Here is a 61719-nt window from a genome sequence, read left to right as displayed (position 1 = left end):
TCTTCATTTACATATTCACCCCCACCATTGTTATTAGGTTAGGTATTTAAATTTTCCTTCCTCTTTGTCTTTATATTTAGGTTTCTTTACTTTTATTTTAATTTCTGTATTTATCCCTTTCTTCTTCTCCATACTCAAAATTATCTTCATCCTTGTTTGAGGCTAATCTATTCATGTACATACATACATACATCTTATTCCTAAACTGCTGCTTACCACGTTTCTTTAATTCACTATCAATATTAAAGCATACATTTAGGAGGCATTTCCGCCCCAACTATGTACATGTATGGCATTGGTATTGGTGTGACTTTTGAATTGATTTTTTCGCTCTATTTTAAACTAATTTGAAATTTTAAAAATTGTCTGCACATCAGCATCAAAATACCTTTCTAATGATATATGATTGTTTATACCTTAGAAGTACAGTTTAGCCGTAAAAGGGGTGTAAAGGAAACATGATTGCCTATTTATATAATTGATTCCACAAGGTTTGAAATTTTCATTCACATATGTTTTTTTTTAAAATAGTAAGCTATATTTTCATTAGAAAAAATAAGAGACAGAAACTGTTATTCTTTTTTTCAAACGTGTCAATAAATAATAGTTATTTTTTTACCGATATGCTGTCAGTCAAAATTAAAAGTTGAAATTTGACTTTTATCCTTTGATCAAATATTAAAGTTAAAAAAATAATAATAATTGACAAGAATGATAAACTGCAATATAGCAAAAGTACCAGTTTGGCAGAATAAAATATAACCAAAAATCTTGGAAAATAAGGATGCTGGCTATGTTTATAGCTCCCTTATATTCTATGTTCTTTTTGATAACGAAAGTGCTGCCAAGTTTGTCCGAAAAAAGGTTTCTGGGCTTATTAAATTAATAAAGAAAACCATGAAAATCGGGATTAAATCGGTATAAATTGGAAAAATCGGGACAGTTATACGTCCCGACTTCTAAAAAAATATTCAACGTGACAATTTTCTAAAAATCGGAACTGTCCCGCCAAAATCTGAACGTTCATTCGTAAGTATGTATACTTGTCCTCATATTTTTAGAGATAATTGTTATAAAAAATAGAATAAACGTAAGGAAAAATTAACCGGGGAAAATTTCAAGTATATCTGTTTTCAATGCCACATGTTTTTAACCAATTATACGGGGAAACCAGTTAACCGGGTTCAATTATGCGGGAAAATTTACGTGGATTTTGTATGCAATATTTTTTTTTTTTGACGATAAGGTAATTCAAAATAAGCGGGGAAATCGATTAATCAGGGAACAATTAAGCGGGGAACACTGTACGATCATCGTACTACAAGCCATAGAAATAAAATAGATTTGAGTAGGAAATTTTTGTACCCCTAACGTCTATTTTGAGGACCTTGAAAAAACCTACGTACATATCGGCTGCTCCATTCCAAAACACAGTATCTAACATTTTCTCGGAAAATCGGGTTTTTTATAATTTGAGATATACTGTGTTTAGACGCACCTTAACCCTCTTTAAAAACATTTTCGAAATAAAGCTTCTCAAACTTTTCCTTTTTGGTTGTTGTTGTTGACACTGAAAATGGCACAACGCCGAAGCCAGTTTGTCTCCAAACCAAATTTGACAAGGGATGACGGAAATGCCCTCCAAAATACTTCTTAAACTTCTCTCGGGTATCAACCATATTATGATATTTGATTCAACTTGTTAATTAAATTGATTATATCTTTTTGTGTTGGTGGCAGCTCTCTTCGAAAGTATTTTCGAAATAAATCATTTTCTTTTACACCCGAATTGTTATAATATTTTATTTAAAGTATTAGTTAATTAATTTTAGTTTTCAAAATAGGTGGCAACTGTCTTCGAGAAATATTCTACATCTTAATCCAGTTTGAAAACTATCTTTGCGTTCATTGAAATACGTCCAGACGATTTAGCGGTTGGAGCAACAATTAAATTTATCGAGCTGAAAGGAGCCCAACACCAACACCAATATAGAAAGGAGACTATGTTGAGAAATAAAATGATAGCCGGTATTTATTTTTTGCCATTTTTACACTTCTTAGGCATTTGAATTCAAGTTTTTTTGGCAGATAAAAATTAGCGCAAAATCTTATGAAGATGCAAGTCTTTTATAAGAGTTTTGTAATTTATCCCCCTCATTCCCCCCTGGCTACGACACTGCATTCATTTAATCAGCCACACCGAAAGTAGTCCTTTCAAGAACTTAACTCACTCAACTGATTTATTAAGTTGCCGACTTCGGTTATGTTAGTAGCGCCTACACCTTCTTTCGCATAACGCCACATTTTCTGATAAAATTAAAAAAAAATATATACTAAAAAGTATTCCTAAAATGAATATATCACAATTGCTCATCAGCTACAACAACAAGTCGGGTGAGCAGAATAATCACGCTAATATCGTAGCCGCCAAGGCGATCATGGAAGTTATACAAAATCAACTGCTTAATCTCGCAACATTCTTTACGTTTACAATAAGTTGTGGTGATAAGCACACTTGCGCTTACCACAACAATCTCATGCAGAAACTATTTCACATGTTGGGACTGTCGGCTGTGCAATTTCTGGTACGCCATGCAAATTCAAAGATACATGTGTCAGGCAAAAGAAATTTCAATCTCATTCTGATTGATTCATTCAAGTCATTTCGGTGAGTAACGTACATACATGGGTACTTAAAAAAATCAACAAAGTTAATCGCTTATTTTTACCACTTTCCTTCCTTACCAGTGATATCGACATCGCCTCCTATATAGAGGCTAACAATTACAACGAGTACTACTATATTTTCATACAAATACGCGATCACCTTTTGCTCAATGAACTGCGTCAGATATTTAAATATTGTTGGGACAATTCTATGATCAATTGCAGTGTGCAATCGCAAGATGCGCATGGTGAAATATTTGTTCATTCATACTTACCATTCCATGCGAATTCTTGTAGCTATTTAGAGCCGGTGCTTGTAAGTCGTTTTAATGGTTCTGCATTCGTAAATCCCGAACTGTTTCCAAGCAAGTTAACCAATTTGTATGGTTGCGTTGTAAGAGCGGCGCTTTGGCATGCACCACCGTACGTTTACTTGGACACAGACTCTCGCGGTGAAAGTCGCATTGTAAGCGGCTTTGAAGGATATTTATTACGTTTATTGGCAGAGCGATTAAATTTCACCATCGATATTAAAGTTCCTTTGAGAGGCGTCAAGTGCGGAAGTATGGCTCAGCGCGCCGTTGGACTCGATATGGTAATTATATATATATATACGTACATTAGGGTGGTCCAAAAATTCATGTGCGAAAAAGTAAAGTCGGAATTTTTATGCTCGCACCGACTAGGATTTCTCTATACCGGAAAAAATATACCACTACATTTTTTGAAATCGAAAAGTACTTAGAGGTCGTTCAAAGCTATCAAAGGTTTCCATGTATTTTATATGTAAAAAAAAAACAACTTTTCGTTGAAAGGGTGTAGAATTTTTGAAAATCAATATTTTTCGACCGGAAAGCTCTGTTTGTCTTTTCAGGAGATTCGCAATAATAATAGTAAATTATTTTTTTAACCATTTTTCCATAGTAACTATGTTTTATAGTTCCGCCAAAACCCCTATAAAGTGCCAGAAAATGCGATAAGGGGAATCATACAAAAATCTTTAGTATTAAAAAATGGGTAAATAAACAATTGAATATTGTTATTGGAGGTCTCCTGAAGAGAATCAGAGTTTTCCGATCGAAAAATATTGATTTTCAAGAATTAAATACCATTTCCACGAAAAGTTGTTTTTCCCCATATAAAATACATACAACTTTAAGCGCTTTGAGCGACCTTGAAATATTTTTTGATTTCAAAATAAAAAAGATAGGGGGTATTTTTTCGACAGAGAATCCTAGGAGGTAAGAGCATTAAAATTCCGGCTTTACTAATTTTGGACCGCCCTAATGTACATTGTACATACTCATGAGCTTCGCGAAAACTTTATATATCATTATTTTTTGTTGATGTGAAATAATTTCGTTGCTCTCTTATTAACATTTTATTGTATTATAAACTTCTGGTAGCAAAAACGACATTAGGAGTCTTCACACCAAGCTTGGTACTGGGCCACTGTGTGTTCGATAATTTTATTCCATGTATTTTATACATAAAATTATTTTATTATCGGCTTACCGAGTACCAACCCTACAAGCAATAAGGCGGCCAATTTTCCGTTAAGGACTAGTACTTCACTTGTTAAAATTTTACTGGTAAGAATTGGACATTTGCTTGCATCGAAAATGTCAGCCTTCGACCAGTCCCCAAGGAACCGGCCTAGAGATGGACGAAAAGTACAGTTTGGCAGTGATAGGGTGGTGTTGTCTTCCAATTCAATAACCAAAAAAATTTAAATAACACCACCCTGTAAATGTCTCAATCGCTTGCTCTGGCCTTGATGTAAAGTGAACATTTGAACACACGTTTACATGCGTGGCTGTAGCTCAGTGCGCAGAGATGCTTGCCACTATTTGTTAGCTTTCAGGAGGGTCCGGGTTCAAATGCCGTCAGAAGTAACATGGTTATAAAATGATAACATTTTTTTTTTTGTGTTTCCGAATTATGAAAAAGCATCTGCGAAGTGTAGAACGCAATCTTACTCCAACGAAAAAAATCTCCAAAATTGGACTAGTCCAGGACTATCTTACGGTCAGTGTTGATTGGACTGGTCCTTTTCCAACGACACGCCAATGCTAAAAATGGCAGTTCAAACCATTGGCAAGGGAATTATGAGCGACTAGTGCTGGTAACAATAGGGACTATCTGACTAGTGCTGGTAACAATAGGGTCAGTCTGAATTGCTGCAGGGGAATGACTAAAACTCCTACGCATTCACAAGTAAAACTAACACATATGCAAAAATGTATGTGTTAGTCGAGTAGGGTAGAACAGTGACAATCATTTTACCTGTCATATGATTGACAATGCTGATAGAATAAGAATTTTTTTCAGTGACTATCATTTGGCCGGTCATATGATTGTCACTGATGATGGAAAGGTTCACAAGAAAAGCAAATAAGTACGAAGAAGTGCGAAGAAATCAAGGATAAGTATTTTTTAAAGAAATTTAAAGTGTTTTAAAATTAAACAAAAAATGTTAGTAATGCTATGAGCAGAGAAATGCTCATGTTGTTTAATATGACGTCGAAGTATGATTTGTCAATGCTGACCTAAGATCCCATCAAGCATGATTATTCATTTGTGACCAATTTTTATATCATTGATGATTCACATGTATACGATTTTTTCCAAGTTTTACTCCCTCCTATAAAATTTGGGCAACTTCACATACAAAGTTTTGCATTATCTTTATACGCGCTTTTGTACTTTAAACGATGTAGCATGAAAAGTTTAGTTTTGAGAAAAACGAATTGGAAGTTTTTATAAACCATTACAAACCATACAAATGCAATTTCGTTTTTGGGGAATAAATTAGTGAGCCAAAGAGATATTTAAGAAAACTAAAGACTTTTCTAATAGATTAAAGGATTGTCTATCAAATGGTGCAATTATCGAATAATAGTGTATGTGGCATTTACACTGTTTCTTTATTCGAGCGACGATATGTGGTTTGTGAGGATCCCAATCAAAAAGCATTGCATGTTAAAAAAATTAAAATAAAATAAATATTATAAAATAAAATAAAGGAAACATAGCAATGAAATAAAATTAAGTTAAATAAAAGAAAATAAAAAAATTAAATTAGAACAAATAAAATCAAATTAACCCAAAAATGAAATAAAATAAAATAAAATTAACTAAAATAAATTCTGTAAACCCCTAGGCCCAAAATGCCTACTGCTCAATCAATCAAAATTTGGTTTTATTTTATTTTTTACATAACGTTTATTTTTTTGATTTATTTTATTTGATTTTGAACATACATATGGAGTTTAAGTGTGATTCTCACATACATGCATTCATAATGTAAATATAGAAGCTTTAAAATATACTACAAATCTGTTTTTTTTCAAACCGTATCCTTCTTTCAAGCATTTATGTATAGAAGAAATATCTCGGGTGTTAAATACGATAATTAGTTAAGTGAAAAAGTATTTGCAAGGAAAAATATTTACTTTCAAAGGAGTTATTAATTTTTCTACAAAAATGAATTCTTGGTGATGAAACTACACAGTGAATAAAACAAAAAATTTTGTGTTTGCTAATAGGCCAAATCTGATGCCGAATTTCGGGCACAAAAAGTTTTCAGAAATATACGTATATACGCTAGTTCCAGGGTCTGAACTTTTCCCAAATTTTAGAGACCTATGTAATCGTTATTATTAAGGATTTTTCCTTTAAAATTATTGCACATCGATGATGCGGGTTCGATCCCTGCTTAAGTCTAGAAAAAATAAGTCTGATGAGGCGATGTGGTAACCTCCGAAATAGCAGCTATAATTTCTACCGCTTGTTCTTCCATTCTTCCTTACAAACAAATCGTGGTACAAAGCACAATAACACTATTGAAATAAATATTAGAAAGCCACAATAAAATTGACAAATAAGATTGCAAAATCGTTACTTTTTAATTTATATTTTAACTATAATTTTAAATAATTATTTTATGATTTTTATTTTTAGTTCATAAAAGATTTAATCCGCTTAGGAAAACGCAGTCTATATATATTATAACGGTTATGAATAATCTAAAATTTTTTTTATATAAAAAATATAAAAACATAAAAAATCATAAAATAGAGATTAAAAATGTTCAAAAAAATAAAAATCACAAAAAATATCGATTATAATCTGATTTTTACTATAAAAATCATAACCTTTACTGTTCCTGTGCATTTCTGATCCGTTTCATTTCACACATTTTTGCCATCATTTTTCGTATTTACTTTCAGGTTAAACATCGAGTAGTTGACCTCACCTTGGGTGGCTTTGCTCAATCGTCGCAACTTTACGGTAGGCTCTCGCACGTTTCAAGCTACTATCAAACCCGACAGATAATGGCCGTAGCGAAAGCAGCATATCGTTTAACTTCGAAAGAAATGATCATTAGCCCTTTTGATTGGCTCATTTGGCTGTTAATTTGGTTTGCTTGCACAGTTTGCCGCGTTTTGCATTATCTGATGAGCAAATATTGTACCAGAGCAAGCCGTGGCAGTAAACAACCGTTCTTAAACTTTCTAGCAATAATGCTCGGCTTGCCAACAACTTATACGCCGGATGCTTCGTGCCAACGTCTTCATTTCACAGCTTGGCTTTTATTTACGCTGATTTCGCGCGCCATTTATCAGGGCATACTTTTCTCCTATATACATGGCGATATTATAGTACCACCGCCCACCGATTTCAAAGATCTTATTGACCAAAACTTTACAACTGTAATGACGGCTAGCAATCAAGTGTATCTCACCGATGTAATGCAATTAGATGCCTTGCCCTCGGTTATATTGACGTCCTCGGATGAGTTGAGTGCGTTTGAATACATTTTAGAGAAACACCAACGTGATTTCGTTGCTGTTGGAACTGTAGATATTCTATACTTATATCGTAGGGAATACAATCAGGCTGGAGTTTTTGTTGTAATGAACGATGATCTTATTGATTTGCAGATAACAATGTATTTGTCAAAGCATTCATTTTTTACGGCACAATTTGAGGCGGAAATTTGGTGGATGCGCTCGGCGGGCTTGGTGGAAGGCTGGGTCAGTAAAGTTTTGGGAAAACAAAATACGGTGAAGATAATTAACGATTTTGATGCAGATTTGGGTATTGAGGATTTGTATGCTTGCTTTGCAATACTTGCTTTGGGCTTAGGCCTGTCAATGGTGGTATTCATTTTGGAATACTTGTCTCCTCGTATACAGTTTTTAAGAAGATGGTTGCTGAAGTTACATGATTGAATGTTGAATGACTCTAAGTACACTTACCGGCAAATTCAATTATTAGCGCTGTACTATTCGGGAGGGACTTCGGAAATTATCCGAAGTAGTAAAATTTCATCATTGTATTGTTTGAAAGTTAAAAAGTGAGTAAAAAAAATTATTTAAATAAAGTCAATGGCACTTAAGTCATTTTGCGTTTCGATTTATTATTCTAAGCCGTGAGACGAATAACAAAAATCAAATCAGCTGTAACAACACCACCTTATATGAATCCGCCTATAGTCTATATCAAATAAGTTTTTTTTTGCCTAAGGCACTCCGCACATTAAGCGCCGAATCATAGTAGTGTAATCGTTTCGGCATACTAAAGTATGAACCTTTTATGCCGAACACATGTATTTTAATGAAGCTCTGTATCTTACGATTTATAATCATGTTTTCGCCTAATCATAAAAACTTCATGAATCGAAGCGCCCAACATTCTAAGGCGCTTGCCGTTTTGAAATCGGCATTTGTTTACTTTTTTGTGCTGGAAATAAAAATTATTTGTCATTTCAATAGGAAATAAATCAAAATCAATGATTTTGTGCTAAAACTCGTGCCAATTGTATTAAGCCATAAGCGTTTACGCAATATTTTATTGCAGAAATATTCGCGGAAGTGTATTAGTGAGAAAGACCGGCCAGAAAATGTGTAATGTGTGCGCCAGCATGGCTTATGCAGGGCGTCCAAGTGTGCAGAAGTGGAGTCGTCGTCGTCATTCGTTTTGACATTACAAGATGATTAGGTGCGTAATATGCGGAGTGCCTAAGGAAAAAAAATTTTGGTTTTTTATTTATTAGTTTTTTCTTGGAAAGCAAAAGTAGCTTCTGGTGTTTTCTTTAAGGAGCAGTAGTAAAATAAAAATCGTTAAACAAATATCACCAAAAATAAATACATATCTCTCATATACTCTTAACCCTTTCCGGTCAAATCCATCCCTGACGAATATAAAAATTTGTCATCTTAATTACAAGGTTCATAGAGCCACATAATACCAAAAGTAAAGAAAAAATATTCAAAAGTTGTTTTATGTAGCTATTAGAGCTACCTCAAATTTGTGCAATATATTGTAGAAAAGTCCGCAAAGGAGTAAAAGCACTCAAGAAAACTCAATAAATATTTCACTTAGTTTGACGGAATAAAACTTTTATTTCAATGAAAATGAGCTTATCTGTGTACAAAAAAATTGATTTTACTGCAGATATGTTGGAATGACTATTGTTTATCTTTTTAAGAATCTTTAGTTAAGATCTGCATTAAAAAATTTAAAATTTTCTTCATGAGAAGATAATTCATAAAGAAACTTAACCTTTTATTAAATTAATATCATATGCATACATACAAGAAGTACTTGTTTCAGAACCAACCAATTCCGTTGCACCATTTCCGTGTGCAATTTCCGTTGAATTTGAAAATTTATTCCCAACCAACCAACCGCCGCTAAAGAAGTATCACTTCAAAAACTTACAAAAAATGCAGTATTGGGTTAAAGCAAACTTTTATGAAAGGTATGTAGCCTTCGGTATAGATAAGACCGCAGTGTCCTTACTTGTTTTTGCTTAATTTGGGTATAGCCTCAAAGATCCCATGAATATATATAGGTTTCAGTCATGACACCGTCAGGTCGCTAGCCTTCTGGAACATGGCTGGAAATATTCTATGCACACCTATAGATGTGAATATTTCAAATTGTTAACTGCCGATTCTATTTGGTTTGTGCTTATCACATTTTGAAACATTTGCACCAATATCTATTTCAATTTCAGAAATTACCAGTCTATTTATGCATCCCGGAGCACGCATGTTAAATAAGTAGGTCCTTTACCGGCTTCTCACTACAGCTGCTTCAGTTCCCATTACTCTTGTGTTTCACGCTTGTACTCTTAGATGGGAAAGTTTATAAGTCTCCTACTACAAAAGTCCTTTAAGACTATTTCTTAGCCTTGCGTAACTCTGTTTTGTATGCGTTATGTAAGTCTTGGTGGAACAGGAAGCTGGAACCGAAAAGGAATTCTGTTGGAAAGAGTGATACCAGTTCCCTGTTCTAATGGGAAGATTTTTTTCAGCGCTTTACACGCGAAGGTAGCTTTCGCAAAAAGAAGTAATTAAAAATAGTTTCTTAGCTTTTTCCACAATCTCTGCTGGGTACGCATGCACTTCAGTGCATTAGTGTAGACTCTTTCACTTTGTGTTTATTTTTATATTATGCCCTTAAAGCAAAATCCACACATTCAGCTAACACGTGTCAGTAAATTTATTTCAAACCACACCCTACACCAATAAAATCTAAGTCATATGCAACAAAACTAAACACATACATAGTGCAGTCAAATTGCACTACGTTGCCAAGGCCAACGTGCAAGTCAGAAGGAGGAATAACAATAGCAAAAGATAAATTTTTGAAACAAAAGACAACTGAAGTGTTTTGACCTAGAAAATGTGTTTTTTCATGTTTAAGCGTGTTTAGCAAGTTCTGCATCAGCAAAGTGTATGCACTGCTTTGTATTTGTTGCCTATTTACTCGGTGAGTGGGTGCATGTAGTGGTGGTGTGTTTCGCATTTTGTGCATCCATAAAAAAATTGCACATTTTACACTTGATTCAATCATTCGGGCAGCACATGCCGACGTACTTCGATGCCAATTAACGAGTTTACGCCACCTTCCGGCACCCTTAGTTGACCGCAAGAACTTGCCAATTGCCAAGTGGATATCAGATTTATTTCCACCGCAATTCGACTTGCATATGTATATGTGGTACATTGAGTTCTAGCTGCATACCACTCGTAGTCTTGTTCACAGCAGCGACAAACCCCTTTACCGGCACCCTATTTGCAAGTATTTTATGGGTTCACCCAATGCTAATGCCTGTGACCACTAAGCGCTGGCGTCTCGCCCTTCAACTAGCTCTTAGCGTTTAATGATTACGTATGAATGTACATACATACACCTGCCGCTGGCTTGATTTCGGGGGAAATATATAAACAAGAGCAAACATATTTACAAGTGAACGACAAAGTTTTGTCGCCATTGGAGATTCACTTAAGTGGCTTCGAAGCGCTGCGATTGATTGCTGTTGTTGTTGTTGTAGCGGCTACTAAACCCCGCTCGAGTCGGCTTATCCATCTGCGTTGTCGTCCGGTTTAGCTAAGTGAAGGCCCAGGAAGTGCACGACTTCAACAGAGGCTGTCCATTGGGACAGGGGCGTTAGATGCGTGGGATTTTGTGGGCATGCAAAGGATTGCCGTGAGTCATGTGGCGACTCTCCGCATGCCGGACTTTGATTGATTCTGCTCAGGGCCCTTACTCCGTACTTCGAATCAATAGTAAATTTGTTCGAATTCGAACGATTGGTACTAACTATAAAAGAGTTAGGCGTTTGAATAAAACTTCTTTTCGATACGAACTACAGATCAAGGGCCCTGGTATTAGTTTAGTCTTCTGAAATAGCCAGAGCGAAGTTGGGCTATTGTGGTGTCCCGAGGCAGACAAAGTTCTGTCCCGTCCGCGTCAGGTGGTTTTGTGCCCAGAACGGCATTCACAGGTCGAGAGTCTACATAACTCGAGACCGACTCCCTATGAATGCCAGTTGGGGGCTGCTGGTATGCAGAGGTTGTTTTGTGAACCTCTGGATTTCGTCCGTCAGTTCGTAGAGATACCTCCTGTGGTGCCTTGGCGGGGGATATTCTGCGAGCAGTTGTCTGTTCGGGTGCCTGCGTCTGTGGCACTCTAGGAGGTAGGAAGTGCACGACAGTGGCCATAGAAAGGTTTTGGACTTTGGGTAAGTAAACCACTCCTGCATCACCATGCAAATTCCGTCGGGTCCTATGGATTTGAAGCCTTCCTCCTTCCCGATGGCTATCCTCACTTCGCCGCTGGCGAAAACAAGAGGCGCACTAGGTGTTGCCAGTTTGTGCAGCCTTCGGATCTCTCGACGTTTGGCTTTGTCCGTTGGAGGATGCAGTGTAAATTGCCAGCTTAACTAGACCTCGCATCGCTCCGGATCCGACGAAGCGCGGTCGAGGAAAGAAATTTCGACTCCGTCGTCACGCTTCGCCCGGTTGGGCAGTGACCTCACGGTTGGCCAAAGCTTACTCGCACCAGAGAAGAAGTTACAGGTCTTCAGATGCTCTTCCCTCTTCTTCCACTTATGTACGTTCACAAGTTGCCGAATCTCCGTGCTGAGATACCTGATACGGAGATTTCCGGGATCGGCCTGACGAAGGTCGTCACGCTCATCGGCTAGGATAGCCTCTACAGCAGGAAAATTCGGATGGGGGTCCGAAGGGGGCTGACAACCCTGCGGAACTGACGCTCATCTACATGAATGTCGGTTGGCGTTGGCAGGGCAGTGAAGGAGATTTCAGTAACTTCCGCGAAGCCTTTCCAATCAGTTTTAGAAAAGTAGACATAGAACCGGTGTTCCGCGGAAGCAAAGTCGGCAGGTTTACCAATCGAGATGATTATGTATAATCCTGGTGAGTGCTTCGTCGTTCATTGTGCAGAATGTCAAATCGTGTATCTGCTCTTGAGTGCCAAAGATCGTTGTGCGCGTAAAAGTCGCCAACTACTATTCGGTTTTCACCTCCTAGGAGCGCAATTATTTCGGGGTGATATCCTGCCGGAAAGCTGGTCACAGGGGATATATATACGTTAAATATTTCGAGCTCGACATCGCGTGACCGGATAGCAATACCCTGACATTCTTGGATGGTATCCCTGCGGCCGATGCCTGCTTCGATTAGACGATACTACACGGTGTGGTGAGTGATTACCGCTACGCCGCCACCATCATCTTGCTCTTGCAGCTTTGTCTCTTGGACCGCAGCTATTAATATTCCATGCGTGGAAATATTCTGGAAGTTACGCCATAACATAAATTCCATGTCTGATCTTCGTGGAAATTAAGTCTGAAATAACTTCCACGGGCCCATGGGAGTTAAGTCCGTGGAAGTTAAGTCAGTTACCCCATAGCGAAACTAACTGGAAGAACATAGTTAAACGCGTACTAAGAGGCAAGAAGCGGGACCTGCAGAGATATATGGAACGCTACCCTGCGAAGCAATGCGATTTGTGGTCCCAGGGTGGGCGACGGTTCCAATTCGGAGGGAGTGTTTTAGTGCCCGGTTATACCATTATTGGGAAGTTGTCCGTTGTGATGCCCTTATGAGGGGGAGGGAAAAGGACGCAGGGGTAGGGAAAGAGACGGAAGGTAAGGGAGAATGTCGACACCTATGGCTTCTTGTATGAAGAACCTGCATGCTTGCAACGAAGCTCTTCAAGCCACTGATGTCCATTCCCGAAAGCTCTTAGCCAGTGTGAATAAGCGCGACCCATGGTGTATAAACCTTAGGCTCGCAAAGGCAGGGCACCAGATCAGCAGGTGCAGTAAGGGTCATCTATGACCGCAATGCCCAGTTAGCGTTTCCACCAATAGCGAGAGATGTAACTTGCTTAGTTTAAAGAGCTCCCCAAGCCGCCTCCTGTCTCCACATGACCAAAAAATTAAATAAAAATGTTCAGCAAATAAAAATATATTCCCACATATAAAGACTACATATATACGACAGATAAGTGGTTCTGTATGCTGAGACGGCTGAATTAGTTAAATTGGCATAAACATTCACCTAACTTAGATATAATTTTTATCCCAAAATTACCAGGAAAGGCAAATATCAAGATTGGCTCAGTTATACAAATCGATATCGTCGCCTGATTAAAAGATTGTCGTATGTGACTTTCCGGCAGGTTTTGGGAAATTGTGACTCAAAAACCCGACCATAGATTTTCTCTAAAGTCTCGGAGAATTTTACTAGTTCACTAAATTCTTTAATTATTATTATTTTTTTTATTGTCAATTATTGTGGAGTTTATGAAGGATTTTCTTTAGTAAAAGTTTGTTGTTAGCTACATTTGTCAATAATTTTGTAACCACTTTGTATGACATACGAAAAAACTTAATACGAATTTGTACTAAATTAATAATAGATACCCTTTACTCAGTATCTCGGAAACTATACGAGATATCCATGTAAAAGATCTTGATTAATTCAGTATGACTACATTATTAACCCAATTTGTACTAAATTACCGATAACAATGTTAGTCAATATACTGATAACACCAATCGAAGGATCTTATTTAAAAAAATACAACTGCATCCATAACTAGAAATCTTCAAAATGTGGCTTACGACAATATTTTATGCACATCGTTTATCAAAACCAATGGAGTAGTCGGCATTATATTGGTAAATGTGGTACTGTTTGATGTTTTATTGAAGTAGTATTTTCTAGTAATTTCAAATATGCAAATGTGTGGAACACCATTTCAAAATGACTTATGAAGCCCTCTATTGAATTGTGCTATATTTTGGTAGGGTGAGCCAAAAAAAGCTCCAACTTTTACTCCAGTGGAATGCAATTATAAATACATTAAAAATAGTTCAGCTTAATCTGTTTGAGTTTAGAGTAGAATAAATAAACTAAATGGAATAATAGAGACTTTCTACGTAGACATAATTAACTTCACAAAGGGCATTTATTTTCTCCCCCTTACTTGTTTATCCAAATTCCATCGACTCCATAACGATTGTTTTAAGGTAAGCTGTCGTCTGACTTAATTACTTATGTAATCTGTGGGAAAAATATTGGTTGTAATTTTTCATTAGCCTTCAACCGCACAATCGAAAACCAAGCATTATCATTCGCATTGAGGCCTCTCTACGCTGTTGTTAATTATTCAAACATTAATAACGATGTCATTGCTGACAGACACCGAGACCCATTTAAATGTGCTGAATTGAATATTCGAGCACACTAGACGCCCTCGTAACGAAACAGTCACGATTCAGTAGCCGATGGCTGTAGGGAGGCAGACGCTAGATGTGTGAAATTAAATTTAAGGCCGACGTTGAATGGCTTCTTTGTTTGCCTTCCAATTTTCATCAAACGTTAAAGGGGGAGGAGGGAGGTGCTTATTCTGAGGATATACACATTTGAAAATTGTTAGCGTAGTGCTTTAGCTACCGGAAAACGTTGGAGGCCAACACGCAAGAACGCATACACAAAGTGCCAGTGGATAGATGGCAGGTCAGTGGCTCAAGTGCTTTAATTGCCATCACCATCAAGTCCCCATAGCTTTGCAGAGGTCTCAACAAGCGGCGGCAAGAAGGCGATGGGCGATGGACGATGGGCGTTCGACGTTGGATCGGTGCAACCGTCCACGCGCGTCAATACGATGTGAAGGCATTATTGCTATTTGTAATTGGGGCTCTATGCTTTCCTCTTTTGTTTGCATTTTTTTCTCTACGTTTGCTATTTTCAGTTAAGCTTAGTTGATCGAAGGTCGCAGATAGTATGAGTGTATGTAAGTTTGTATGTATGTAGGTGTAAATACTTACATAACTTTTTACTTCCGCTTTCGGACTTAATCGACCGGAAGACCAGAATATCAGAGCCATGCAATTGGTTGGGGTTGTAATTAATTTGTCGCTTATTAATGGTGAAACAAAAAAACAAAACAAAATTAGAAATGTGGGAAATACTTGCACATATCTGTGTTCGTATGGAATAGTAGCTTATGTCGGCAAGCTGGCTTTAGTATAATGCGGCATTCCCTTTATTCTTTAAAAGACTAGGACTTTTTTGATGAAACTTAATATGAATATTGACTTGCTAGAATCGGAACTATTTCTTCCACGTTTATTTGCCAAAAGTTCTTCAACGGCTCGGCGCCAGTGAGTCATTCGCAATCGTATACTGAGAATGCCGCATTATACTAAAGCCAGCCTTTCGACATAAGCTACTATTCCTTACGAACACAGATGTGGACCTACATATTTACATGGTGTATAGCTGAAATGACGTCAAAAAATGGAAAATAAGTATTTGGCAGTATTTCAAGGTTGTGTTAAAACCAGCACTTTTAGAAAATCCTAGCGCACAATTTTACGTTTGGCAACAAATAAACTAGGTAACCAAAACCGTAACTATTAAAGCGCGCGTTACTATTAAATTACAAAGTACGAATTATTTAGCAACACCACGATTGGAAGGCGGCGACTCTGAGCTTTTTCAGTTNACAAAGTACGAATTATTTAGCAACACCACGATTGGAAGGCGGCGACTCTGTGCTTTTTCAGTTTTTTTTAAACGAGTTGACAGATAGAAAAAAAGAGGAAAATTCAGCACGAATCGCGGCGGAAGCGGTGATTATAAACTACATACATTAAAGGTAGCAAAGCAGCCACGAAAATAATGTAGCCGTGTCGAGAAAAAAAGGAGGATACTTACCAATTGCATAAAAGAAGTTATACTAGTAAATGTGATTGGGGCCATTTGACCAATTTGCTTTTTCTAGTGTTAAAGATGGGCGCGGGACTAAATATCTAATCCCGATACCGGCCATACCGACGCTTTTCAGAGAAGTACCGCGGGTCGCGTGGATCCCGATATCTATTACTAAGTAAAATTCACATGGTTTAAAATTTATTTGAATTAACACAAGTGGCAACCTTCCTAACGTTAAGTTAAGAAACAAAGATTTTCAAAACCATTTCCATAGATACCCATTTTGTAATAGTTGATTTTTTTAGATAATTTGAATATAATTTTTTTAAAGATGACAGCTCTTTTCAAAAAAGTAAAAGCTTATTGCATATCTGCAGTACAAGCCTTTTAATTCTGAATTCAATTGTTCTATAGGTGGCACCTCTGTTCGAAAGAATAAAATCAGTTTGCACATCTAAAAGCCAAGCGATTGGATTTGACACCCCATTTTTGAAACGAACGAACGGTGCTGATCTGATGACCTGGATTATATATGTATTTAGATACGAGTACTTACATACATATGTACATATATAGTGCTTATCATAAGTATTCGAGACTCACATATTGACAAGTTTAGACTATTTGTTTTATTATTTTGTAATTTTAATTACTTTTTTTTATAAAAATAGTGTTCATTCATTTGAAAAAACTTGAACTGGAGTTTTTATAGGCAAATACAATGACCCAAAAACCGATTCGTAATTTTTTTAATATTCCCGATGTTTTTCAAGTAAATTTTTTTTTTGCAATTTTCTTTTGTATAACGATATCGGTTGTGCCCTAACCAAACCCATAAAAATTAAGCATTCAACCTATATACATTTAGAAAAATTAAAAAAAAATTCGTCAAAATTTTTACTCAGAATTTTTAAAACAATTTTGGGTATGCAGTTTCATAGCGCATCGAATTTTAGTATAACCAACAATATGCAGCTAAAAATTCCTGTTGATTTTTAAACATTTTTTGCCGCCGGTCTTTTGCGATTATTATTTTTTTTTATTTAAAAATTGCCATTTATAAAAACTGGCGTTGATTTTTTCACTTTTTTTGTGAACAATCATAGTCTGTAGTTACATACCTGTCCATGTTTTTTTTTTTATTTAAAGAGCGTGTATGAATTGGAAACAAAGTCCGCGGCGAGTAAATTTTTGAGAACTATGAGGTGAATAAAATATCAGTAGCTCATGAGACTAGTGACATTTTTGACAAATGCATAGAAAATTTTGTACAACTGATGAATTGCAATCAACGATGGTCGATGTTTTCCTAGAACATTAACTTTACTTCAATTTGTAATATTTTATACCGCATAAATCTGCGATTATCAAAAGTTTACTGCTGTCAAAAAAATTTCATTTCACACAGCAGATTGGAAAAACTGTCTCACCATAGTAAAAATTTTATTCAACAGCTTTCCCCATAGAACTTTGTTACGAATTCACACACGCCCATAGAATCATTTAAAATATTTAGGCAATCATACACTGAGAAAAGAGTTTAGTTACGTCAACCAAATATGTTTTTCTCATGTCATGATTTGGTTATAGTTATAGTATTTGGTTATAGTTATAAAATCATGTGTTGAGAGGAATATATTCGGCTGTTTTCTGAGTGTAAGCTCAGGATTTTAGTAAAATTAGTTTTGAATGGAGAACGATATGTTCGCATATACTTATATATGTATGTATATAAAAAGTGTGCATTAAGGCATTCGGAAATTAATGCAATATAGTAGACTACACTTTTCGAAAGAAATTTATAATATAAAGATAACTTCGAAAATTAAAGCGGGAACGAAAAGTTTTATTTGTTTTTCAAAGAAAATACTTTACCAAAAATCTTCGAAAACAAACAAAAATTTACCTTTTTACCAACCCAAATTTTTTGTATCGATTTTGGTAACAATTTACCAAAGTGGCGACCGAAAAGCCCACTTGTCATTCGGAGGCGGCGTAGAACTGTATGGGCTTGCTATTCCTGAAATCGTGAAATTTCCTGCAGGGATAGACAAGAAACTCCACGTCCATACATTGGGGTTGAATGAGTGAATTTTCTACGATTGCTTACGGTTGAAAGTGTTTATAAATACTTGAAATTGTATAAAAATATATTAATATATAGATAGTAGATGGTGCAACCAAAGCAGGCATTCATAGGCTTGTACGGAAATTGGAATAAGTCGGCTCTGGAGCCACCTATCGGATCCATTTTTTGCAGGTGTATTTCTCTTGATGTTAAAAATATGTATTTTTGAATTAATATATAGATACTGCTGCAACTTAGTTTTAAGCACACACATTTTTTTAATTGTTTGATAATCTGTTATGCGAACGTGTTATTACAACAATTCAATGTTTTTGCTACCAATAAGTACATCGTGCAACCGTTAATGTTTAAGTACATGTGGCGCTTCATATCAGTACTCACCTGCGCGCTCATTCATAATCATTCGTTGCTTTGCTACGACGCTCTTTGCTTCATTGGCCGGCCAACAAGTTTTTTTTTTTTGTTCGCGCCATTCTTCATTTATGATATTCGAATACGCCAATTTGCTTAATTACGCAGTTTTCTATGCGAATTATTTATAACACCCACTTATCGCGCACTTCTTTTGTTTGTTTATATTGTATTTCGTTTTGCTCTACATACATATATTAATGTACAGCTGCGAACGTACGACACACCTGTGGGCAAAGGCAAGCTTTTTGATGAAGAATTCATAGAAATTTTCGCGATACCCACCAACATAGTTATCACATAAGTGAATAATTAATTTCAATAGCTCAATACGATACATTACCTATCAAAATGATTCGTTAAGTGGTAAGTTGCTAATTAGTTTTTGTTTTCAATAGAAATTACTTGACTTGATTTGACCTGGTATTTGTATTTGTATGTAAGTATAGAGGCACTTATGTATGTACATTTTTACAAATGGTTATATGTATGTATGCATGTTTGTATAAATACGCAATTGAAAATAATACTAGTTACGCGATAAAGTATCTACATACATAGATACATAGATAAATATTTTATCAGTTGAAAATTCGAAAACACTACATTTTTATTTGCCTTAATGCGCGGTTGTATTCATTAAAGGGATGGCAAAGTCGACTTCAACTTTAGACCGAAATCGACTTTTTACTCCTGACATTCACAATTTTAGTGATCGACTTCAGTTTATGGAAGTCGACTGAAGTCGACTTTTCATTTTCGACTTTCGTCTCTTAAATTAAAACTCATATTCTAACAAGGGCGCGGAGTGCTGTTTGGTCGTATTTAAAACAAAATTGCCAATAAAACTTAACTGAAATGTGAAAAGTGTGGTAGAGATATGAATTTTAATGACAGTACAACAACATTGTCAAATCATTTAAGAGCAGCACATAAAAATGTTTTACAAAAACAAATTCCTCGAATTTGTTAATATATTGTCTCCACAATCTTCAGTTAATAATGAGTCAAGGTTTACATACATAGGTATTTATTTTAATAATTTCATGCAAGAAAGTTTTTCTCCATACAAAATTTTTAACACTGATCAAAATGTTGAATGCCAGTTGATATGTGACATTAGTCGTGTGGATAATCCCTATCCACTAGCTGTCTGGGCTACTTTAAACGGAGAATAGTCCATGTTTATAAAGTGGCACTTAAATTTCTACCAATACTCGTCACCTCTGTTCCATCGGAAAGGCAATATTTTCAAAAAGTTGCCCGTAATTACCAAATATCGATTCATGAAATTGTTAGAATTTTTTTTGGTGAACCTCTTTAAATTATTTTTCAAAAATACATATAAATTTTTAAAAACCCTCACAACCAACATTTTCATGCTGTATAACTAGAACAATTTTAAAAATTTTGAAAAATATGAGTTAAACGCATAGTATACTTAATACATTTTTTTTATTCAAAAGTCGACTTTTAAGGTCTATTGCACAGAGTCGATCGATAAGTCGAAAGTCTAGAAAGTCGAACAACCCTAATTCATTAATGAAATCTAAATTGTACCGTATCATGAGCACCATTGGAAAGGTATTTTTCTGTAGATGAGGAGAGTTTTCGTTGTTCCAAAGTTGGTTGAAACCTACGGCCAAAATTGTCGTTTAAAATTGTCCGTGTTTGTGTATAGTTGTTGTTGCAACCTGTTCAGTTTGAGTTATTTTTGCATTTTGTTTTACTTCGTATTTGAAATGCAACATTGTAATAAAGAAGACAAAGGCGAAAAGGAAAGCAATGGGAATACATAATATGCAAAATAATTAGGGTAACTGAAAGGGTGAGAAAATTCATTGAAATTTTTCAATAAGAATCGAAATACATATATCCAGTCATCAGAAAATTGGTTATCGAAAATTATCAAGTTTTCGAAATTTATCGCATCAGCCATGTTTATTAAGTTATGGGAATTTATCGAGTTATTGAAATTCATGAATGTTTATTGAGTTATCAAAATGTATCGAAACACAGAAACCTTGTTGGCGAAATATACCGATAGTTATCGAGTTATAAAAATTTATCGGATTATCGAAATTATTATCTAAATATTTTTTTTTAATGAAAAAAAACGAGGTACGGTTTGAGATCTGCAAAAAAAAATTCACATCCGGACGAAACAAATATCAGTTTTGTATAGCACTTCAGTTAGAGAATAGGTCTACCACAAATTTCATGGATAAGAAGAAATCTTAAGAAATAGGTTTGGGTTTCCCTGCTGCATACTCTTTATAAAATCCATTAAATTAAACAATGTTCACATTTTTTAAATGCTGCACTGGGCCAGCCACCAATCAAAAGTGGCGAAAATTATCCGAAATAAAGTTCTGAAATTAATTGAATGGACAAGACTATCTAATTATGTATGTATAAATAAAGTCACACTTGGTCCAAGTTTGAAATAAATTGATTAATTATTTCATTACTGAAATTATTCGAAACAATTCAAACTGAACATTTGAAAGCAAATTTACAAGACTCATGTTCCAGAAGGTTCGGGTTCGAATCCCAACAGAGACAACATGCGAAAATGATAATAAAACTTTTTTTGTTTTTTGGAAATATGAAAAAGCATCTGTAGGGTACAGAACAAAAGCGTATTCAAACGAAACATACTAACTTTGAACTGCTTTAAAAAAAACTGCATTTTAAAGTAGCTGAAATCAAATGCAGGGGCGGATAATTGACTGATGCCTAGGAAATTGCCATGTTAAAGTCAACAGTTCGTTGCAAGTATGAACGTCAGATCTTCAGCTTGTTGTAGGTATAAAACTGTGTGTGGGTATAAAACTGGTTGAACATCGATATTTTAACTAGTTTCTTTCCGTACTGGGAAGTCACTGCAGGGATATACATAAATAGTTATGATCGCTGGCGTAATTTTTTACACAAAAAAGCAATGATGTTTTAAATTTAGAAAACACTTAATAGTTACTTTGTAACGCTTCTTTCGGTTTCCTATATATAGGGTTTCCCCGCGCACTGAATGATTCAACCATAATTACCATAAATGGGCCACAGATTATATGATAAAGAAACACACATATGCTCTTATGTATATAGCCAGTTGATAAGTTGTGCCCTATCAGTTGATGAATCATGCAAAAATGCTTGCGTAGATGAAATTGCTGTTGAAAGCGGTTCATCAAGTAAAAAACACTCAGAAGTAGGCAACTCAATACAAAATATGTACATAGATACCCTGTCGGGAATTTCGTAGATGACTTACTAAAATAGCTAACTTTTGGCCCACTTATTATGGATATGTTTTAATTGGCTTCAAATTCATGTAGGGTTCAAACGAGGAAATATGTGTGTATGTATGTGTAAAAGTTCTGTCAAACTTTTCATTTTGAACAAACAGATAAGGGCGAAGTAATTTGTGCGGAGCAAAATTTTCGAAGAAAGTGTATAGCAAATTGAAATTCTACGATTAATTCTAAGCAAAAATTGCAAACAATCTATATACCAAAAATTACGTTTGACCCTCCCAATTTTGCAAAGAAAAAGCAGTATATTGTATGAAGAAAACACGAAATTTTGTAAATGAAACGTTAATTTCGTTAAGTGCACACTGATTTTTCTTTTAAGAATTGGGAGGGTCAAACGCCATTTTTGGTATATTTTGTGCGCCATTTTTTCCTAGAATCGAACGCAGAATTCGAATATGCCATACATTTTTTTCGAAATCAAATTACTCCACCCTAATATACACATATTTTCATTGCGTTTTCTTATTGAAAGCAAGAAGACTTGAATTTGAGTTATGATATTTATAAAAACCCAGAGTACCAAAACCATTCCATTAATTAGCGCACCACATTCAACTTATAGATAATTTGTTTGTAGTTAGCTGAAAACAGACATTTTTTGCGACATCACCATGTAAGAGTAGGCAGTTGGAAGCAAAGTAAAGTAGTCGAGGCGTAGTCACCCCTAGTTCAAAATTAGTGAACTTGAGTTCCCTACATGGTATGTACATACTTATGTATGTATGTATATAAATTTGTGTCTTAAGATGCATATGTATATGTGGGTATGTATATATGTGTATGCGAATGAGTAAATAAATGCTCGAGTAAATAAATGCTACATTTTCTAAGTACTCGCAATTGCGCAAATATTTTTTTGCGCATACTTTTTTTCCCCAGGCCAGAATATTATCAGATGTTGATGGAAACTTACCGAAAAATTTCAGACAAAAAAAAACCTAACATAGAAAATAGCAAAACAATGCCAAAACAAATCAAATCAAGCGTAGAAGAGTAAACAATTTGTAAGTGAATATAAATTCACAGGTACCAACACAAATGTATTGAATATCAAATACTTTAAAAGCAATTGAATAAATAGGTACTTTTTTATTAAGTACAATTGGAATTTTCCCCTTTTTCTTGTGATCAGCTGATTTTAATAAACAATGCCCAAACAACAAAATTACCAAAATCGCTTAGACAGTTACAGCGCCAATCAAGAAGAAGTACAAAAATGTGACTTCTACTATGCATCGTGTTACGTATACGCCCCGTAGTGAATTTTAATTTAAGTAAGGGACTAGTCCTTGAAAAAATTTTAACTATTTTTTAAAAAAATTACAAGTAAGTGCTTTTAACCGGTGTTGTTATTTGGGGTGTGAATTAGCAAATTTACCTATAGTTTAGACTAGTCCTAAACTGGGCTCAACAGTAACGCTTCGGGGAAATATTTTCAATGAGAAGACCACAGTCGATTGAGCATTAATTTAAAATTCTAGCGTTCATTTTCACAAATCCGAACCAATACTGACCCAGAGTATCCTTTGTCTCAGAGTTTTAATCTATTCAGAAACAAATGTACTCTTATTCTTCGCTTCGAGATGCATTTATTTCCTTTCATTCAGGAAAACCGTAAATATTTTTCGCAATTTATTAACTTGAGATTTACATTATTAATGACATAAAATTTTACTATAAAAACCAGTGTCATTACTTTAAAAATAAAAGTCATAGAGTCATTTTCTACCCACTATTTGTTCAATGGTAAAACATTTTACGTAATTTTTGTCATTTCAATGACGAGTGGAAATTCGGCATCAGCTCGCGGATTTACGGCGAGCTCTCTACATGTACATACATATCTGGCTGTAGCTTACCTTGAAACTGTTATGAATAAATCAACGAAATACTAGCTCCCCAATGAAGCTGTTCTAATTTTTTTTAGTATGGCACATTTTAGCAAACAGCGGTAAGCATGTAAATACACACATATGCATGTATGTATGTATGCATGCAGTTAGTAAATACCATCAGATAACAAGATTCCCATATTTCGTATTATTTTGTTTACGTTTAGCGTCAAATGTTATCTCGTAAGTACTAGGGTGTTCGATTATTCGCCTTATTTCCAAGACCGGAGTTATTCGAAGAATTGCAATTTGAAAAAAAGGTCCCCGATTTTGAAATTAAGAAAAAAACCTTATAAACCGGTAATTACTTAATTTTCATACAGTGAAAATGCTTATACTGGTATGAAGTAATGACCAAAGATTACAACAAAACTATTAACAGTAAAGCTGTCGTTTACTTAGAAAAGAGCAAAGCAGAACAAATACAAAGTTTTTGATTAAAATCAAAAGTTAAACAAATTAAAGTCACCGAAAAATTTATGTATGGTCATATTTTAACTTTTTTTAAATTCTTTATTGAATTTTATCTGACTTTATTCGGTTTTGAGTAGAACTCTTGCCGCCGTAGCCGAGTATATAGATGTGTCTATTGCCACTCGGGAGGTCTATGATTCAATTTCTGACCCCAGCCACATCAAACAAGTTTTTTCAAATTTCCGAATGTACTTCGCCTAAAAAAAAGCTTCTTCCAAGGTGGAGTTTGGAAAAACTGAGACAATCACCCCAGTAAGTACCCTTACTCTCTCTGCCAAATTTGTTTGATTACTCATAGCCTTTTATCTCGCAACTACCTATCCGCCTATACATATATATATATATATTTGCGAACACAAATGTACATACATATATATTTTCATATCTATTTTCATATACATGCATAAAAGCTCATATTTTCTATGCTCATTTCCGTTGGTGGCGATTAGCATCCTATTTTGCTCCACTTTTTTGCCATAAAAATTTATTCTCAACTTGTATGTGAATGCTAATTTTTTTTCTGACAAATAGCGTAAGAAAAAAGTATTTGTTAATTTGTAGCTTAGTTTATATCTATTTGCACTTGAATGTGATTTATATAGTTTGTTTACATGTTATTAAACACGTTTATTATTTGATCTGGGCAAACAAACATCTTTTCAAAGTAAAATGAAATTTTCTAAATAAGCAGTCATGAAATTTGAAAAGAAACTTACTGAAAACTAAGTAAGTACGAGTATATACGAGTACATCCGAAACTCTTATATAGAGAGCCTCTAGCCTGCATTTATATTGCAGATACTGAAGAACTTTGACTTACTTACCAGTTATTTACCATCAGTAATTTACGAATATCAATTGGTAGAAATTAGATTATTATAATATGGTACAAACCAAGATCTACCCTGCAACCAAAATAGCGGAGTCGGCAGCTAAATCCACTTCTCTATACTCCCGAGAGAAATAACAATGCAACCGGGCAAGATATTTTTATGTAGATGCCGAGCGTACCTATATTATTTTCGAATTCTCTTTTGCATCGTATTTCTATATGTGAACAGAAATATCAATACGATAGCGAATACGAAGTGCAACTGAAGACTAATTGGAAGACCAATACGACGACAAAGACGAACACGGTTACGGATACGAACTCGAATACGAACACGAATTCAGAACGAGTAGTTAGACGATTACGAACACAATTGCTAGTAGAAACTCGTCATACGAAGAATATACGAAAACCAATACGAATACAAAGACGAAGTCGAATACGAACAAGAATATCAATAAGAATACGTAGGTCATCCGAAGACGAGATCGAATACGACGACGAAGATGAATACGTACATATATCATGATGAATTCGATTAGACTGCATTCACACAGAGAAGCTTTTGTTGTTGTCAGCTGTAAACGGCCAACTAAAATTACTCAGACGAACGAGAGCACAAAGCGTGTTGCCCGTGCACGAGCCACTTGGTGCCCTTCCCCCTTCCTCGTCGCTCCCTCTCCCACAAGTAACGAGTAGCTGCGGCAGAAGTTTTTCTGTCTGAACCTAGACTTACGAGAAGAAAGGGATACATAAGAAGATGGTTGCGAAAATGGATACAAAAACAGCAATGAAAAAAATTCGTAGAGGAATGCGAAGACGAAGATGAATTCGGATATTAATACGAAAGACAACAACGAAGAATACGAAGAGGAATACAAAGACTAAATAATACGAGGGCGAAAATGTATACAAGTCGAAGACAAATACGTATTCAATTCGAAGAAAGCGACTAAAATAAATGCGAAGGGCCAAATTTCGGCAGTAACTTTCACCCTCTGTTTGACTTAAAAGTTGTTAAAAGCGATATTTTAAAAATCTCAAATCTGCTTTGAGTAATTCGCTTGCTGTTGAACTTAATTGAGACCACTTTTGGTGTTTTTACTCTTCGGACTAACTTCATAACAGCAAAGCCCTTTGCGACTCCATCTGCGAAAAATTCCTTTAAAAGAGACTTTTTTAAGTAGTAAAGCAAAAAAATTATTAAAAAGAAAATAAAAATTTGCCTGAATTTTTGAAAAAAATTAAAAAAGATTCCATTTTTATTATATTTGGTATACGCATAAGTATGTCGCGTTTAACGATCCAAAAAGTTTTTTTAGCGGCCTTTCCTCGCTAGGCACTGATAAACGTCCGATCGTGTTTCTTTCCTAAAAAGCTAGTCAAAACAACCCTTATTCTATTTGGTGGCGGTGTTAGGGGGTATATTTTATGTTTGTTATATTTTTAAATATTTTGTTTTCTTTCTTTCTTCTTCTTTGAATGGAATGAGTAAGAAAATGGTGCAAAATTCCAAGAAGCGGAAATGTCATATTTTGATTAGATACTACTGAAATGCGTTGTTTATAAAAATGTTTAATTCAGGGAATGTATGTCTTCTCAATGATTTCGCTGAGATTAGTAAATATGAACAAATATGTTTAATACCTTTTACTCAAATAAAATTTCCTTAATGACTGATTCTAGACGTCGGCAAACATGCTGGCTAAATATTTATTGCTAAAGTCTTGTTGACTCCCTTGACCTTAATATAATCAATCAGGGAAAATCACAGCTCAAATCTATGGCACGAGCTTAGCACAAGTCAACGCGCACATATGTACATACAAACATTCATATATATACTATATATACAAATGTATATTGTATATATTCGTTCGTACATACTTACATATTTATATTCTTGCTTTTGGAGGTCGAACACGTAAAACTATAGAAATTCTTCATATGTAAGTATTTAAGAATTGAGTGATTATGTATACATATCGAGCCCTAACCGCCAAAATAACGTAAGCGACATTTTTTTCAAAATTTTCTTTTTGATGCAGAAATATTCCTAGAGCATCTAGATGCATTTCTGCATCAAAAAGAAAATTTTGAAAAAAATGTCGCTTACGTTATTTTGGCGGTTAGGGCTCGATATGTATTTCATCAAAATGATGGTTGTCATAATCAAAATTCTGACGCGCAAAAAAAAACAGTTAAGCGTCAAGTGCCAAGCGCCATGCGGCTGCCATCCGATAAGATAATTGCCAGCCCAAAAGTGATGGTGACTAGTCACTTGATACAAATATCTGCATACACATGTATGTATGTATGAATGTATGTATGTATGTACTATGTATAAAGTTCGCTGATAAGATTACAATTTCAATAGCAAGCAGGGCAGCGTGTGTTGCTTAAAACGGAAAATCATGCGCTTAGGGGGCGAGTAGTGACGAGTTAATTAAAAACAACGTCACCGCCACTAACACACTAACAATCAAATACGATTTAAAAGCAGGAAATGACTATAACTTTGTACATGGCAAAATAGAACATTGCCAATTGAGGGAATAAACAAAAAAAAAAGTAGACATACGAAGGCCACCTGCAATAAGGACACAACTCAAAAGCTCATATCTTTCAATGAAGCCATATAACGCAGTGGTACATGCCCGGGATTTCCCAGCATTCGCTTAGTTCACCCGCGGCCCATCTTTCCAAGAAAAATCCACATGTAGTCAAGGGCACTTCCACTGTCTCTTTTCTTGGCGATATTACCTTGAGCGTTCCGCCTCTGGCCAGTTCATCAGCCATACGGTTTTCTGCTGACAAAGTAAAATTCTAACACGACCTAAAGTCAATTAGGGCCTTCCCTAATAAGCTTCGAGTGTGCCGAGGACTATGATCGCCACCTGGCTCTCTGAGCAGGGGTTAAACTCGCTTACCGCTATCACTCACAACAGCAGCCAATCGACGAATTCCTCTATAGCTGCAACCTCTGTCTGAAAAACATTACAGTTATCTGAAAACCTAGTTTTAAGGTTAATACAGAGCTCCCTGGAAAATACCACTCCACCGACCCTTCCTTCCTTCGACTAGGCTTGTCACGCAGTGATCCTCATTAACACAAATTAAATTGAAGCCCACAAGAATACTAGAGTATTAAGAGGCCGAGTCAGTCAGGCAATCAGTGCCCCTAAGCCCGACTGCCGCTCACTAAAATTGCCACATCATACACAAAGGCAATCACCCGGCATTTCCTACTCGCCAACTCCTCTAGTAAGTCGTAAGCAACTACGATCCAGAAAAATTGGTGATAGGACACCTCGCTGGGACGTGCGCCTGTTCACCCTGCACTGGCCGATAGCCCCACTCCACTCTGCCACGACAAATCTAACAAGATCATCTTTGATCCCAAGCGTACTCACTACCCTTGACGTAGCCGACCAGCCTCTCTAGATTCTAAGACAATGACGAGGAGAGGCGAATTGGTCTGAAATCCCGAGGGGAGAAGTGAGAGCTTTTTTCAATTTTCAGCATAAACCTCAGCCTGCCTATCCACAAGCCCTGGGGTTCTATCCCGTGCGTCACACCAAGCGAATATTGAACCCCATCAACGACATGACTCATCCGGAGTTTTTTACAAGGGAGCGGACATAATGCCGACAGGTTTCGCGACTTGAAGGACTTGAAAGAGTTCATCTCGCAAGCAAGGCCAGACTCCAAATAGGAGGCTTCTTCTGGAGCTGCGTGAGAAATGGGCATTAAGAAGAAGCTTAAGGAAAATAATTCTGCATTTAGTAAGATATTTGCAGTACACTCGAAGAAAATACTTGTTGGCAACGCTTAGGAGAAGGACCTCCGAGTAAATTCTAAATTTGCATTCCTATTTTAAAAACAAGTGATTTTAGAATTTGACTTTTAAAGGCCAAAAATCAGACAATCAAACACCGAAGACAAATCAGGTGCTTAAAACTTGCATTTGTCTGACTTTTCGCGATGCTACCAAAACGTTCATTTATACAATTTTGCACAGCCATTCGATAAGCCACCACAACGTGGTATAACTGTTTGGGTATAGAGCAGAAATTGGAGCAAAGCGCGTGCTTGACAACGAATTTAATGAGGTGACACAGTTTTGAGCTATCTTACTACTAAGTACATAGCTAGAAATTCTTAAGCGATAAGGTGTTACCAATTCTTTTGCTCAAATAAGTGCTACGAATTAACATATGAATGCATTATTTTTTATTTTTTTTTTCTGTTTGCTTTCACGTGGTGCATATTTGTTTATTTATTTTCGTATTTTCGATATGCGAATGAGTTTTATACTCAGCGACACGGCGTCTTGTGATTGAAGGCGTGATGATAGAGCAGTTGCCGAGCGGCGAGCGTTAATACAAATGTGTCCGAGACAAAATGTTGAGTGGCTAAATGTTGGTTAGTCGCTATGACGTACAAACGTACACACATGTACATACATATGTATGTAAGTATAATTGGCGACACATGTGCATTGAGGGCCTTAATGGTCTATATACAAATATTTATTTGTTTGAGGCGCTGACGATAAGCAGTTTAGCGGTTCGCTAGTATTAGTATTTTAAAAGACGCTTGATCAATGCCAACATATAAACCAATTTGCATACATACCGACAGACAGACAGATATATACATACAAATTTGCACAACGCTGCACGCTGTACATTTGATATGTCGCAAACTATATGATTGCCGCAGCTCACTCGCCCGCTTGTATGAGCCTATTTTGTACTTACAGTGACTGTATACTCATCACACGACGTAACACCTAGCCACCTAGATATATACATGTATGTACATTAATCACTCTCCATAAATAAAAAACGGTACTGTTTTCCCATCGGAAATATATGCACCATTTATTATATTTAAGACTTCCGCCACTTTAACAAAAATATAATTTTTTATTTAATACAATTAGTTTTTAAAATATATTTTTTTCCAAAAAATTACCTCAAATGATCTTAAATCTTAATATTTTTCAGTAATAATTTGGAGAAAGTCTTAAAATATAATCAATTTTATAAAAAACCGCAACATTTTTTGTCCAAGTTTTTCCTTTTGTTGTTTGTTATATCCATAGCAACTTTAAATTTTCTACCGTAACCAATACAGGGTGCCCAATGTTTTCACCCCCTAGAATTGTTCTATACCGAAAAGAACTATACCAGCGTTTTTTTTTAATAAAAAAAAAAGTTAGAGATCGCTCAAAGCGGGACCCTTAAAAAATCGCTGATATTTAAAAAAAAAATGTGTATGAATATTGGCAGTCTCCTGAAGAAAAACAAGTTTTCCGACCGAAAAATATTGATTTTCAAGAACTCTGTACCATTCCTGCAACATGTCTTTTTTCCATATAAAATACTACTTAGAAAACTTTGAGCGCTTTGAGCGACCTCTAAGGGTCGGTTACTCAATGTCTGGTTAACACTAATCTCCTGTTAAACATTGTTATCGACGTATTCGACTCCATTCGTTGCTTTCTGAGCTACGGTTGCTTCATTATGTTTTGACGTTTCTTGTCTCTTTCTTCGCTATAATCCAAAAATGTCTTGTCGCTCTCTTTGCCGCGTCACTATGTTCTTTACCTTGGAAACGTAGAGTATGGTGCCATAACCTCTTTCAGCAAGAGGAAAAATTTTTTCTCTATCTCGGGAAAACATTTTTTGGACCACTCTAATGTACACAAATACACAAAAAGTTCTGTGATAGCACATTTTGATAGTAATCTCCATACCGCTTATGCATTCAACGGTACCACTGTCTGTCTGTCTTGCCTATCCGTCATTGGTATTTGTTTGCTAATTTGTCTGTTTGTCTTATCTATGTATGTATGCATATATATATACTCGTATTCGTTAGCTCGTTTCGTCTAACATAACAACGTGACTTGCGACGACGATTGCAACTGCGTTTACGCCAGCGGCGGAGGTGGTTGCGGTTAGAAATGTGGCGTGTGTGGCGATTGCGGCTTCACTTGTGGCGGCCGCACGCAAAAGCGTGCTAATTAAATGAGCTTTGTCTAGGTTAATTGTGCAGCGCTGTATGCGTACACCTGCTGCCGCCCCCAATCAATATGGAGCGCAGCTACCTCCATTCATAATATGTTTGTATGTACATATGTAGTTAGATATTCGTATGTGTACATCAAAATTTATACATGTGTATCCAATTAGTATGTATGTTCATGTGTAGCTTTGTAAAGACACATGCCCCTTGATTGCTCTTTTCAATTGTTTTGCTACGCAGCACTGCTTCCGCGTGCAGTCGTTTAAAATGCAATATTTCTGACATCTAAAACTTAAAACATATTTGAAGTGCAATTCTGGCAACTGTCTTTCAACTAACCACAGTCTTTCGAAAGACAAAAGTCTTTTGGTAAGATAATAGTCAATTCAGCTATCTTGAAAGCTCTTGAATTTGGCTTTTAATTAAATGAGATTAAGAGATATATATATATATATATATATTAAGCAATAAAACTTAAAAATTAAGAGAAAATGTAATTGAAAAAGGAAAATGATTTTATAAAATATAATATAAATATATTATGCATGTTAAATATATTCCAAAGAAATTAAATGATACTAAAAAAATGTTTTTCATTTCAAAGTAACATAACCTCGAAATCAAATTAATAAAGAAAACAAATTTAATTAAATAATTAAAAATTAAAATTCGTCAAAATTAAATGAATTTAAAATTATATTATATGTATTATCAAGTCATAATTTTCCAAAAGAAATTACATTTCATGGTCTTTTAAACTCTTATATATTTTATTAAAACTCAACGAAAACTCTTAGGCACTTGCAACTTGCACTTTATTACATTAAAATTGAATGAAAAGTTTTCAACAAGTTTTTATTATGCAACATTTAGTATCTGGAACAGGAGAGTTGATTCGCTTCAAAATTTCTTTTCTCAGCACTTTTTGCTAAACAATTTAATATAAACAAATAAAAAATTCAAAAATTGGGCTCGAAAGGTCTCTTCTAAATCCCACCAACTTTCATTTAAAACAAAATTAAACAAATCGTATGAATATTACGACCTGCAAAGAATTTGAAACATTATTTTCATTTTTCCTCACTGTGCGCCAGTGCTTTGCCCAATCGGCCATTGTGACTGTTGGAGCAGCGCGAGCAAAATGATATACAAGTGCTTTCAGTTAGCTTTAGAGTAGAAGTTATTTAAACTATCTTGCCTACTGTATCTCAATTGTCTTAAAGACTTTCAACTATCTTAGCCAGAATTCTTTATCTGTCAGATTTACAGGATTTAATCAGAACTCATTCCCGTATGCACATTCAAAATACCATTAGTAATATCTTCCGGATTAAATTTCACTAAGTCCGGTAAATCAAACCGGCGCAATCTATACAGACTTTTCAAAAGCTTTCGATAGGGTTTCACACGGTCGCTATTGAAAATGCCATTTCCCGACCATTTGGAGCGACATCCGGCGCACCATATCGCGAGTGCGGCCAAAAATATCAAAATGCGAAGTTGTAACTTACAAACCACGAAATCTGAGTAAAGTGTTTAATTGACAAATGTTTAACTAAAAAATACTTACTGTTTTTTAATTCGCTCCAATTTAGGTTCTTTTTTCATTAACCCGGAAATGGAATATAATGAATACGGACGGCCTAGCACTCGCCATACATATTCACATTTTTCCGTCGCATGGAATCAAAGTCAAATAAAAATAATTAAAAAATCCTTACCTCTCGCTGGATAGTACACTGTCGCATTCCGAGCAAAAAAAAAATGAAGCGCAACTAGGAAGCAATTTTGGTATCCTAGGGAGAACCAAAAGGGAGGAGAGTAAGGTTAAGATTGCTCGCAGGATCGATTCAAAACTTTGACGAAGTATCGTGTTTTTCACATGAGAAAATATAATATTCTTCTCCGACCAAAGATCAAAAGTACTCAAAAGTACGCCAAAATGTTGAAAGAGGGAGAAAGCGTTTCTCCTCTTCACTTTTTGTTTACTAAGCCTTCAATTTGCTTTGACAACACAGAACAGCTGATGGTTTGACAATTTATCAGATCTTATCAGCAAAAATTCTTCGGGTAAAGTTTTGCAACTTCTAACAAAGAGAGAATCCAATTTACTCATTGTTTCTCCTCTCGTTTGCCAGGGAACGTTTTCTGGTAAGTTCTGGAAAAAATTTACAACTTCCGGAGCGCTGGGGAACGCAACTAATGATTGCAACTCAGTTCTAGATGTTCAGGAAATGTATGAATATGTAATACTTTGCAAAATTTCGAACTTAAGCGGCTTGCTTTTTAGGACGCCAAAATTACATGTGTCTTTGAAATGCATAAGCAAATCTTACTTGCAAGCATGTAATTCATTTGTCGGTATTCTATTAATCTAATCTAATAAAATAATGTGACTTTTAGGCACTTACGTAGGTGTAGTAACGCACTTACTTATGTAAGTCTATGTTTTTATCTACCGTGCTTCAAATCAGAGTTGTTTACATTTAATATTCCTATTTATGTAATAATCTCAGCTAATGAATATGTTTACTATCGAAATATTGTTATCTGCTACGAATAGATCATATGTAAATATTTTTGTATGTATGTATGTCTATTGTTCGATTTATTTAAGCGTTTTGGCGCATTACGCGCACTAATATGTAAATATCTAAAACGCTTGAAAAAAGTATGACATTTTCAACTACGATGGATAGTTGTACTTTATGGTGCCTCACCAAAAAAAGTTGCGTTTTTTTCACGGGAGTCATTATACTATAAGATTTCCGCCAAAATATTTTGGCACCGATTTGAAAATATCGCCAAAAATAACATTATTTTGATATGTCGAAAAATTATGTCTGCGGTATACGAAATGATGAAAAGACAGAACAAAACAGTTCTGAGTAGCTTTTCAGCAGTTCTGGGGTTCCTGAAAAGGAAAAAAACGTTCTGGACATTTTGACAAAAAATTTTTTTTTTTATTTTTTCCGCTTTTTTGAAGTTTTTTTCCTTTTCACGAACTCTATGTACTCAGAACAATTTAAAATTGAATTTTTTTCTAAAGTTGCTCTTTATCCAAGGTAGGTTGGTATTGAAAATAAGCGAACTCGGACGGTAAGCACGCCCACCTTCCATATAACGGTATTTTCGAAACAAGCCAAAACTACTACTATAAAAACTGGATCCATATTTTGTAAGTTGAAATGTGGGGTAGAATTTTGGCATTAAATAAGGCAATTATGAAATTTTTCCGAAAATGGGCGTGGCACCGTTCACTTGTAAAGCAATAATGTATCTCAGTAGCCGCTCCACGAACCACTATCAATCTCGGCACGAATATTGCTTATGGTGAAACCTCACCTACCTCCCATATAACGGTAAATTCCAGATATACGCAAACTATTATAGACTTTTAGTAAAATGGGCCTGACACCACTAAATGTTTTAGGGAATCAAACTACCTATCGTATCTCTGCTGTGTAGGACCGTAATAATCCAAAAATCCGAAGAAAATTTTAACTATTTGGATTATGACACTCTTGCCGCAATGGTACGATATTTTACATGTAGATATGTATGTGTTTATGTATATTAGGGTGTTCGATTATTTGTTCGCAAGCCCGGTTTCGGGTTATACGAAAAATGGCAATTTAAAAAAAAAAAAAGTGGTTCCTCATTTGGCAGGAATCATGACCAAAATTACAATTTGACAGCTAAAAATAGATGTAGCTTCAATTTAGTAAGCAGTAAGGCAAAATAAATTCGAAGTATTTTGGATTACAAATAAAACAGAAAAAGATTTGCGGAAAAATTTACACAGAATGAGGTTCACCGATCTTAACCTTCCGAACCGGATCCATCATACATATGAAGTCTATTATAGACAGGCTATTNATCTTAACCTTCCGAACCGGATCCATCATACATATGAAGTCTATTATAGAGAGGCTATAAATCGAGAACCAATCAACACTTTCGTCAAATCCCACCCCTTGAAATCCATCATCGAATACCAACGCCACCTGTTGCAGACGAAGAACCCGAGTTGAATCGATGGGCTCGTGATACTTTGACACCAATCTCGTTTGGATATTATAGCAGGTTAAATTGTTCCGCCTACTTTGAATAAGATGCCCTTTCGGATCTAGCTTTTTCCTTAGCCTACCAGTAGATGAGAATGAAGACAATATGTAGACGATTTATTGATTTGTATAAAGTTTAGTAAGCTGTTCGTTTGGTTTTCCTGTCATTTCCTAAATAATTTTATAAATTTCTTCAGAATTAAGAATTTTTAGTTTAAGTTTAAATCAATATTTCAAAAACAAAATCTGCCTGAAAATATCCAAACAAACCGCAACGTTATGTATATACATACATTAGACTGCATCACTCCCCATACAAAAAAAATCGGTACTATTTTTCCATTGGAATTACAAAATCTACTATATTTTAAGACGTCCACCAAAATATTTCGGAAAAATATTAAGACTTAAGTGAGCTGGACCGATTTGAAAATACCTTCAAAAATGGTTTTTTTTTGTGAATAAAAATAGTTTCTTTAAGATTTCTTTTGAAAAAATCCCTTCAAATGGCAAAACGGCTTAAGCTTAAAATATTTGCATAAAAATATTTAAAAAAAATTTAAAAAAATTTTAACGGAATCGTAATGATGATGCTGTTTTTAGCATTTTTCAAAGATTGGTATAAGAAAAACTTGAATAACTGAACCTAAACTCTTCCGATTTAGACTTAAGAGGTGTTATTGGAAAGGTATTTTCTCACCCTTTTCATTTATTTGCTAATAAACTTATTCAAAGGTTGGAAGAGAAAGGTAGGAGAAACGAACCTCATTCAAAGTTGAATTAAGATCTTTGGTATTCGAAAAAAAGATGGGACACGAATGACGATTTTTTTGGCCAGAAATAAAAACGGTGTGAAAATACCTTTCTACTGAGATCCCATAAGTCTAAATCAGAACATTTGCGGTCCAGTTATTCAAGTTTTTCGTAAATAAATCTTTGAAAAAAGTAAAAAAAACAGCATCAAAAATCTCATTCTTACGATTCCATTGAAAAGATTTTTAAATATTTTTATGCAGATTTTTTAAGCTTATTCCAATTTGTCTTCTGAGGGGACTTTTTAAAAAATGTTCTTTAAGAAACTATTTTTATTCATAAAAAACTTCATTTTTGGAGGCATTTTCAAATCGGTCCAGCTCACTTAGATCTTAATATTTTTACGAAATATTTTGGTGGACGTCTTAAAATATAATAAATTTAGTAATCCCGGCGGAAAAACCGCAACTTTTTTTGGTGATGCAGTCTAATATACATATGTACATAGATATGTGCGCAATCCCCACGCAGTCTCTTAGCTTTGTTGCTGGTCATAAATTAAAGTAAATAATGGTGCTGGCATTTTGCGTGTTTGCAATTTTTTTTTTCGAGACATTTCATATGGGTATTTCTTGTATATATTCTTATATATATGATGGCGAAAACATTATTTTTTATACTCTTTCGTCTTTAAATATTTTTGCATTCCTAACACAGCGAAAGATTCTGCAGAATAAAGTTTTAACACTAATGATTTGGTATGAATAAAATTTCGGGTGGACCTTAGCCAAAAATTCCTGCTTTATCACGGCTGTGGACACATTTTCTCCTCTTCTCGTTGGTGTATGCACATACATACAAGTATATTTGCATACATAAATACATGCATATATTTATATATTTTAATCTCTTAATCCTTTATATTTCAAGTGATTAAATATTTGCTGGCTGTCAGCTGAATTTTAATTTTGATTTTTATTTAGTTTTATTTTAATTTGGTGCTTATTTATTAAACAAATGGTTTTGTGCAGTGGCACGTGTATCAAAAATATTTAAAATTCGTGAAAAAATTGTTGAGCAATTAATTTGCATTTAAGTAGCTAATAAAACCAAAGATACTGAGTGGTGAAGCCTAACGGAGCCTGTCCGCTTGATATATCTCAGGCTGCTCTGTATATTATCTTTATAAGAATCTTGAACCACCCGTTAAAGGTCTTGATTTTAGTGCCAATATCGATGCCTATTTTCTCGAATACTATGAATAATAATGCGAATCGTAAACCTAAATCCCACCCACCATCTCTAAGATAACTCGGCAAATAGGCTTTTTTAGGCTAGAATAAGTTTCAAATATGGCTTCGGTCTCCCTCACGGAGTGTATTGTCAAGAGCAGAGACCACACTAACTTCTACTCGGAGATTTGTCATTGTCTGCCGCGGGGCGACCGCAATTAGAAAAAAACTTTTTAGTGTTTTATTTTTTGATGTCGGTCGGAAACTAGGCTCGAACCCAATCCCTGCTGAATGGTAGCGCGCACTGCGAACCACTATACCACAGCGGCCGTCAAAAATATTTAGAAGCCGCTAAAACCGCGCAAAGTTTTCCATTTATTTATTTTTAGAAATGATATAGAATCTTTGAAAATCTTTTTTTTTTTTATCGGCAAACTCTTTTTCTCTTCAAGAGAAAATATTTGGAAAAATTTAAGCGCTTGAGTGACTTTAAATATTTTTGCATTTCAAAAAAAAAGGCAATTTGGAAAAAAAAGTGTTTTTTTAGTCACCCTAATGTCAGTAAGTTAAAGCTCGCAAAAAATAATTAAACTCCTGATAAGAAAGTATTTTGATTGTGTTTGATTTTGTTAGCAATTTTTTTTATCGCCGAAGCTGTCACCGATAAATTTAAAAATGCGTCCCCTGCAAAAATATTGTAGCCTCAAGGGTTTATGGCGAACTTTTTTTGTTTGCTTGTAATTTTATGCATATGTATGTATTTATTCCAGTATTTACGTAGACAACAAAAACACTCTTCAGATTCAAAATTACATATATCTATAAAATAAGGTTACACATGTGAAGGGCTTCAAAATGCTAGTCCCAGCAGGGAAACCCGGAACTAGTGAACCAAATTTCTAGTTCCACACAAGTTCTTAATCGCCAAAAATGAACCAGTCGCATTGTAACTACATACATCTGCACCAGTTCAAAAGCAGCAAAATGTGGTGCTTTTAAAAAATTATTTTATTTTACTTTTTAAAGTCACATACGCGAACTAGATCCCATCTGTCGAATATAGGACTGGTTCGGAACTATCGAAAAAGGAACGAAACGGGGGGGCAATTCACACTTCGTAGGACATTGCAATGTTAAACACGCAGGCAAAAAATAATTAACGCGAACTAGTCATAGTTGGAACTGCTATAGTACTGAACTAGATTGGCACTAGTGCGTTTCCCCACGGGGATATCACAGTCAAATGTTACACAACCGAGAACTAAAATCTTTCATATCAGAAAATCTTGGGCAAATAAACTAGTGTGATAAACTAGATACGATTCAAAAATATTCAATGTTATAATCGCGTGATAAAGGTAAGCAAATACATACAAACATATGCAAAAATTGATACTTATATTCCTAGTACATGTAGGTATTTTATACAAGTATGAGCGCAATTACAGTGAAACCCGCTTAAGTACCCCCCCGCTTAAGTGCCTAACCCGCTTAAGTAACCAACATTTTTGGACACCATGAATTTTTTAATGTATTCGGGAGAAAATTCTTCTCTTAAGTACCTCCCCGCTTATGTACCCAACCCGCCTTAGTACCTCAATTTTTCATGCCCCATTTACAATTTTACTTATAATTTTCCCCTTTTAAGTGCTCTTTTAAAATTCCTTTAAATATTTATGTATTTTGAAATTCAGTAGCAGCGCCACACACCTTCGGTAAAAAAATTCTAATAAATCAACGGTAACTTTTAGCCACTTGAAACTTGCATATTATTACACTAAAATTGAATGGGCTAAACAACTGTATACTCAAAAAACACTTCTGAGAAAAATGTTTGAAATTATGATAATTTTTTGTTTAAAGTGTTCTACAAAATCTTAAGATATAAGATAATACCTAATGGTATTTGGTAGGGAATGGACTGCATTTTAATTGATTGAAAAATCTTAAAAATTAATAAATAAACATAAGTGGCAAACAATATTATTGTAAATTTGGTACAAAATGATTTGTCCAACTTTGACTTTTTAAACAATTTAATTCTTGTAAAAATGATATACCATTGCACTAAATATTTTTTTTAATAAAGTTTTTCTTTACATGTTTATGTATTTACATAATGCTACGATTTTGGTTTTAAACTATGTATACTTCATTAAATGTTGTTATTCAAGTATTTATGTAAGTTAACAAGAAGATGTAACTACATCAGTAATTATGTCCGCTTAAGTACCCGCATCGAGGTACTTAAGGGGGTTCTTTTAAGTACCCAACCCGCCTAAGTACCTTAAAAAGCTGACCTTTTTCGTGAGGTACTTAAGCGGGTTTTACTGTATACTTTTATGTGAATGTAAACACATGACTTTATGACGCGGAATCAAAAAATACGCAAAATGTTTTTATACTCGTAAATGAAACTAGTAAATACCAGAATTAATGTAAATACTATGTGTCTGGTAAAAGTGTATGAGGCATGCTTTAATCTCTAACGCATAAACTTTCTGTTCAAAGCAAATACCATTATTTGCGCACTAAACTACGACGCAAACGTTGAACGCCTACTCAGTACGCCAAAATATCGTGCATACATAGTACGTATAATAATATAGAAAGGAAGTAATACAGAAAGGCCCTATCTCACATCGTCGCTGATATACAAAAATCCAAAACTAACTAAAAATCCAAAATTCACTTTTTGATTGATTACGATGCAATTAATCGAATTATGTGTCCCCAGATCGTTTTATGCAATAAAAAATGTTTAGTTATTTACGGCTGTTTTTTTTAACTTTCAGCGACGATGTGAGATAGGGCCTTTCTATATTAAGGTAACGATATATTATATGTATGTATATGTATATTTATGTACCTCATTAACTACCTATGTACGTACGTACTTAAATATGTATTTATGTATGTATATATGACAGTGTACTTTTCAATTATGTCCATAGACAATAGAGATATGTATATTTATTCGTCTGTCAGTCTGTAAATTGACAAAAATTTTACCAACAAATAGGTGATGAGTTAATGTCTCCATTTGTGTAGTAAATAATTGACGCCATTGATTTATGGTGTGAACTAGTAAATAGATGTGGAATACCATTTATTAACTATTTGATGTTTACGTTTCCAAAAGCAATGTTGCCTTTAAAGGTGTCAAAAGTTTCCGGTTTTTTGTTCGCATAAAATAATGTCTTCACGTTACTCCAGATAAAATATTCATTCATTCGTATTAGCACACTACTATCATATATGTACATATGTATATTTATGTAGAGGCTGGAACGGGTGGTGCCGTTTACGTCAAAGGAAGGAGAAGCAGAAGGATACATACGTTTCCATATGAGCAGTGATCAACGCCCCTGTCATCACTAAAATTACTAATTTGTTAAGCGGGGGCACATTCGTAGATAAGGGTGAAAGAATGATAGTATCTTTCGTTAATGAGTGACGCTTTAAGTGGACAGCCGTTTAAGCCAGTAAATAAGTGCAGTGAGTGAAAGAATATACTTCATTGGGCTATTGGCACGCAAGGGTGGTCCAAAATAACTAAAGTCTGAATTTTAATGCTCTTTTTTATTTGGAACAAAAAAATATTTAGAGGTCGCTCAAAGTGCTCAACGTTTTCCATGTATTTAATATGAGGAAAAAACAACTTTTCGTAGAAATGGTATAGAATTCTTGAAAATCAATATTTTTTATCGAAAAGCTCTGGGTCTCTTCAAGATACTTCCAGTAACAATACCCAATTATTTAACTATTTTTTAATACTGAAGACTTTTTATTTACCCCCCCCCCCCCACTGCATTTTCTGGGGGTTTTGGTGGAGCTATAAAATACAGTTACTATGAAAAAAATGGTTAAACAGGTAATAGGGTATTATTACTGGGAATCTCCTGAAGAGAAACTGAGTTTGCAAGAACTCTNCCCCCCCCCCCACTGCATTTTCTGGGGGTTTTGGTGGAGCTATAAAATATAGTTACTATGAAAAAAATGGTTAAACAGGTAATAGGGTATTATTACTGGGAATCTCCTGAAGAGAAACTGAGTTTGCAAGAACTCTATACCGTTTCTACAAAAAGTGTTTTTTTCATATAAACTTTGAGCGCTTTGAGCGACCTCTAAATATTTTTTAATTTCAAAATAAAAAAATAAGGGTATATTTTTTCGGAATAAAACAACCCCAGGGGGTGAGAGCATCAAAATTCAGACTTTTCTTTTTCACATGCGGTTTTGGATCACCCTCTTGTAGGTACATACATACGTATAGTGTCGAATAGCGCTATACATCTAAAAGATTAGTCACGGTGTCGGTTAGTTGGCGCATCGCCAATGCTAAGTTATGAATGCGGAGCAGTAATTAATAATAACACAAAAGAGGCACGAACTTTTTATGTAACCAGGGCTGGGGCGGCCAATTTCTGTTCTGTGAAAACGTGAAGTGAAAACATTTTTCATCACTTCACATAAAACACACCTGTTAAATAATGATTAATAATCACAATGATTATTAATTAAAGCATGTTTTTTGACGTAGAATACGTCTTACGTTTCGATATGGAGGCTATGCTGTAATGTTGTAGTTGTAATTTTTAGAGCTTTACGGAAACGCTTATTGCACGAGAACTAATGAAGCGATTTCAAAGAAAAGTATGGCATTTCAATTCAATTCCAGGCATATCGACAGAAACTCTTCTGTAAGTAACCAATTCGGTGTCTGTCGTAGAAACAACGGTAAATATTGGCTTACTTGGGGGTCAATTTTGAGCCTTTAAAATGCTCTAGCAACTTATGGTTGGCAGATATAACTTTCATTTTCAGGTATATAAGTTCTATGCAGCAGCAGAAATATTATCGTGTACGAATTTTATATAAATTCCACAAATATCGAGCATTTTAAAGCAAACAAATTTTTTAAAAAATTAGTAAATTTTTTAATAACAAAATGCTCGAAAACCGCTCGAATGATTTTTGTTTTGTTTACTTTAATTAAAAATTCAGGTGTTTTCCTTTCGTTTTGTGTATAGGAAGCAGTAATTGACATCTTCTGAGTAAGTTTATTTGATTTAAATATATGGGCATAAATGATTTCCCAAGTGAGAGACGGAGACAAAAAGTATGTGTGCGTAGGTGTTTCGGCTTTTGAGTGACTGATGGCGCAATATTTGTAACCTAATCACAGCGTATGTATGTAAATCAGTGGAGCACACGGGAGTCTACGGGAGCTACTCGGCTTTCATATACAAGTCGTGTGTGCGCAGCAGTGTTGCCAGAACTTTTTGGGCCGACCGGCTAAAAACGGCTAAAATGTTTTAGTGAAATTTCACATAGACTCTGGCAAAAAACGGCTAAAATGTTTTAGTGAAAATTCACATGCTTTATTTAAATAAATCGCAAGAAACGAAAGACTAGTTAACACCATTAATTTATATCGAGTGTATATTCCTCATCATCAAATGAATCACTATTGTATATATCACCTGAATTCATTAATTTTAAGAGATCGTCATCTACAGTAAAATTATGGCAGCATTTTTCTTCACGTTTTAAACCGTATCTTATATATAAAATAGCGTTTAACGTTTTAACGCACATTGGATTTCTTTGCTTAGTTTTTATTATATTCATTGAACTAAATATTCGCTCTACTTCTGCATTACTTATAGGCAAAACAAGAAAACTAAAAACTAGGTTGCAAAGGTCAGCAAAAGGGTTTTCTCCTAGGGCATTTCGAAATTGATAAACTTCGGCCCAAAATTTTACAGTTGAGTCTAAATTACTCCAGGTATGTAACGTTAACCGTTGCCATTGCATCTCTATGGATGTTTTTTCGTCGGCATTATATTTGTGTTTTTGTTGCTGTAGTTGAACAAATACTTTTGGTTTAATTACTCTTAATGCATTTCCAACCGAAAAAAGTCAATTTTTTTTAGTGTGGCAATATTTGTAGGGAGGCGTTGGCGTAATTCCTTTATTAAAGTGATAATAAAATAGCGACCATTTTCTCGAATTATTTTCTCGGCTTCGTGGTCAAAAGCGTTTGTGCTTACTTTTGTTTTTAAATACTCTTCAAAACTGTGATAAAACTGAGGAAATGGAGCAAGGTATGGTTCCAACGGGGAGCATATAGGATCAAATGTGTCCGCGCTAATAACCACTAGGGAGCATAGATGCGAAAGTAAAACATTGAGTTCATTAAAAATCTTCATTGGGTCTGCATTATTGCTTTCGAACAACTTGTTTACTTTTTGCACCTGAAAATTAGGCAAATAGTAAAATCGGCTAAAAACGGCTAACTTTTTTTTACAAACCGGCTAACAAATCGGCTGCCGGCTAGATCGAATTTTCTCCGGCTAGTTGCTATCAAAACCGGCTAAATCTAGCCGGAAAACGGCTAAAATGGCAACGCTGGTGCGCAGCCAGCGAACCGTTGCGACGCTAGGAGCGAATTAATTTGCGTTTGCTAGTGTACGCATACTAATACGATGTTTCCACGATTCGTAATTCGCTCTCTAAGTAACTCGCTAAGCAATTCGTGAATTACCCTGTTTCCATGACACACATTAGTAATTCGTTTGGCAGCTCTAGTTTTTGTTCTTGCTCTTCGCTATTTATTCTTATTTTTGTGTACTGCAAATATCGAACTGAATGACCGATTTGAAAATACCTCCAAAAATCGAGTTTTTTTTATGAATAAAATTAGTTGCTTTAAGAACTTTTTGAAGAGAGTCCCCTCAGATGACAAAACAGATTAAGCTTAAGTTTTTTACTTTTTTCAAAGATTGATTTACGAAAACTTGAATAACTAGGCCAAAACTGTTCTGATTTAGACCTATGGGATCTCAGTAGAAAGGTATTTTCACACTGTTTTTATTTCTGCCCAAAGTCAGAAGTCATTCGTATCCCAATTTTTGTTTCAAATACCAACACATCTTAATTCAACTTTGAATGACGTTCGTTCATCCTACCTTTCTATTTCATCCTTAGCAAAGAAATAAAAATGCTGAGAAAATACCTTTCCAATGACACCTCTTAAATCTAAATCGGAAGAGTTAAGGTTCAGTTATTCAAGTTTTTCATATACTATTCGTTGAAAAAAGTTAAAAAAAACTGCATCAAAAATCTCTGGGCGTTTTTCTCAAAACCATTATCTTATGATAAAGAATATCATTGTCGGATTCGGAAGAGAAGTGTACACAATTTTGACAGTTAAAACTCATTCTCACACTTCCTGGAACGTAAAATGAAGAGTGCACACAATTTTCAGTGTACACTTGAAAACTCACTAATGTTTTTTATGGGTTTTAACCTAAAAATTTACATGTCTCGCATTGGAATTATTTATTTAATTTCGCTGCTGCTTCTTTTATACATAGTTTCCAATGAGAATATTTAATCAGATATAATTAAAAAACATTTGGCAAATCGAGTCGATTTCAAAGTTTCGAATTTCAGAACATGCCTGATAATTAAAATTTGTTCATCATTTCTTTTGATTGACAAAACTTTAAATTAAAGAAAAAAAGAAAAATTATGAAATAAAAACATATTTTCTATATTTTTATAAGACGTTCCGGTGAAGTGTGGGACCACTTGCTCTATTGAAATCTTTTCCAGAACCAGATAATTTTCGGAAAGGTTCGATAGTAGGCCAAAATTAATTTTTTTTTAGGCGTTATTGCTTACCTCCAAATGCATTCGTATCTGCCATAACGTCAACGACTTTTCTGTGATGTACCTTTCCAGGAGCATTCGGAGGGAGCCTTCGTTCTTGATTGAATTTGAATTTATTTAATTTTCATCTTGAATACTAGGTACAAAGAAAAGAAAAACATGATCCTTTCACTTGACTCCCTGTCCGCTTCATATTCGGAGCGCTCCGGAAACACTCATTCGAGTTGTTACTGTGTGAGTCCTTTTTCACTCCATATTCGGAGCGCTCCGCATTTGGCTAGCTGGGGAGTACCAAGTACAGAATATCTGTACCCTCTAAAGAGTACTGAGTTTTCGAGTTATCGAGAATTCGATACTTTTTAGGTTTTTTAGTTTTGCTGTAAATACGTTATACATTTTTCTTAGTACGCGGTGTAGCTTTGTGGTTTATTTGCTTTACTGATATTCCTGATCACAGATACAATTTAAGTAAGTGAAGTAAATAAGAGGACACCGAATTCTTTTCTGTCAGTTTTCACGCAATTTAAAATATGTTGAGAATTATTAAATTGATTTTGCATTACTAATCCATATAAGGGACGAATTCATTGTATAAGGTGGTGTTGTTTCATCAACTGTGAATGGTGCGTGATTGTCAAGCTTGCGCATTTCGCTATTGAGTGAGTGAGTATTTTCCTTCCCTCTTCTACCTTCGGGACAATAGCACAACTAAAGGCAACGACAAAACACAGGTAGTGAAGCGAAAAAAGTACTAATATACATAACTATTTCCTCTGTGCACACAATTCAACGATACATTTATTTATGTACATTTATTGCTTTTACTAAAATATCTAATCATTTGTACGTTCGTGGTAGTTTATCATTTCCAACGATGCCAATAACCAACCGTTAAAGGCCAGACACTGCCGTGAAGGGCGATTCCAAAGCAAATAAATAGTTTTTTTTTTTTGCTAACACATTGGTGTTAATAAATCGTCAGAAAAACTGCTTAGACAAATAAAATATTTATTAGAAAATTAGATATTTATGTTTACTACTCATTTATTTAACAATACTAAATGTTGTTTACCTGCATTTGTATTCATTTGACACTAGAATAATTATTGTATTTAAGCTAAATACTCGTACTTTGCTATACATATTTTATGATTTTGAATTTCAAAGAATTGCCGCTTGGAAATTTTCCAGCATTTATTTGAATTTAAAGTATTTGTTTACTATTTTTTGCTAACAATGCGCAGTCATATATTTACTGCATACTTATGTGTGTATGCATTTTAAGAAATTTACTATGTTTACTTTTTTTCAAATTGCATTATCGCATTTCAATTCAATTTTCACATGATTGGTGATTGTGTCACGTGTGTTGTGATTGGGCGCCACTTGATTGATTACATTTCTTTTTTTTTTTTGTTTTTGATAGTATTCCGCATTGCCGCATTATTTCTGTCTAATTTGCTATAGAAAATCCTTTGATAGGCTGTGTTTGGTTAGTCATTTAATTAGTTTATTGCAACAATTTATCTTTATGGCTTAAAAGTTACTCCTATATACATACATACGATTATACAAATACATACATATAATATGATAATGAGACAAAAACAGCAAATATGATGGCGATTAAAGGCATTCGACAAATTAGCATTACGGGTTTGGCGTAGCACTACAATTAGAGAGTGATCAATACGAACCGCCGTCTTAACGGAAATATTTCTTTACACTTATTTTAGACTGATACGACAACTTTAGGACAATTCGATTCAGCCCGGACTTTGCTTATATTTGCTGAAAGCATACATATCCAGTAATAAAACACTCCATGGATTTGCAAAAGATAGGTCGTATTTTTATTTTATGGCTTACTAAACTTTTCATGTCTCGGCCTAAGTTGTTCTCAAAAACGTCGAAAAAATATATATGTAGTAAAATTTCATGGGAAATATTTACGTAGCACATTTTAATCCATTAGCCCCCGCCTGAAAGAGTCGTTTTGACCCTTACTTCAAGAAACCCCGTAAAAAGCAAATTTAGAAGGTCATTAGAGGGTTAATATTTATTTGAAAATTATTCTACGGAAAATTTTACTAGAGATCTACTCAGGCAAAAGCTACATGCCACCAATGTAAAAGTCAATATGTGGTGCGTTGTGGGGTGTATTTTTGCGTGGTAAATGAATGAAACATATAAAATTTGTTGTATAGGTAAATTTCTCACTTAAAAATGCGCAGGCTAAAAATTATTTAATTAAAATTACAATAAATATGATTTAAGTTTTCAAAGTTCGGGTATATGCGATTTTTTTTGCGCGCACAACTCCTATTTGGGTAGGCGACCTTCGGCCGCCCTTCAAAGTACCAGCTCTAGCCCATACCAATATCTCGGCTACGCTATCATCCACAGTGTTATGCATGCGTTGAAGTTAAGTTTAGCGAAATAAAGCCATTATGGCCTTATTGCGTATGGTGTTATTGTACCCCACCGAGGAACATCTCAAGTAATCATTAAACGACTCTGAGTGGGGCTTTTTAAGTAACTGTACATACATAAGTAGCTGATCTTCGATTGAAAAACCGCTTGCTGTGGAAATATATGGAAACGCACACAAATACAAACAGGCATTCTACGCTTCATTTCATATCGATTTTTCCCTTTGCTTGTACTTGAATACTTACACATCGGTGGCAAATTTCATTCGACCATGAATGTGTCTAAACTGTTTTTAATTAGATTATTCACTTACACCCAGATGCTAATCAAAAACATAATAATCAATAAATAAACAAATGGATTGAGTAGAGAATGTAGATAGAATACTTTTATTGTAGTCGAATTATGTACATAGGTATGTATGAATGTTGTTACAAAGGATGATTTACAAGTAATACATATCTATATTTTAAGCGTTGGCAGGTAAAAGTTTATTTGGCAATTTCTAGACGATAATTGGCATTCAAATTGAATGTTTACACACATATTTTATCATCGGCGCCCCACACTGTGCACCATATACCTACTCGTACTTACTATTCAATATACGCCCTATTCGCAATTCACAGTTCACACTGTTTGGTAGCTAGAAATTAGTTTTGTACGCAATTTTCATACCTTTTACGTGTACTTTTATGTACGACTTCTAAATAGATACTTACATATGTACGGATATACACATCTATACTTGCATACAATACACAAAATACAACGCATGCTTCTAACGAATAAACTCAGCAAAAAATTGGTAATCGCTTTAAGTGGTAACGTGTAATTTTATCACTTCTTTTAGGCATTGCAAAGTAGAATGTCCTACAATATTTAATTTATTTCGCTTCTTTGTTTCATTTCGGGGAATGCAAAGTATAACATATTTTAATATTTATTTTTTAATTCGCTTCTTTGCTTCATTTCGGGGAATAAAAAGTAGAATGTCCTACAATATTTTATTTGTTTCCCTTCTTTGTTTCATTTCGTGGAACGCAAAATAGAATGTATTCTTTCTTGTGATTCATTTTTAATTACATTATTCCCTGAACTCAAGCCCAATTTGAGTTTAAAAACTGGTGGCAAGCCTCCTACGTGTAGTTCAGATATAAAGTCTTTTCAAAACCATTTCGATTGATACTCACATTCTAATTATTCATAAATTATTAAATAGTTTGAATTTAAGTTATTAAACAGGTGTAAACCTTCTTAAGCCTCTTTCGTTTGATACCCGCATTGTTATGCATATGGGGGGATCCACGAGAAACTGAGCCTCAGTGCAAAACATATTTTCTTTATAAAACTAACCAACGTGTGGATAAGACATTTATAAAAATATCGTGACAGCTACAGATGGGACAGTTGTCAGAGGTATGTACGTACAGGGCTTATAAGCTTTATTTGCTTGGTGAGGTGAACGCCGGGGAGGAGTGGAGGAAACGCGGACTCTCCAATTACCTCTATACCCTTGTTGTCAGCTAATTAAGTTAAGTAACACTTTGACCAGTTTTGGTTTTTTTCTTTTGTTTATTTAATGTTTATAGTTAATTTTTTATAAAAGTATGGCATATTACATAAACAGAACCACATAAATCCACTTTTCGAACTTCGTACAAAAACCATAAAAAATCAACAAACTTTAAAAATTACACCAACAAAATTTTAATTTTTTTTCGAAATTTCTAGAAAAGTTCTAGGTATGCACTTTTATAGCCCATTAAATTTGGGCAGGTAAAAGTGAAAATTTCAAGACCGTAGGAAATCGCGTTGATTTTTAATATTTTTTTTTGCTGATGGTTCTAGTCATTTTCTACTATATAAAAGGCACTATCCTGAGATAAGACGTGAGTAAATCTACTTGGCTTTTTATATTCTTTTATAATTAGTCTTTAATATGGACCAAACGAAAAGCTCCTTTTCATATAAAAATTCGTACGTGTCCCACCCGTGACAGAGGAATTTTGAATTTTTTTATAATAACACCATAATTTTTGTTGCACTTTTTGCTTTGTTTGTATTCGTGGTTCTTTGTTTTATTATAAAACGTCAAGTTCCCACAGAAAAGTGAAAAAAATTCACAGAGTTTCCGTAAAATATACATATCTGCTCCTCTTTGAAGTACCTAATTCCCATGATTCATGCAGAATTCGGTTTTTTAAACCGGTTGCAACCCTACTGCTTGTAGCTTAGAAATAAAGCCTGTTTCGGAACAATTTCAATTAATCTAATTAATTAAAAATTTCCTTTGAATTTATTTTCAAATCAGGTGGCAACAATATTCAAACGCCTGATGCGTTTGCCACTTTTAATTGTGTATAATTTAATTTAATTCGATTATTCAAACAGGTTTATTATATTATTTATTGATACATATTTCAATTCCCTTAATTTAAGTAAAATTTGACTTTGTGGCAATCCTCTTACAAAAAAAAAGAAAAAACTGCCAATCTATCCGAGAAGGTAGCAAGGCTAATATCTGCTTGCTCCGAGGCCTACATTATTTAACACTCCGCCGCCTCGTTGATAGCAAAGACAGCTGTCTTACAAACACTAGCCGATTTCGGTAGTCTAATAGATTTTTCAATTTGTGTTATATTTTGGAAAACATGGACAAAATCAAATATTTCGAGAACGAGATAAGATAGCGAAATAAGTGAAATTAACTTTTTAAAAACAATTTAAAATGCCCTTTTTGGTTCTTGCGACCATGGAAAGGAATTGCTTGGCGCAAAAACAGCAAAAATAAGTGTTTGAAAATTGTAAAAAGTTCGTTGCATACTGAACACCTTATATTTTTGGAGGTCATTTTAAGGGTCGAGACAGTTTCTTCATTCAAAGATTATATATTTCCTAAATTCTCCATCTCAGAAACTTTAAAATAGGATTAATTTTTTTCCCTATCTCTTCTCCGTCTCGAGATATTTCATTTTGAAAATTTTTTTCCAAAAAAGAACACGGTACGCCAGTATCGATTTTTGAGCCATCCGTAAATATATGTATGTATCGTCACTAGGCACGAATAAAGCTCACCGCAAAAAAGGACGAAAAAAAACTTCAACGAAGAACATAGTTGACGGCGAAGAAAGATGCGTAAACTTATATTCGCGGTCAATTATGTTTGCGGGTGTAACTGTTTATAAATTCCCCAAAAGTGTTTGGGCAGGATGCTGAAGTGACAGTCCTTAGCCAAGTATAAACCTATGTTTACGCGTCTTTCTTCGCCAAAGTTTTTCTTAAGCGACGATATTTAGACGCATTGCAGCGTTCAGTAAAAACAGCATATTTCCACTACTTCCTTTATGCAAACATTATGGCGCAGTCTTTTTTGAAGAGAAGCAAAGGACGGATGTAATCAGATTTCCGGTAAGTGTTTGGGTCGTTGAAAGAGTACGGTATACGCCCATGGCAGTGCGAGTCTTCCTTGCTCCATTAAAACGACTATCACATGCATCCGTACACGCCACTGCAGCTAAAATGCCATCTGCAAAAGTTAGGAGACTTGTTAAATGACGCCTGTTGCTTCTGTAACTCAGCTAAGGAGACAACATTGCACTTATTTCTTGGGTATAAGGCAGTTTAAGTAGGACGAGAGAGGAGTTTAGGCTCAATGTGGCCAAAGAAAGCGGACATACACTCGCTACCTTCAGCGCTTCCAAACACCGCTAAACTTTCTGGGGAATATATGACTAGACGATAAGTCGTTTTATGATCTACATATCTAGCATTCCAATTAAAGACTGGGTGATGCAAAATGCTAAACAATTACAAATCGGTAAGGATAAAAAAATAGCAAGCGTGGACGTCTAAGCTCTTGTTAGCGGCCAGCTGAGTAACAGAGATGAGTTGAGTCTATCACATCAACTTCCCTACCGATTTTGGGTAATGATGATTTGGATGTAATGCTAGCTAGCTTAGCCTTAAGTGCTTCTCCCTCTTTCCGTGGTATATCCGCGGGCGAAGGAAATTAGTCACTTTGCATTCCATGGATTTCGCCTGGGCACACAAGATCAGGTAGTCAGACATTCTGTGACCACTTATGAGTGTACTATCCCAGTGTTAAGAGCCTCGATTGGTTTCTAGCAATACATTGCGATACATTTTTTGTACATATTTTGTTGAACGGCCGATATTAAAAATTACTATCAAAGCCCCTACAATGCAGTCTTATCTTGCAATAAAAAAAAACACTTTGCCGTTTTAATAGCATACTTCTCAGTAGTATTACAGTTATATCTGCGCGCACGTGTTAAGTAGTATTTATGGATGTACGCAAAAGGAAAATCTCATAAAATTCCAACTCAAAATAACAGTAATAATAATAAGACCATTCGCCACGCAAAAGATTAACAATTTTGCAAACGAATTGAAGGGCTTATTATACCCAAAACAATACATAAATTGTATCCAAACTACTACGACCTTAAACCTTTCATTACAAACACACACATACATACATTACTGCAAAATATGTGAATTTATGTTTATATTCCGACTTTATATAGGTATATATGTATGTTTGTAAATAAATTTATACTTACATAAAGCGAAAATGCTGTCTACTTATTTTGCTCTTTTAGATAATAAACAAAAAACGTGCAGAGAATTCTGTTTAACTTGCCGCTGTCTAAGTCAGCCCTGAGCCTCGGACATAACTCTTATCAAAACTGTTATTACATAGTGAGATGAGATTGAGCGTTATACGCCAGGAATATACGTGATGTAAGCTTGTCAGACAGAAACAGGCAGACCCACACAATACCGCAGTTACCGAGAAATACTCGTATAGGAATTTTGAAATGAAGCAGAGGTCTGGTAGCACTCAAAAACATAACTAAACACATACAAAGTCCTTTTGCTATGCGGAAAGTATGAGGCAAGGAAGGCAGACAGACTGGTATACACACATTTATAAATAGTCATTGATGGGTGTGTTGAAGTGTACGCACGAATTATTTATCGCTTACCTACATATATATGCATGTACATTAGTGCGGGTCAATTTTTTAATATGCGCGTATAGCGAAGAAGGATTCTGCGTGTAATTCTTAGCAAATTTTCCAAAGAAGCCATTGGTATAAAGTCAGATTGGAGTTTGCCAAATTGCAAAAATAGGTTTCGACGAAAAATTTGAGAATTTTCACTGTTACACCTTCTGGAGGAAGTGCTAAGCAAAAGATAAGTGGAGAAATGGATTCCTCTGGTGGAAGTTTTAAGCAAAAGATAAGTGCAAAAATGGAACAAACCTATTTTCGAAATTTGGCTAACTCCAAATAGATTTTAGACCCATGATTTCTTTGACAAATCTTCGTAGAATTACATGTAAAATCCTTCCGTATTACTGGCGCATAGTCGAAAAATCTCCCATACAAATTGACCCCTCCCTAATGTACATACATATGTAAGTAGGTGCGTCGTTCAAATGAACTACTCGCTGTGTAGATGGGCCCGCACTGCGTATACGTAACGAATTTAATGGACATTGTTTCGTTTATTGCCTCAACTTTAATTGTAATGTCTGTCGATATGTAAGTATGTATGTATGCATTTTAACAAACTCTATTGCGCTCAAACATGATGAAAATTTCTGGCGAACATTCCACGACAGCCAAGAGGCAGAAACATTTTACTGCTGATAAGAGAAAATGTGTTGCGTCTGTCTGTCTGTTGGCTAAATTAAATTTGTAAAGCTCACTGCTTTTGTCTGCACTTTCGTCTTATTTTCATTTCACTTTCACTTCGTTTGGCATGCGCCTTTCAATTTCATACTAAATGCATATTTATAAATGTATTTTGCAATGTCCCAGCAAACATTTTCGCTCAAAGATTGTATTTGAAATTTATATTACTCGAATGTATGTGCGAGTATTTATATGCATATTTGTAAAGTCAAAGGGCCAATTTCAGATGAATATTTAAACAGCACTGAGGTTTAATTTTGGATTGTAATTTAAATGCCATTTAGCTTTCATTGGGTTTCAGATCAACTTTATTTAAATATGCCAAATAAATGGCAACACTGTTGCTTGTTCCTTGAAATTGTTTTTGCATTTGTTCGTTTGTTTACATTTTGTGCTGAACAGCTTTGTTGTTTGACAAGATTGATACGAACACAGGGTTGCATATCTCATATTTATATAGCTAATATTACAGATTGAATGTATGATCTGAAAATTAATTTTCGAAGTTAATCAACAACCTCTACTTAAATAGGCTATCTGAAATTGTTCTATAAGAAAATTTATATTTAAACATTATACCTAAAACAAAAAAAAAGTTGTTGAATTATAAAAATTATAAATTTCTGAGTTTCATTGATTGTTCTGAAATAAGAATAATTTATCGTTTTATTTTTTGATCAGTAAAAAAAAAAATTCGTGTGTTATTTTTTCGCTTCTTAAATAATCATTATTTTGTGAAACGTTACTTTTAGTTCAAAACTAATCATTATTTTATAAGTCTTATTTTTTGTCTAGAAAAATTCAAAATTTTTCAAGTCAAATTTTTTTAATCAAAAACAATGATTATTTTTTAGTTTTCTTTTTTTATTTTTTTTTTTTGGAAATTAAACCTCATTCCTTGGGTGTTATTTTATCTCTGAGAAATGAGCAATAGAAATTAGTCTTTAGTTTTATTTTAAACCTTAAAAAATTATCTTTAGTTTTGCTGTATAATAAAATTAAAAAAAAAAATTATGTATATATATTTTTTTATTAAAAAGATAAATCTCATAAAAACCATTATTTCAGCGTGAAAAAATAAAACTCGAAAAGTTCGTTTTTTCTTGATTAAAAAATATTACTATGACCTTCTTCATGGTCAACCTCATATGGATCCTGGCACACAGAGATGTTGCAAAAAACTACAGGGCCGATGAGCTAGCCAAGAAAGTTACCAACCTTCCTCTGTCTCATAGCAGAGGTAGAATCCTGATACCCATGGCAACCTGCAAATTAATTATTACAAACTAGAGTGCCAGCCACTGTCGAAATTCGACCCTTGGGGAGGTTTTCTAACTTAGCCCGTCGTTTAACTTATAATGTACGAAATTACTTGCCGAAAAATCTCCTGCTTTCGAACTAAACTTTAACTTGAATTTTTTAAATCTTTGAAGGTCGTAGGCAGGACTTGGAATATAACAGATAAATTCCAGTTTGTCGATAAATTTCGATAATTTAATACATATCGGTAATTCAATGAATTTCAAAACTGCTAAAGTCCCTAAACACAACAATAAATATTGATAACTTGATAAATTTCATTAACTTGACAAATTTCGCTAACCCATACAATTTTTATCGCTCGATATCTATCCGCAAATTTCGACAACTAATTTTCTGTCTATAAATTTCGACAACTCAATTAACATTGGTCAATTTCAATAATTTTACATGTTGTTATAACTCAATAAATATGGATAACTCGATAAATTTCGATATCTATAACTTCGACGACTCGATAAATTTCGGTAATTTGATAATTTTCGATAACAAAATTTTTTATAGCAGAATTTATTTCAATTCCTATCGAAAAATAAGTGCACCTGAACCACATTGAAGAAGTGGAAGGTACGTTACTTATTTAGAAGTTGTGAATAAAACCACAGGGTAGTTAATATAATTTTATAAGCTCAAGGTTATATCTTATCTTTTTTCTATCCTTATCCCAACCCAGACCCGTCGAGAGGGTAAGAATGGGGAAATCCTCCTCGGGCCCGGCCTTTTTAAGCGGCCTGAAATATCAGAGCCATAGCTTGTTATTAGTATTTTACAATTTAATTTTGAAAGAAAACAATGCGCATGCTTTCAGTAACCATGTTAATCAATACAAAAACAAATATTTTTCCATGTAATGCGATTTCATTTGATGTCAAATCATGTGATGTCATGTTATATGATGTTATATCATGTGAAGTCATGTCATACCGTATGATGTCATATAATATGTTGTCATATCATGTGATGTCATGCCATGTGATATCGTATTATGTAATATCATATTATCTGAATTAGTGCTATCCAAGAATCCAATTAGTCATAGTTAGATGAACAGAAGAACTGCAAGAGCCTCCCAACAGAGACAATGGCCTGCGTAATCGATCATTGGTTGGCACTCTTCGAGATAAGGAGTATTCTTCCATGAATTTTGTAGAAGTTTAGAGCTGAGAAAGAGGATTAAACCGTCGAACACTTCTTTCGTAGTTTCCCATCTTTAGCTAAAAGCAGATATGGCACAGGCTGACAAAAACAAAGTGTATGCATATTAAACCAAACCTATATATTATGCGTATGTTATTCGACATGCTGAATGCGAATCCGAGGTCCGTTGGCCTCCACCACATTAGGTTCGTGGTTATTTGAAGATCAAGTAGGGAAAAATGCATAGAATAAACCTGAAAATTCAATAAAAATTCATCCGAATTTGACCTTGGGATGACCTTGGCATGACCTCTAGATGACTTTGAGGAATCAACGGACCCCACATATTCGGTTTCAGCGACAACAAAAACCTATTTTTTTTTTATTGAATAAATTTTACGTCCTACTTGACCTTCAACTGACCACGAACCTGACGTGATGGAGACTAAACGCCCTCGAACTTTTTTTTTGTAAATCTGCGTTGTTTTTTCTTTGAGAATTTGAAAACATCACGGTGCTACAAAACCAAACGTGGCATGCAGTTTTTTACATGTCGTAAAAGTGCTAGAACAGGCTAGAAAATAATTTTAATTTTAGCAGAATTTGTAATACTACCCCAAAACCTTAGGTAATGTTCAGAAAACTTAAATCGGGACTTTTAGTCAAAACACAGGTCATAAATTGGACAACTTTCAAATTGGAAAATACCCTTTGCGACAGAATGCAGCCAAAAACTGATGTGCCAAGTGGGGCTGAATGTAAATCCAGAAAAAACTACTACAGTTAGTACCATTCTCAAGGAAATATAAACTTGATAGTATGAAAACGATAAGGCTAGATGGAACAAACGTTATGTACCAAAAAGAGGTTAAATTCCCAGGAGTAATACTAGACTAAAAACTAAGATCATTTATAACGTTTAGGCCCATTGCAGGAAAGAGCTGGGGATGCACATCAAAGATATTGATATGGATCTATATGCCGATAGTACGACCCATGCTAGCTTATGCAGCCATCATTTGGGCCGATAGAACTGCACAACTTGGAACAATCAAAGCGCTCTACAAACTACAAAGGCTGGCATGTATATGTATAACTGGAGCTATGAGAACTTGTCCAACCGCATCCTTGGAAGTTCTTTTAGATCATACCCCTCTTCATATTCACATACAGACTTAGGCGAAAACAGATTGACTAAGGATAGCTGGTACCAATATCGGGGTAGAAGGGGTTCTTACTAATAGGAAGTTGCGATATTCTGAAGAGGAAGTGCCCTGAAATGGCAATAGCGAGAGATACCATGANTACAGACTTAGGCGAAAACAGATTGACTAAGGATAGCTGGTACCAATATCAGGGTAGAAGGGGTTCTTACTAATAGGAAGTTGCGATATTCTGAAGAGGAAGTGCCCTGAAATGGCAATAGCGAGAGATACCATGCATCCGAGGTTCAGCTTTACAAAGAGGTTCAAAACTGATCAGAGTAATATAAAGAGCTGGGCAGGCATATACGAAACATATCAGATAAACCAAAACAATATTAGCTGGTACACTGATGGCTCATTGACTGAAGAGAGTACCGGAGTAGGAGTAGTTGGACCGAGGTTAATATACTCGGAATCCATGGAAAAACATATGTCCCGCTGAAACACACGCCATAAAAAAATGCGCAGACTACCGGAATCAGAAGATCGCGGCTATCATGGCGCTCAGATCTTAGCAGGTAACTTTTATACTGGTAATGGAATGTCTTATTAAGCTGAATACTCTTAGTCTAACCAATCGAGTTTGGTTTCACTGGATGCCAGGACATAGATATTGATATTAAAGAAAACGAGATTGCCGATAAACTTGCGAAGAGAGGAGTATCAACCCCCAGAGCCCGTCTGTAGCTTAGGAAAAGAGGCACTCTCTACCCTGGTCCGGTGAGAGGAAGAGGCTCACAGAAATCGCTACTGGGATAATCTACCAGGTCTAGAGCAGTCCAAGGCACTTTTAGGAATATATGACTTAAAACGCTTTAAGGAATATATGAGCTTATCCAAGAATGAGAATTGTTACAGGCATCCTGATAGGACATTTTATATATCTTGAGCTGATATCCATACTAAAAATGGTTACTGAAACTAACAAGATACAAATTGGTATAAAACCTGGCGATATTTTAGAAAACATTTTGTAAAATCGAAAATAAGTGGCAACCCTGCATTAATATTATATGAGATAACACTAAGTATATGGGCAAAGCAATTGTTAAAAATCCTTCTTTTAGTATCCATGAATAATAATATACCTTTATTTTCTAAATAAAGAATTAAATAAATATGCGACTCTAAATAGCTGGCAACCCTGTCCAAAAACATTTCTGAATTGGGGACTTTTAAAATACCTTCAATTTGATACCCACACTATGATGTTTTATTCAATTTATAACCACTTTCGAATAGGTGGCAACCCTATACTAATATTCACGGAGATGATACCTATTTAGATAATCTGAAAATGCAAAAGATTATCAGAATTGCCGTCGATATTTTTTCTGTTTCATAGACACCTCTAAGCAACTGTGGCTATTTTTGAAAAGTGTCAGTGACTATACTGGAATAAATATTGTCGGCAATTGTCGCAGAATCGTGCTGACTTCGAATGTGGATAAATTTCAGTGTTTTAAACTTAGTCGGGCCATCGCTGGAAAATAACACAGTCTGAGCTCCGACGACTTTCTGCCAACATACAGACCAGTAAAACCGCTGCACGTGAGAGCTTAGATGGTTATGACCGCTGAGATGCCCCTGTAGGCTCTATTAAGAAGTTTTTTGTATTTTCTAGTGAAAAGATATCCAAACAGTATGGCTTGCCTTGGACTGTTGAAGGGCTAATGCTGCTTTACTGAAATCAAAAATTATTCATACCAAAAAACTACATGCTAACTGGGTTTCATTCATAAAAGCCCAACATTCTAACTCGAACATTCGGTGATAAAAGTGAAACTGACATTAAAGAGATTGCCAACATTTGAATTACATTTAAAGCGCACAGTAGTGGCATATTAGGCGCATAACAGCATCGACCGATGTCTGAAGCTATTCAAAGACGAAATTATTATGAGTCTATAGTCATTTAATGTAATGATGTCAAAAACAAAAACAAAAAACAAAATGCGCTGTATTGCAGCAGACATAGTCCAATAATATATTTAAATAAAACATGCAAAAACGAACACTAAAACAACAACACACATTCTCGTAGTCAGGGGCGCACCCAGGAATAAATTTTGGGAGGGGTTTATACTTCTAAAGATATATCACCAGAAAGTATTGAAAATTCGCTTAATGCAAGTTTTATGCACAGTATGTAATAAATAAATAAACTTTTTAAAGTTTCATAGATTGAACTTTACTTACATAAAATGAACAAAGAACTTAAATATTTTTAACCGAAAAAGGGGGGAAGTCATCAATTCGTCTGAATATTTTTTTCTTTTGTTATGTATGCTACCGCATAACTTTGGACCACGTGAACCGATTTTAATAATTATTTTTTTTTTTAGCGGAAAGATGATACCTCAAGTGTCGTCCCGTAATTTGGTTTAGATCCAATAAGTGGATCATGGAATTAACGGAACTCCTAAATTTGTATATGAGAATTGAAGTCGGTTGTGTTTTTGCTTATAAATTANTCCAAAAAGTGGATCATGGAATTAACGGAACTCCTAAATTTGTATATGAGAATTGAAGTCGGTTGTGCTTGTGCTTGTGCGCCCAATTTTCAAAAGAAATAAAAAATATTAAAAAAAGAGATTTAATGTTCAATTTCCTCGATTTATGGTTTTCGATGGAGATGATGGTCATATTTCACGATTGCCTAACTTTTTTTATTATTTCGAATACCGAAAAAATTAACTGAACTTGTATTTTTATTATGTATGTAGCTCTTTTTGGTGGAACGAATTAGAAGTTGGCAAATTAAATCTTCGAATCCTTTTTAAGTACATATCAGTGGTAAACTCTTTTAGGCAGAAAAGTATAAAAAACAAAAAACAATAAGTGAGTATGCATTGCATATTTTTAGGACAATCTTTTCATTTTAGCAACATTTCTTAAATCAATTTACAGCAAAAGCTTTTTCAAGCAACAGAAATAATACAAAATATTTCTTGTGATTTTTCTTGAGAACTGGTTTCTAAACTTTAAGGTACAGTTTGTATTTGGGGCTGTTAGCTTTAGGGGGAGGGGGTTTGAACCTCAAAACCCACCCCTTGTGTGCGCTAATACTCGTGGTATATACGAAGAATAACGAGCGCTACAAGGACAAAATAGCAGTTAATTTACATAAATAGGAATTCCATTGGGGCTGACGACAGAGGCAAAAGCAAATGAATGAAAACGAAAATTTTAAAAGACTCTAGACTATGAGAAAATACTATAAGTAAAATGAAAAGCAAAGTGAAAAGTGGTACATATACAGCAAACTCGCAAGAATACATCATTTACATAATGTGCATTGTTTGCTGTGGCGAAAAATTTGTGGTTATTATTGTTGTTGTTGTTATCAACGCTACCTTTTCTACTTACTACCAATGCCAACTATTGTTACGGCCAGCATGCTGTGATACTTGCAAGGATAGTTGTTGTTTTTCGGCGATTAAAATTTTGTACAGCCTCAAGGCATCAAGAATATATTTTTATATACANGCATGCTGTGATACTTGCAAGGATAGTTGTTGTTTTTCGGCGATTAAAATGTTGTACAGCCTCAAGGCATCAAGAATATATTTTTAGATACATACAGTGACGAGCAAAACTGTAACATGATGTAACACTTTTTATTTCAGTCACCGCTATCTTTCCAAGTTCTAACGACTTTCATACTTTTGTTGTATATTATTATTGGTACACCCCTATTCCCACTCTCATAACGATTTGAAGTCAATCCAATAACAATAAAAAAACCTGGAGACAAAAATGTAAGTTAAGGCAAATGTTACAGTTTTGCACTCACTCTCAGTTTTGCATTTTATAGTTATCTTTGGCGTAGTTGGAAGCCAGATGACTTTTTTCTGTATTGTAATTTATTCAAGAAGTGATCACCAATAAATAATATGGTTAACCAGGAAACATAAATGTAAATAATAGATTTACTGCAGAAAGGCGGGACCGCAGGGAAAGTGGCGAAAAATTGTGGAGTTTGACACATGGAAATGTTAAGACTGAGAAAAAATATAACCTAAAGTGTTAATAAGGACAAAGGAAGTCTGTCAAAATATATTACAGTCCGATATCTTGTGAACTTAGTAGCAGTAGCGCTGCAGCCACTACTACAGAAGCGCTTAAGGTATTAAAATTGAGCGCAAATCAGTAGACAGTGAGGCGAAAAATTGTCAAATTGAGCGCAATGGATCATAAAAGAATAAAAAAGCAAATTTGATCAAAATACATGTGCGAGTGTGGCAGCGTTTTGCTGCATCGCACGAAAAAANGGGGGTTTGAACCTCAAAACCCACCCCTTGTGTGCGCTAATACTCGTGGTATATACGAAGAATAACGAGCGCTACAAGGACAAAATAGCAGTTAATTTACATAAATAGGAATTCCATTGGGGCTGACGACAGAGGCAAAAGCAAATGAATGAAAACGAAAATTTTAAAAGACTCTAGACTATGAGAAAATACTATAAGTAAAATGAAAAGCAAAGTGAAAAGTGGTACATATACAGCAAACTCGCAAGAATACATCATTTACATAATGTGCATTGTTTGCTGTGGCGAAAAATTTGTGGTTATTATTGTTGTTGTTGTTATCAACGCTACCTTTTCTACTTACTACCAATGCCAACTATTGTTACGGCCAGCATGCTGTGATACTTGCAAGGATAGTTGTTGTTTTTCGGCGATTAAAATTTTGTACAGCCTCAAGGCATCAAGAATATATTTTTATATACATATGTACATGAGTATATATGCATGTAAATATCACTACTATATCATGTTTAAAGGCTATCTAAAGCCCGCAAGGCTGTGCACGTACACACACCTGCCAGACCGCAAGCCATTTTAGAAATCACAAAACCGAAAGGATATATAAAGAATTAAGCAAAAAAAATA

At 34.8% G+C, this 61719-nt stretch overlaps 1 protein-coding gene across 1 annotated transcript; it reads left to right on the top strand.

The window, feature by feature from the left end:
* Positions 1 to 2351: 2351 nt before the first annotated feature.
* On the top strand, positions 2352 to 7904 carry LOC108364857 (uncharacterized). Its single transcript, XM_017618718.1, has 3 exons — positions 2352 to 2668; positions 2749 to 3262; positions 6900 to 7904. Exons 1-3 carry the CDS (start codon positions 2352 to 2354, stop codon positions 7902 to 7904), a joined length of 1836 nt encoding a protein of 611 aa, XP_017474207.1.
* Positions 7905 to 61719: the final 53815 nt, after the last annotated feature.

The sequence above is a fragment of the Rhagoletis zephyria genome, unplaced genomic scaffold (genome assembly GCF_001687245.7).
Source record: "Rhagoletis zephyria isolate East Lansing unplaced genomic scaffold, Rhagoletis_zephyria_1.1 Rzeph_scaffold_01692, whole genome shotgun sequence".
NCBI lineage: Eukaryota > Metazoa > Arthropoda > Insecta > Diptera > Tephritidae > Rhagoletis > Rhagoletis zephyria.
The sequence above is the reverse complement of the archived record's forward strand: the minus strand, read 5'-3'. Positions and strand labels throughout refer to the sequence as shown.

Bases quoted from the DNA above. Each gene is read 5' to 3' on its own strand.
- LOC108364857 (XM_017618718.1), top strand. From the start codon at position 2,352: ATGAATATATCACAATTGCTCATCAGCTACAACAACAAGTCGGGTGAG. The intron at 2,669-2,748 runs GTGAGTAACGTA...CTTCCTTACCAG, and splicing joins GATTCATTCAAGTCATTTCG to TGATATCGACATCGCCTCCT. The intron at 3,263-6,899 runs GTAATTATATAT...ATTTACTTTCAG, and splicing joins GCGCCGTTGGACTCGATATG to GTTAAACATCGAGTAGTTGA.